The sequence below is a fragment of the Prenolepis imparis genome, unplaced genomic scaffold (assembly GCF_030444845.1).
Source record: "Prenolepis imparis isolate NDT839.2.m4 unplaced genomic scaffold, iyPreImpa1.0 SCAF_4, whole genome shotgun sequence".
Lineage (NCBI taxonomy): Eukaryota > Metazoa > Arthropoda > Insecta > Hymenoptera > Formicidae > Prenolepis > Prenolepis imparis.
Window position 1 is genome coordinate 19,533,545 of NW_028141162.1, and position 72,089 is coordinate 19,605,633.

A 72,089-nucleotide genomic window follows, 5' to 3' on the forward strand; every position below is an offset into this window, starting at 1 on the left:
CGTAAAATTGTACACAGTAGTTTGTGAGGTTACGCGTGACAGCGTGAAGAGTCAGAAATTGGGTCGTCGATAGAGTCAGAAAGTGCGACATGGGTGTTTGCAGCGGGGAGGACTGATATATTTAAATAAATAACTATATTATAATTTATAGATCAATTTACTTGCATAATAGGTGTATATTATATAGAAAACTCTGATTCACGCGGTAGAACTATTTGTTATCAATTTCATCTTATATTGCTCCCACAAATAAAGAAAAACTGTTCTTGCTACACTTAAAAGATCAGAAAGTGGACCATTTACCTTAATAGATAGATAGATATTTATTCCGAGGCCCCTAAGGGATTTCGGGGCGTTTTCAGGGGACCGCCAAACCCCTCACAACCACCCATCTATCATCGTCCTCTATTTACAACACTTCTTGTAACAACATAATATACATGTCTGATCTTCCATTTTCTCTTTTTGCCGTCATCCTCCTCTCCTCTCCTTTCGTGTCATCCTTCCTTCCTTCCTTCCTATCTCCTCGGCCTCTGTTTCCTCCTCCTTCTCCCATCCTCCTCTCCTCTCTCCATCACCCTTTTACAACAAATTTCTCCTCCCTCTAACCTGGCCATTTGGAGACCTCACAATAATCTAACCTAACCTTGTGACCGACGGGCGCTCACAGCTCGAATATTCCCGTTTCAGCAGCAGAGCCGAGACCTGGATCTTCCAAGGAGTGAAGCCAAGCGCGAGCGTGGTGGGGATGACTAGGTGACTACCCAGCGGCGAGCGCGGACCATAACGAGAGGCCCGACGCGCTATTGGCGCTGAACGACAGCCAGCGCGGAGGACACGGATTGGCCGGCGACCCAGTAGTGGGGAGACGTACTATAAGAAGCGGCGATCCGAAGACTCGAGAGCTTTAGACTCACCACCTCCCGACGCGTAAGGATCGCTCGGCGATGGGGGCTTCCGCTCACACCCTCGTACCGCGTAGAAAAAACACGTTCAAACTCGTTGACGCAAACGCGACAAAACTTGTAACGAAACGTGACGTGATATAAGTGCGAGAATTGTAACCGCGTTATTACCTGCCATAGTAAAACAGCGCGAGTTAATTTAATTGAGATTCCCTGTAATAAATCATAATTTCATTAAATATATATAACGTATTAGTGACAATAAAAATCAAGTGTTACTTACCTGTGATACTTACCCAATCCTAATCGGTTGAGTTGACCATCCTTGTGAATGGTTGTCCTGTCGATGATTCTGGATCCTACGGGCGGCGCATCGATGTCCAACGGCGACCTGAAACAGAAAAAGAAGGAAGTCTAAATCGAGGAAATAGGGAAATTGGCCCGAAGAAGGATCTTTGGCCAAAGTTGTCCATCGTTACTTACCAAACAACCAAACCTTGGTATTTCCACTGGTTAAAATACCTGGCGACCGATGAAACTTGGCGAAAGCGTTGCAACCTGGGGACTGGTGAGTGATACGTACCACGCGTTACTCTTTAAAGACCGGTCACAGTAAAATGGTGACGTTAGTATGTTTTTGTCGCGGCCTTCTGCATTTGCGAGTCTTGAGTCAGATGAAATTTATGTAGTCGTGAGACATTAATCGTGAGTAGCAGTAAACTTTCTGGCGACCGTGACAGCCAGCTTTTGAAAAAAGCTGGACAAAAAAGATTACCAACATTGGTAACCGTAGCCACAGTCAACTTTCTGGCAACCGTGACTACGGACTTAAAAATCTTCGGAAAAAGAATAGCCATAGCAATAAATATTTTGGCAAACGTGATTTTCGGATTTAGAAATTTTTGCGGAAAATCTAAATTTTATAGCAACCGAAATCTACGTAATAAAGAATCTTCAGAAAGATTAAAAATAAAGTAAACTCTTAACAGCCGTAAAAAGTGTTAAATAGAGTCACGCGGTAAATTACAACATCAGAATTTGATGAAAAAACCGTAAAATTCGAAACAGTCGATACGAAGATGTTCTCGAATAATTAACCTAGTAACAACCGTGAAAAGTTATACAAAATACAGCATGATTAATATCGTAACACATGTCAAAACGGCTTTAATGACCGTGATATTCGGAATTAGTAATATAATTGTTGAATAAATAAGACCGTAAATTCGCGAAAAATAAAAACGATTGCCCGTTAACAACGCAACAGTAAGTCTTTGTGAAAGCGAAGTACGCGACATAGGTAACCGACAAAGTAGCGGCACAGCGAAAGAAGACGGATAAACATTACCAAAGCGCGGAAGCGAGATCAAAGCGAACACGTCAAATCAAAATCGCAATATACAAATTTACATTCGATTTGAAATTTCGGATAGTAAAATAAAAGGTCTATAATAATACGAGGAAGCAAAGCATAATACTAGTACATCTACGCGATAAGAGACGCGAAAAAAGCTAATAAAAATTCTCAAAAGCAATCAAGTACTGCGAAAAGAGTGAATAAAGCGTTTCAAGTATCCTAAGTGCAATAGAAACGAAATATAAGTAGTTTAAACAAATATTGTCGAAAAAAGGTGAAAGGGAATAGCATAAAATAAATCTCGAAAAGCAGGAACACGGTTCGAAAAAGAATAGCAATAAGCGAATAAATCTCGTAAGGTAGGATAGAACGTGAAACGCGAATAAACCTCAATTTTGCAAAACCGTTTAGCAAAATGAGCGACGACGAGCAAAGACCGACAAATTTCGGAAAAGTAGAACATACACCAAATCTACCGTTAAGATCCGGAAAAATACGCGATATGGCGGATAAAGCAAATAAACGAACGGACGAAGCGATCGGAACGCAAAGCGAACACGGCGAAAACATCCATAGACTCGATCAAATCGAAAACAAAATGGATGAAATAATGAAAGCATTAAGCGCAATAACATACGCGAGATCGAAAAATCCATCACCCGAAACAGTGATGAGCGACGAGTCGTATAATCCGTATCCAACAAGACGTAACGTAGTTAGAAATCAGAGTCTTAGACTACCACGCGGTGGCTGGATTAAAAATCCCTTTGATGATCTAAAGTTTACGGGAAAAACGGATGATCTCAATCCAATGAGATTTTTGAAAAAATTCGATAATGTGGCAAGATTCGAAGACGTCGACGAAATAGATCAACTTCATTTCCTTGGGAGATGTATGCGCGATCAGGCGTCAATTTGGTTCGAGATCCACGAATTCGATAATATAAATGACGCGAAAACAGAGTTCGTTAATTATTATTGGGGCGAAAATCAGCAGGCTAAATTCAGAGAGAGGCTATACACCGGTAGGTACAAGCCGAGTAAAAATCTCCGTATGGCCGATTACGCATTAGACCTAGCGCGGAAAGCAAAAACGCTAGAACCGCCAATGGGGGATTCGGAAATAATTCGTTGCCTTAAACGACACTTTGAAAAAGAAATCGCGAGAGAGATTAAATTAGCATCGGTAAAAAATATCGTGGATTTCACGTTCCTATTAGAGGAAATAAACGATGAACGCGAGAAAGAAACCGAGATGAAAACGCGTGAAAAACAAAACGCGAAGTCAAATGTGACTAATAAAAAAGTGCAAAAAACGGAATACGCGAAACCTAACTATTGGAAAGCGAATAGATTCCAAAAATACGATGGCAAACCGAAAGCATTACCATGGCACGATAATATAGACGAAAGTCGTAAAAGCGCGAAAAAGAATAAACCCGAGTTAGAACTTCCAGAAAGCGAAAACGAAACCGATAACCGTAATAAAAATTCGATAAAAGCCAAGGCAAACGCGAAATACAACGCGAACAAAAATGTAGGCGAATCGAAAGGACCCGGTAGGAAGGGAGTCAACGCGATAGGGGTAAAAAATTCTATAGTAAAATCACCCGAAGGGGGAAAAAGCGCGAAAGAAAATAATGATAGCGATTCGGAAATCGAAGAGAAACAAATCACGATAATGCGAACGCGAGAAATCATTCAAGACCTTGAAGACGAAGAGAAAAGCGAAAGAAAAAAACCGACATACGAACCGATCATTAAAGTCACGGTGAACGAGATAAAAATCGATACGTTGATAGATACGGGGGCAGAAGTTTCGGTTATGACGCGTAAAACTCTAGATCGTTTGAAAGAGTCTAAAACAAGTATAGATCAAATCCCGATACGAAAATGTAAACTCAGAGGAGCGTTCGGGGAACAAGAATCTACAATAGCGAGTAAAATACAAATACCCGTAAATATAAATGGAATTATTTTAACTAGCGAATTCTTTGTGGTTGAAAAACTAGCTTACCCGATGGTAATAGGCAGAGATATGCTAAGAAAATATAACGCGAATCTAATTTGAATCGAGGGAGAATTCTCGTTGAAATTCAATACGGAAAACGCGAAAAAATTTAAAATAGCTTCTATCGAAAAATCTAATTTAGAAGGGGGCGTAACATTAAAACAAATACTCGAAAAGCACAAGCAGGCATTCCAACAAAAAATCGGTAGAGTCAATCACTACAAGCACAGGATAGAAATGTCGGACGACAAACCTCCGAAGCGTAGGACCTATCCGATACCGGAAGTGCATCGCGATAAAGTGAAAGAGTTAATAGACGAGTGGGAGAAACAAGGGATAATCGCGAAAGCGGCAACACCTTATATAAGTCCTCTCGTTGCAGTGGTAAAAAAATCAGGCGATATTCGTGTATGCCTAGACGCGCGCGAAATAAATCGTAAAATGATCGGAGACCACGCACAACCTCCAACGATAGATGAAGTGTTTAGTAAAATGGGGAATCGGAAATTCTTCACAACGCTAGATATAACACAAGCCTTCTGGCAAATACCGCTAGAGAAGGAAAGTCGAAAATACACAGGTTTTATGTTTCAAAACCAAACCTACGTTTTCAAAAGATTACCATTCGGTCTGAAAACGGCAGGGGCATCGTTCACGAGAGCGATGAATCGAGCATTAGAAGACGATGCGTTAGATTTTGTAATCGTATATTTAGACGATATTTTAATCGCGTCAAATTCACTCGAGGAACATTTGCAACACATAGATACCGTGTTAGAAAGACTAGATAAGGTAGGATTCAAAATTAATAAAAACAAATGCGAATTCCTACATAAAGAAATTAAATTTCTCGGACACACGTTCAACGAAATATCCGCGAGTATTAACGAGGACACGAGAAGTTCCGTTAAGAATTTCCCAAAACTTAAAAACAAAAAAGCAATTCAAGCTTTTCTAGGGCTAGTTAATTGGGATAGACGATTCATAAAAAATCTCGCGAGACTCACAAAACCGCTAGAAAACCTTCTTAAAAAAGACACGAAGTTTACGTGGACCGAAACGGAACAGGAAGCGTTTAATAATATAAAGGTAGCATTTGATGAAGCACCGACGCTATACCTGATAAAATCAAAAATGAATTTCGGGGTAGACGTAGACGCGTCGAAGACTGGTTTAGGCGCGAGACTTTATCAATTCAATGAGTCAGAACCGGAAAAAAAGTTAACAATCGCATATGCGAGCCGTAGCTTAAAACCCGCAGAGAAAAACTACACGATAACGGAGTTAGAATGCTTAGCATTAGTATTCGCTCTTAAGAAATGGCACGTTTTATTAATGGGAAGACGCGTGAAAATAAATACAGACCACAAAGCTATTCAATTTGTGAGCTCGTGCGAGAACGCAAGCGAGCGGATAGCTAGATGGATGTCGTTCTTAATGGAGTTCGACTTGCAAATAAATCACATTCCCGGAAAAGAAAATATAACGGCAGACACGTTATCGAGACAATTCGCGGAAAATAGCAGCGCAGCGATTAACGACAATGAATTTAAAATATACCCGGTGTTAGCACGCGAACAACGACACGATTCAATTGCATGGATCGAAATGATCAAAAAAGCACAGCAAAATGACATTGAATTGCAACAAAAATTAGTATCTCAACACGATAGATACAAAATTAGAGACAATCTAATTAGAATAGAAAACGGACCGGAAGAGCGAATAGCAATACCGGACAAAATAGCGTGGAATCTAATAGATTCAGTCCACAAGTTCCTATTGCACTTCGGAACTGATAAAACGCTAGCTTTTACAAAGAAATATTTTAAAATCGGAAATCTAGACAGATTAGTACGTGACGTAGTAGCATCATGCGAGACGTGTTTAGCGACCAAGTATTATACCAGACCTACTCGAGGACCGGAATACTACGAGTTACCGGGAGATAAAAATAAAATTATATCAATGGATATATTTGGCCCATTACCGAGAACACAATCGCAAAATAGATATATATTGGTTACTATGGACCAATTCTCGAAGTTCGTTAAATGTTATCCGATGACAAATAAAAAAATTGAAACGATAATCGCGAACATAGAGAACAATTATTTACGCGAAATGAACACACCCGAGACTGTGGTAACAGACAACGGCGGTCAATTTCTTACCGAACGGTGGACGCGATACGCGGAACAAGCCGGTTTCCAGGTAAGACGCACATCGCCATACAACCCGCAGTCAAATCCAGTAGAGCGCGTAATGCGTGAACTAGGACGCGTGATTAGAGCGTATTATCACGATCGACACACACGATGGGACGAGATAATTCAAAGGTTCCAAGATACGATCAACAACACAAGTCACTTCAGCACAGGAGAAGTACCGATGGATCTATATCCACAGCTGCAACCTAGTCTGAAAATCGATCCAAGGTTACAACCTGAAGAACGTGAAAACGTAAATCCAGCCGAACAAATCGAGAAAGTCAAGCGATATCTCGAGAAAAAGGCAAGTGACAGAAAAAAACAAACAGATAAACATGAGGCGGCAAAAGAATTCCAACCGGAAGACAAAGTCTGGGTGAAACTTCACCGCAGATCTAATGCAAGCCGCAAAACTACTAAGAAGATACATCTGGTTTACCAAGGGCCGTACAAAGTACGACAGGTAATCAGAACCAACGCCTATCTAATAGAAACGTTAGACGGAAACGTCATAGGCACGTACAACACAAGGCAGTTGAGACCACACAGGGATCCGACACTAAAAACGATCGACGAAGAGGATGTACCAGCGATAAATGTCATCACAGTCATACCGATCGAAAGGTTAATGGAGACACCTGGAATACTGCAAAACAAAAGAAGAAATTCCAGTTTAGAAGGGGGCGTCGTAAACAAGAAAAATAACAACGCCGAGAAACCTGAAGACTTACCGGAATTAAAAGAAACGAAGAAATTATCCTTTTTCATCAGAGATACATCTGAAACACAAGAGAAACAATTGGGAAAATCAAGATCCAAGAGATACTTACCTGAGTCGAAAATCCATCCTGAGGGAGCGGCGACGAAGAATCCAATACCTGAAAATAAAAAGAAAGGGGATATAAATCAAGTTGAATTTCAAATATCTACGGATAATAAACGTAATTCAAAAGTCAAACTTAACAAAAATTTGACGAATCTAATTTTCAATTTAGAAGAACACTTGTCCAAGAAGGAGGGCGAAGAACAGCTTTCAGCGACAGCGAAGATCAATTCCGATCGAGAACCTGAAAGAAAAAAGAAAATTCTAGTCAATAACAAGCGTACAATAAAAAATTACGAATTGACAAGGAATGAGGAAAAATTAACAATAATAGATAAAATTCCACTAATTGTTAATACAAGAACGAAAAACACAAGAGTTGTCAACGCAGGAAGTTCAAGCGAAGACGAAAGCACTACTGCTCACGCAGGAAGCGAGAGTGGGGGTAGCGATCGAGGCGAAGAGGACGACCGAGCGGCAGACACAGTATACATTCGTCAAGCGGCCAAACAACTTGCCGAAATGGACGAGCGACTAAAAATTCTAGATCAACGCGAAAAAGAATTGCGAGATCGTGTAAATCAGTTATCTGAAACACGAATGAACGCGTTTCACAGCGAATCGCGAAAAAAGGAGCGAATAAAGAGACTCGAAAAATTTGTCGAGATGCTCGAAAACGCACCTGAAGTACCTGAAGATAGTGACGGGGATGAGACTTTAACCGACCTAATACACAAGATCGATAGAAGTTCACATCGCACCGAAACTACAATTGACAAATTCATCTTTGTAAAAGAGGATGACGGCACAACAATCTCCGTGACGACCAGCACCACGGTAAGATCGAATGCAAATCAAGAAAGAATTAAAGACAAGAACATTCGAATCACTAAAGACATCGTAGATTCGACAATAACATCAAGATGCGAAGCACCGTGGGCGACTAAGCTAATCGTATGCGAGATGAAAAACTCGAATACGGAAGTCGAAGGCGGTAGAAGAATAATCGATCTGAGAACATTATCGCAAGACGAAAATCAATTCAACGTGATTCAGCAGAATGAAATTCCATCCACTTCAACAGCTGAACCAGAGATCGAAATCGACGCAAATTCGGAAGCAGTCAGATCTGACAGCGACTCTGTTTCAAATACATCGAGACAGACAGCGATTACCGAAAAAAGCGACGAAAAGAAAAAATTCGCATTAAAATCCAAACCAATTCTCAAAGACATGCAAATGGTCAAAGAAGTTCCAAGAGAATTAAGAATAATAATCGATTCTCTTGATATTGACCGAAAGAAGAAAGAGGAGACGAAGCGAACACACAAAAGAACTTCGTACACTGAGGAGCCATCCGATGAAGAAGACGACATCATCTGCAAATTTAAAAGCCAAAAACGCAGAAAGCATTGGAGAAGAGGTAAAGGCGGTAAAATCGGCGAAAAGTTTAACAAAAACGACGATGAAACGGACTTACCCGAGCTATCCAAATCGGCTGCGTCAACTTCCAAGGCATCTGACGAATCCGAAGAAGGGGGTATGCGACCGACGAGCGCTCACAGCTCGAATATTCCCGTTTCAGCAGCAGAGCCGAGACCTGGATCTTCGAAGGAGTGAAGCCAAGCGCGAGCGTGGTGGGGATGACTAGGTGACTACCCAGCGGCGAGCGCGGACCATAACGAGAGGCCCGACGCGCTATTGGCGCTGAACGACAGCCAGCGCGGAGGACACGGATTGGCCGGCGACCCAGTAGTGGGGAGACGTACTATAAGAAGCGGCGATCCGAAGACTCGAGAGCTTTAGACTCACCAACTCCCGACGCGTAAGGATCGCTCGGCGATGGGGGCTTCCGCTCACACCCTCGTACCGCGTAGAAAAAACACGTTCAAACTCGTTGACGCGAACGTGACAAAACTTGTAACGAAACGTGACGTGATATAAGTGCGAGAATTGTAACCGCGTTATTACCTGCCATAGTAAAACAGCGCGAGTTAATTTAATTGAGATTCCCTGTAATAAATCATAATTTCATTAAATATATATAACGTATTAGTGACAATAAAAATCAAGTGTTACTTACCTGTGATACTTACCCAATCCTAATCGGTTGAGTTGACCATCCTTGTGAATGGTTGTCCTGTCGATGATTCTGGATCCTACGGGCGGCGCATCGATGTCCAACGGCGACCTGAAACAGAAAAAGAAGGAAGTCTAAATCGAGGAAATAGGGAAATTGGCCCGAAGAAGGATCTTTGGCCAAAGTTGTCCATCGTTACTTACCAAACAACCAAACCTTGATATTTCCACTGGTTAAAATACCTGGCGACCGATGAAACTTGGCGAAAGCGTTGCAACCTGGGGACTGGTGAGTGATACGTACCACACGTTACTCTCTAAAGACCGGTCACAACCTAACCTCCCTCTCCCTTTCCCCTTCTCCCTTCCTCACCTGGCCCCCTTCCTCCTTATCTTCCCTCACCCCTTCTACCTAGATCTACCCCTCCTTTCTCCTCTACCTCCCCCCTACCAACTCCCTTCCTTTATTTTTTAACCCATTCTTCCCCCTCTCTGACCCACCCCCATTCCTCCCAGTCTATCTCTATCCTCCTATTCCATACCCTTACCGCCTTTCCTTTTCTTTCTTCCTCTCTCGCCCATTCTAACATTTTCCACCTTATTTTCCTCTACTCCATCGTCAAATCCTCATCTATGCCTACTCTCCACATTCTTCTAGAATCCTACTTCCTTTCTAACAGTCTTTCCCTATTCTCCTCCTCTTCCAATTCCGCTATCAGCACTTTCTTCTCCCTTTTTTCCGTCCTTTCTCTAACTTCCCTCACCTTCATCTGTTTCCCTAGTGCCCATGCCATTAACCAAATCATCGTCGTTCTTCTGTCCTCCGCATTCTCCCCCACTACCCCTTTCCAAACTATATTCTTTCTCCTTATTCTTCTCCTTTCCCTCTCCTCTCTCTTCTCTCTCTCCCCTCTTTCTTTCTCTCTCCCCTCTAGCCTCTTCTTTCTTTCTGACGCCCTCTCCTTCCACTTCCACCCTATCCATTCCTCCTTTCTATCCTCTTCCATTCCCCCTTTTCCTTCTTTCTTCCCTTTATCCTCCCTCTTTACCTCGTTCTCCCCTTCGCCTCTTCTCCTAACCTCCTCTTCTTCAGTCATCTTCCACCACCATTCCACCTTACTTCCCTCCGAATCCCCCTCCACCCTCTTTCTTCACTTACTTCCCTCCCTTTCCTCCCCTCTGGCTCTTTCCTCCTCACTGCTTTCCCCTTCTGTCTCTCTCGTCTTACCCCCCTGCCTCTCCTTTCCCTTTTCTCTTTCCTCCCTCTCTCATCCTCTCCCTCACTTTCTCCTGACGTCTTCACTCTTCCTTCCTCCTTGTCCTCTTCTCTCTTCTTTTCTCTCTTCTCCCCGTCTGCGCCTCCTTTCTTCTCTCTTCCTCCGCTCCCCTCTTTCTCCGTCTCTTCTCTTCCATTCCGCCTTTTGCTCTCTCTCCCCTCTTCTTCTCCTCCTCTCCTCTTTCCTCCGCTGCACTGCTTCATCCCGGTCATCTTCCGTCCGCTCTCTTCCAATTCTTCATCTGTCTTCTTCTTCTCTCCCCCCCTTCCGTCCTCTTCACACATTTCTCTTCTTTTATCCGTTCTCCTCTTACCACTTCCCTCCACCTCCTGTCCTCTCCGCTCTCAGACTCATTCTTTTTACACTCCTTCCTCTCTTTCTTCCTTTCCTCTTCCATTCTCTCATCCCCTTCCACGTTTTTCCTCCATAACCTCTCCATCATCTCCAGTCTCTCTAGCCTTTTCTCCACTCTTCCTCTCCTTTCCTCCTCCACAGTCTCTCTCTCCGACTTCCTCTCCATCACCTTCAGCATCTTTTCCATTGTCATTCTCATCTCCTTTATCTCTCTCACTCCCTCTTTCATCCATTCCATCTTCCGACTTTCACTCTCTCCAACACCGAATCAGTAAATATACTACACCAAAAACTGAGCCACACTCTCTCTTGTGCGTACCTTCCGCTCCTTCTACTCGTGTGCAATCACTTCCGTAACCACCTGTTTTCGCTTTCTCTGCCGCTGCCACCGCGCCATCGATCCTGCACGTGTCGATCTCCTCACGTTCCAGCGCCCTCTCTATCACCGCCCTTTCTCCGTACTGCTGCTCTCTGCCTTATCCTCCTTTTAATTGTAAGCCTAGTGTTTACGACCCTACGACTCTATTGTAGACTAGGCTTTACCGACGCTTCTCTTTTTTCTCCACGTCATCATTCTTTATCCCGTGCTTATCCTTCCTTCTCTTTCCATACTCCAGTTTTCCATCCGTCAGTGTACATACCTCCACCATTCCATCCTCCTCTACCACTTCGCGGCCACTTAATCCTCTGCTCCCAAGCCGTCTCCTCCTTTTATTTTTCCACCGCACTCACTTTATTCCGCCTCCATTTCTCTCTAAAACTCGGAGCACAGACCGTCACCTGTCACTACTCCGGCGGCCATTTCCTTCTTCGCCATTTACCTTAATAATATTTTGTATAATCTATAATTATAGGTATTCTACAGATCCATTATTTCTCCATGTATTTTATTATCTTGTATAATCTATAATTATATATACTACACATATCACAATTATTTTTTTATGTATTTTATATCTTGTATAATCTATAATTATTAATTATATATTCAATTATATATATACAAATATAATATATATAACGTGAAATGATTTTGTAACTATAAAATTATCTGTAAACATATAATGTGTTAACTATTTCCTAATTAAGCATCGCCACACATTGAAAAATGTTTTTTATCTAGATATCCATAATTTTTTATATATCTTATATAATATATTTATATTTTATGTATTTATATTTTATATAACATATTTATAACATATATATATACATATATATATATATATATATATAATTTATACAATTATATATTCTATATATTATAATTATATATTCCACAGATATAATTTTAATAAAATGTAATAATAACGATGTACTAATAATTAATAAGAAAATGTACTAATAATGTACATAAGTTTTTTTATAAATAACATTTTAGTTTGTTCAGGTAAAAATATGTGTTCTTATGCGATACTGTAAATGTAAGAAGAAAAATATAAAGTTGATACATTGTCATTAATAAAATAGTATTTTACATAAGCATAGTAATACATCTTGTGCTGTATCAAGTAGTTGCTATATCAAGCAATTGCATACATTCATACAATTTGCAATAATTTCAGTTTTGACTTAAATAATTTCAAAAAAATGTGAAAATTAAAGCCTCTGATAAACAATCGTTTGCTTTTGTCTCTTGCATTATTTAACGTACAAATTAATTATATCTATATGCAAACACATATTCTTTTAACTATTTATTTATTAAGGATTGCCAAAAATAAATAATTTTATATAAATTTTTTATAGTTTATATATATAAATAATTTTTTTATACATTTTACTTATATTTCGTGTTAAATGAGAGAAAGAAAGATATAATTTTATTTTAGATTTTGTAAGAATTTAATACTCTTCTAAAAGAGTATTAAACCAAAATATTTTCGCGAGAATGATTTTTGTGTTTCTACATAATTTCTTGATAGGTCCGATGCATTGACAGTGATAATAGTAATGTAAAATTAGTGCAAATTTATGAATAAAATAAAAATAAATAAAATAAATAACATTATTAAATAAATATATTTTTAATTTATTTAATACACATACAAGTCTATTATATATTAACTGATTAAAAATTGATATTCCGTATTTTTGTCTTTTTTGTTAGCCTAGTGATTTACACTAATTATTTTGACAAAAGTAATATCTGCTAAGTCAAACATATCTTTCAGAAATTTGGAAAGTGTCGAACAGTCGCATCTACTGTAATATTTATGATTATAAAATTTTTTTCAAATTGTTTCCTACTCGGTGTCATTATTGGTTAACATTTAATCGTAAAACTTAAAACGTTAAGCAAGTTTAGATTGTGTACCAATATTTATGTTTCTACAACGAATTATACTTCTTCCCACGACCTTCTTTTATTCTATTACAAATTTGTATATCTTTTGTATATTTTTCGTTAAAATGATTTTTCACTTGTACCTATATAGAAGTGCACGATCTATGATACCAGCAGATATCAGCAAGATCGAGTGAAGGTAATAAGACCGATTGTGAGACTATATCACATCAAGAACAATCAAGCATTATTGATATTTGTGTTAATTATTATAAAATTTATCGAATACAGAAAAAAAATATAATTTCGTTGTACTTTCGGAAATGGCGACACGTAAAAGGTAAGGGAAACGGCGATGAATTAAATTTCATTTTTTATTTTCGCACTTTGGAATCATTTTTGCACAATGAATAGAATTATGTATAATGAATAAAATCATAAATTCAAATATGTAGGATGTTTATCACAAATATTAAATATTTGAGTTAACTTTTATTGTTAGCTAATATAATATTAAAGTACAGTAGTATGTGGGCCACTATAGTGAGTCAAAACAAACCCCCATTACTCGGCCACTGGCGCCAGAGGGGCGTGGCTAGACAGGGCTTTTCGATCCATGATTGGTCGATCCGTTAATAGGGGTCATTAGGCCCAGGGCTCTGATAGGCCTAACTATAGTGGCCCAGCACTGTGATTGGTTGGTTTTTGGGAAGAGAGTGGGAGAGTAGGCAGGGTTTTTGAAAAAAGCCGACAAAATGGCGATAAAATATCGTGGTATAGCGTAGCAGGCGTGGGGATTATGGCACCCCACCCCGTCTATGCTAGGCTCTAACTATAGTGGCCCAGCACTCTGATTGGTTGATTTTTTTTTGAAGGGTAGGGGGTGAGCAGACAGCGTTTCTGAAAAAAGCCGAGAAAATGTCGATAAAAAAAAACGCGGTATAACAAAGCCGTCATAGAGCGGTTGGTCCCCGGTGATCGTGTATAGCGCTGAAAAAAGATAAATAAAAAACGCACTAATTTCGGCTGACCGTCGTTACTCGGCGTCGCATTGACGGGTAGCGTCGGCATCGTCGCTAATAAAGAAAACAAAAAGATATACAAAAAGTACATGCGGCTAGCCTCCGCTTTCAATTTAGGCTAATTATCGTCACCTCGGGTAACAAAAAGAGGCCTAATAGAAAACACGTGCATTCGAGTTCGCATTCTAGTGACGCTACGTAAAGGTTTTATTGCTGAAAAAAATAAAATTATTTCGAGGTAACGGAAGAATAGAGAATGAAAATGTAAGACAATTTAAGGTACAAAATTTTACTTTATGGTAATATTTTTAAATAAAATCGATATTATTACATAAACATGATACATAAAAATATATTTCCTTTATAGCATATTACATTTAAAATAACAGGAATATGACATTTTATTTTTAAATTTATTGTTACAATTGCAGAGAATTATTACTAATACTATATACATATACTTTTTACAAAAATTTACATTGCTTTCCTAATAAATGAATAAAATACTTATATAAAATATTGAAGAAAATACGCGAGAAAAGAATTATTTCGGTGATAAATATCCGTACGGAATCGAGTAACGATTATTAATAAATCTACGTTTCACCAACACTGGTGCGCATATTTTCGACTCGTCCCGCGTTACAATTTCATGAAACGCAGTGCGTCGAATTGCGCTAAAACGTAAATTTATTGTAGTTTCATCTTCTTCTTCGTTATCTTTTTGTTCTTTTTCTAGATTCTTTTCTCGCGCTAATAATAATTTTTTAATGCTATTAAAATTAACGCGCCGTGAGTACTCGTAATTGAGGGTTATTCCCTTAACTTTACAGATTTCATATACTCGACCCTCGGGTGTTCGCACGATGTAGGCGTAAAATTTTGGGCCACCGGACACGAACTCTTCGATGTAGCTACTACGTCCGTAGCTCTCGAGTTCGTCGGTCATATCGCCTAGAAAATTACCCGTGTGAGGTTCATATTCAGTCGGATCACCGGTGCTCGCATAAATACAGGAATCGGTATTGTAATATAACACGCGACGATCTAAACGCTCTAAATATTCGTATAATTTTAAACGTGCTTGCGCTGTCGTATATGCGGCTATCACTACGTTGGTTATCGGCGAGGGTACGACAGCATCTTGTCGCAACCGCCACGAAACATATATTACCTCATCGTTTACAGGTAATATATCGGTTATCTCGTGCTCGGAACTTGTTAATAACAACATAAAACGCTGATGTGTCTTAACGACTTCGGTATTTGGTAAATTGGATCGCTGGCCGAATTTACCCCAGAATGAATTCAGACAAAGCTTCGCGACCGAGCGTAAACCGGGATTTCGCGCGATGTTACGCTTATCGAGAACAATACCCTCGGTTTCCTCGTACTCCCGCAGGTATCGCTCTTTAGCGTCATCGTCCTCGCATTCGCTCGGTCACCTTGCTTCCTGTTTAAGTTGTAGAAATGAGTTTATATATTCGGCGAACAATCCACCTTGCTGTGTTTCGCGATTATATTGGCTAATTTTATATTGCCAAATTTCATTTACTTTTGTCACGAGATAACCTTTTTCGATGGCCTTGCGTAATTCGCAGGTCACCCACGTGCCATCGAATTCGCGTTCGCTAGGACGCTCGTGCGTACACGACGTCAGCGAAAATGTTTCGCAGCAACTGCGACATAATGCGAATAACAATTTTCTGTGCACGCGATACGGGAGTACTGGATGAAATAAATCGTGCGGTGGAAGTACCGTGCAACGTACGAGGCCTTCGACAGTATCAAAATCATAATTCGGAGCCGTTCCGATTAAAGTGGAACATTCATCGCTGACATAAATATCGGGATGGCCGATAGGGAAAGCACCCGTCTTCAATACATACGAGTACAAGGAACATACATCCACGTAACGTATTTTCTCCGCATCCGTGATTTTGTAAAGAGTCGCAATATTTCCCGTACGTCCACCGAAAAATGCGTCGCGAGGATCGAGCGGTGCTGTTTCCACCATCGGATGGCTCTCAAGAAATACGCGCATCTCGCGATTGTCCCGCATTTCCCGATCGAAGGTACACTCTCACTTTTCTGTCACCAAGTACCCCCGCTGTCGCAGTCGCCACGAGATCGCGAGAGTTCGTTCGTATCGCGAGTCAATCGTGTCTTTACGGTCCATAGCCGACGAAAGCGTTTTATCGCGATTTATCGGAAAGCACGATGTACATCCGTGCCAAAAGCAGCCGTGGAATTGCGTGACGCGACGTTACTCCCGTTTCCGATGTTTTTTCATAATAACCATCGACGAGTGTGCCGTTGATCGTACGATATTCGCGCGCACGCCCTGCATGGTTTATAGGATGACCGAGCTCGCGCTCCTTCCATACCAGCCACTGCAGAGCTTTACGCGAATACATGTTCGCTTTTCTGTATCCGCCGGCTGGAATAACACCTATTGTATTCAAGTGTAAGAAGTTTTTCCGAAAAACTGTAAGTCTCATATACGTCGAAGCGATAGTTGTACATTCCTCGAACGGGCATACATTTCCGCGATCTATAAAAATTTTTCTAAACGCCATGCACGCTCGTCGAAGTATATCAACATCGGTACGGCAATATTGCACTATCTCGCGTTGAAAATCAAACACGGCGTTTTTTAGCCGCATGTCCGTGTGCCACGTGAGAAAGCGTTCGCGCTCTTTCGATTTCATAGTTTCGGGGGAGTAGTAATGTGCGGTGGGTAATGGTCCGACATACGATTGATTTTCGATAGTATTGAATAAATGCGGAAAAATGCCTTTATCCGGCGTATCCTTCAACCCGAAAGCCTTCGGTAAATCAGATAAACGCATCGGCATATAATTCACGCTATCGATAAACTTTGTACGTCCAACCGTTAATACGACGATCTTAGTCCTGTTCAAAATCACTTTCGGCTCGAGATTGACGCGATTTTCTACAATATATTGCAAAATAAATTGAGCGTCGAACGCTTTCGCATTGTGTGCTATAAATATGATCTGCTTGAAATATTTCGTCTTTCGCGTTGCGAAATCGACAAAATGTTACACCGGATCGTTACGAAACACGAACTTTCGCACTCCGCACTAGTGACAACGCACTGACATATCATTGTTTTGCGCGCACACTTCGCAAATTTGTTGCGCGACGCAGAGTGTCGGAACGTGTTTTTTTACCGACGTTTTTTTACCGACTTCGATCGTTTCGTCCTGCCGCGTTTCAAAATCGTAAGACACGAATGCTACGCGTCCTTTTCCGCCTTCATATGCAAATTTGCTCGCTTCCTCGTTATCAATTGCGCTTTCTTGGTGTCGCGAATTCATTCGCGAGAATTAGTCGGCGTGATAAATGAGAGTGTCGCGCGGCCCGTCCCGCGCGCCTGTCACTCTCTCCCGCGATTTCGCGCGTTTGTCGTTCTCTCTCTCGCGCTCCCGCGCGCCGGTCGCGCTCTCACTCGCGCTCCCGCGCTCTCGTTTCAGCGCGCTTCGATCAGCTGTGCGCGTTTACGTCACCGCGCTCGTTCAAACACTCGCTCGCCTGGGCAAACAGGCGCGGAAAACAATAAACAGCTTAAGTCCCCCGACTTTCGAGACGATCCGTTAATGTATTGTTACAAGACCAAAAATCATTGGTCTCTTAACGGGAGAACCTTCTCGAAGGTCGAAGGGATACAGCCGCCTGCGTTGACTCCGCATTCCTGTTTGCCCACTCGTCTCGAGACCGTTCGCGCTCGCAGATCGCTGTCGATTAGTTTTTCTTTTCGCGCCGTCGCCGAACTATACGCTGCTCACGCGCACGTTGCACTTGCAATTGCCGAACCCGCCGACTTGTATTGTTTAGAACACTTGTTTGTCATACTGGACACGAAAAATACACTGCAATACGGACACTTTGATTATTGAAGTTTCTCTCCTCTCTGCCTCCGACCTTTTCCAATCTCGCTCGTGTACCGCTCTATCTACGCGAATCTCGCGCGCCAATACAGCACATTTCTGGTCCTTCGAGCCGGATCAACGTGATCCTTTCTTCGGCTTCCTCGTCACTGTTCTCGAGCTCGCCGTTTGTGTGGAGTGTTGTGGTGCCGAAGTGACGTGCGGTCCACCGTCAGGAACGAAGATGGAAAAGTTAGTGGCGGTTCAGCGAGACCTTCAATCGCGCATTGCGCGCTCAACTGAGGTGCTAGAGAGCTTGGAGTCCACCAAGGTCACCATGGGCCTCGTCCGATCCGCCGTGTCAGTGATGGACGTTAGGTGGAGGAAATTTGAGACCAATCACGAGAAGCTAATAACGGACTTCGGGGACACTCTCGTTGAGAGCGCCTACCTCACAGACGATGTCGCGAGTGCTGTAGAGGTAGACTACCTCCGGCAGCGTGCTCGTCTGCTGGACGCGGAGCAGGCTCTCCTCCTGGCTGCGGAGGGGTCTAAGAAGGAGCGAGCGGGGCCCACGCCGTCGCCGTCGCGTAATGCTCTCCCCCGGATTCAGCTGCCGCAGTTTTCGGGCAAATTTGAGGACTGGCCGGCTTTCCGAGACCTCTTCAGCTCTCTCGTGAGCAATGAATCCTCCCTGTCAAAAGTGGAGAAAATTCATTATTTGAAGACTAGCGTCAAGGGGGACGCCGAACAACTCATCAAAAACCTGCCAACGACGGAGGACAATTTTGAGCGCGCGTGGACCACCCTCAGCGACCATTATGAAAATAAGCGTATGCTGGTGAGGTCATATCTGGCTGCATTCACCGCTCTCCCCAAGATGACGTCCGATTCGGTAACTGACCTTCGACGCATCTTCCACGGCGTGGTGTCTGTCGTCGGATCTCTGGAGGGGATTGGCCGTCCGATCTCCAGCTGCTCGGACCTTTTCGTCCACCTGGTGGTCGAGCTCCTCGACACTAGGACCCGCCGGGAGTGGGAAAATTCGCTGGGAAAGAGCCCCGAGCCCTCGACGTACGACGAGCTCCGTGAGTTCCTCCAGGAGCAACTGATGACCCAGGAGGCGATCCTATCAACCGCCAGCGAACCGTCCGGAAAGTCGTCAGAAAAGTCCGGCCGCTCTGCCCGCAGCAATCACGTGAAGGGCCGCGCCGTCGATTCTAGCCGCAGCTGCCCAATCTGTAAGAAGGAACACTTCTTAGCATTCTGCGAGCAATACAGGAAGAAATCTGCTCCCGAGCGACGCGAAGCGGTAACGACTCACCAACGCTGCTGGAACTGCCTAGGTCGTCATATGGTCAGCGCCTGCCCATCTTCCAAGAACTGCAACAAGTGCTCCGGACGTCATCATACGTCACTGCACGAGGCCTTCGCAGCCTCTTCGACGCTCGCTGTGGACTGCTCTCCGTCGCCGACGGTGCATGTGACTGAGCGCCCGCCAGCTGAGTTTTCGTCGGTCTTGCTTGCGACGGCCCGCGTTCGTGTGACTGATCGTGCCGGAAAGTGCCACGTAGTTCGCGCGCTGGTCGACCCGGGGTCCGAAACCTGCCTGGTCGCCGAGTCACTCGCCCAGAGACTCCGCTTACCTCGAACCCCGACGTCGGTCGCTATTTTTGGCGTCGGCGGAATTCAGACGGGATTCTCCCGGGGCCGCCTCGTCGTCGCGTTGTCCTCGCGTACGAGGCAATTCTGGTGCAGTATCTCCGCTCTCGTGTTGCCGCGCCTGTCAATGTACAGCGGCACGGCGGGCGGGAGCGCGTGTTCGTGGCCCCACGTGCGAGGACTTGAGCTGGCCGACCCCGAGTACTTCCGTCGGGACCCGGTGGAGCTTCTCCTCGGCGCGGACGCGTACGCTGACATCGTCCTCCCCGATCTACGGCGGGGAGGACCCATGGAGCCGATCGCGCAGCAGACGCGCCTCGGCTGGATCATCCTGGGGCCCGCCGGAATCAACAGTCACGCCGTGTCATCCGTGACCTCGCTTCAGTGCACTACGACGGATGAACTGCCCTCGTGCGCCGCTTCTGGGAGTGGGAAGAAATGCCCCGCGGCCCCATACCGCTTACCACCGAGGAGAGAGAGTGCGAGGAGTACTTCTCTCGAACGCACCAGCGTCTCTCCGACGGTCGATACGCAGTACGCCTGCCGCTTCGACGAGAGCCACCGGACCTGACTGCCACGCGCCGCGCTGCCTTCCGGATGCTCGCCACTATGGGGCGTCGGCTAGAGCGTGACCCGGCGCTTCGAGACCTGTATCGGACCTTCATGAGCGACTACCACGCCCTAGGTCATATGTCGCCCGTCGACGCTGCGCCTGCTGAGCGCTGCTGCTACCTGCCGCATCACGGGGTGCTCCGAGGGTCCGGTATCAACGCCAAGCTCAGAGTCGTGTTCAACGGCTCTTCTCGCACCTCCGAGGGACTCGCTCTAAACGATTTCTTGCACACAGGGCCTAATCTTCTGCCACCTCTCGCCGACGTGCTCCTGCGCTGGCGCTGCCATCGCTACGTCTTCACCGCCGACGTGGAGAAGATGTTCCGCCAGATCCTAGTCCATCCGGCGGATCGGGACATGCAGCGCATCCTGTGGGCAGAGGACAACGACGTAAAGACCTTTCAGCTCAATACCGTCACGTACGGGCTGGCGTGCGCTCCGTACTTGGCTATTCGAGTGCTACGCCAGCTCGCTTGCGACGAGACTCGGCGATTTCCCCGAGGTTCCGCCGCCCTCCGGCGGGATGTTTATATGGACGACATCCTTACCGGCGCCGAGGACTTGGAATCTGTTCGCCTCCTGCAGACACAGATATCCGCCCTCTGCATGGCGGGCGGGTTCCCTTTGCGGAAGTGGGCCGCTAACCACGGGGCAATCCTTGCAAGCGTCCCGCTCGAGCACCAGCTTCGACCTGCTGTGGACGCCACGTTGCCGACCGACGCCTGCTCCGTGCTGGGTTTGAAATGGAGCGCCCATGAGCGACGACTTCTCTCTCGTCGTCGGAAGATCGGCGGGAGTCCCTCCTACGAAGCGGGTTGTACTCTCTCAAACCGCTCGTCTGTTCGATCCCCTCGGCTGGTTGGCCCCCATCGTCGTACGGGCAAAACTGCTGATCCAAACCACCTGGTTGGAGCAGCTAGATTGGGACGCTCCTCTGCCATCGGGACATGCCGCAGCCTGGGCGAGGTTCGAGGAGGAGCTCCCTGTTTTGGAGAAGGTACGAATACCGCGCTGGTATCGTTGCGACGCAGCTCCTTGTGGCGTCGAGATCCATGGCTTCGCTGATGCCTCGGAGAGGGCTTACGCCGCCGTGGTGTACCTTCGGACGATCAGCGACGGAGAGCCTTACCTCTCGCTGGTGCAGGCTAAGACGAAGGTCGCGCCGCTGAAGAGGGTGTCTCTACCCAGACTGGAGCTCTGCGCAGCGGCCTTACTGGCGAAACTGGTCGAGCACGTACGAACTACGCTCGACCTGGCTGGATCCCCCACCTTCCTGTGGACGGACTCGACGGTCGTGCTCGCCTGGGTTAGAGGTCACCCTGCGAAATGGACTACCTTCGTGGCTAATCGTGTGGCGGAAATACAACGGTCCAGTGAAGAGTCTAGATGGAGACACGTACCTGGGCGCGATAATCCGGCGGACTGTGCGTCCCGGGGCGTGTCCCCGAGCGATCTGCTGGAGCACCCGCTATGGTGGACGGGGCCCAAGTTCCTGACCCAGGACCCTTCCGCTTGGCCTCCGCCTCCAGACGGCTGCGATCTCCCGGACCTACCGGAGCAGCGCCCCACCCGGTGTCTGGCCGCCGCAAGCGCTCGGGAGCCTGAGGAGCTCGCCCGCTTTTCGTCGCTGCGCCGGCTGCTGCGCGTCACCGCCTGGATATTGCGCTGGCGAAAGAGATCTCTGCGACGTCCGCCTTCGCCGCCGGACCTGAGCTCGGGGGAACTGAACGAGGCCTTGGAGAGGTGGCTGTTAGTGGTCCAGTCACTGGCCTACGCCGTGGAGCTGGAGGACGTCTCCTCCGGACGGTCGGTTTCAAAACGCAGTCCCCTCCGCAAGCTCACGCCGATACTAGGCAACCAGGGGATCCTGAGAGTGGGAGGGCGGTTAAAGCATTCGTTATTGAATGACGACCAGCGGCACCCGATCATCTTGCCGCCGGAGTCGCATTTGACTCGACTTACCATCGACGACAGCCACCGTCGCACGCTTCACGGAGGAACCCAGGCTACGCTGACCCACCTGCGACAGCGCTTCTGGCTCCCGCGAGGCCGCCAACTGGTGCGGCGATACATTCATCGGTGCCTGCAGTGTGTTCGATGGCGGGCGGCCTCCCCTCAGCCGCTGATGGGAAACCTGCCGAGAGCGAGGATCACGCCTAGCCGGCCGTTCCAGCACACAGGAGTGGACTTCGCGGGACCAATCTGGCTCCGAACGACGAAGGGCCGCGGACATAAAGCCTACAAGGCTTTTCTCTGCGTCTTTGTCTGTTTCAGCTCCCGCGCCGTTCACTTGGAGGTTGTAAGCGACTACTCGGCCGACGCCTTCCTCGCCGCCTTCCGACGCTTCGTCTCCCGACGAGGTCTGTGCCAGGTTGTTTACTCCGACCGGGGTACGAATTTCGTGGGGGCTGACACGCAACTAAAGGACCTATTCGACCAGGCGAGCCGTGAGCGCCACCGAATCGTCGGGTGCCTAGCCGATGACGGAGTCCAGTGGCGCTTTAACCCCCCGGCGGCGCCTCACTTCGGGGGCTTGTGGGAAGCGGCGGTGAGAGCGCTTAAGCACCACCTGAGACGAGTCATAGGCGAGACCCGGTTGACCTTCGAGGAAATGGCCACTTTCCTCGCTGAGACCGAGGCCTGTCTCAACTCTCGCCCGCTCCAGGCCCTGACGGACGATCCAGAGGACCTCGACGCCCTGACCCCCGGTCACTTCCTGATCGGGGCGCCTCTCAACGCGGTTCCGGAGCCGACACTCATCGACGTGCCTGAGAACCGACTCAGCCGCTGGCGGCTCCTCCAGCAGATGCGGGACCACTTTTGGCATAGGTGGTCCCGCGAGTATCTCCAGACCCTCTCCCCACGGCCCAAGTGGTGGTCGATAAGCGGGAATCCGCGCGAGGGCCAGCTGTGCCTGATCAAAAGCGAGACCACGCCGCCGTGCCGCTGGCCCCTCGCGCGGATAGTGCGCCTCCACCCTGGAGACGATGGCCATGTGCGTGTGGTGGACGTCCGGACCTCCGCCGGTGAACGGTCCCGTCCGGTGGTTAAATTAGTACCCTTGCCGACAGCGGACGCTGCGGAACCGGGGACGCCCGAATAGATCGCGCGTTCAAGCTCCACTCGTGTCTCGTGTAAATCCGACCTGTAAATTATGTGTATTTGTGCGATTCCTGTATGAAACTCGGTAAAACGGCTGTAAAATAGTGTGCTCTTACCTCCGTTGTTTGTCGCCACGATGGCCATGCCCTTGAGAGCGGGAGTCGCGGGATCAATCGTCGACCACCTGTCGACGAGGCGAGCGGGATGTCGCGAATTCATTCGCGAGAATTAGTCGGCGTGATAAATGAGAGTGTCGCGCGGCCCGTCCCGCGCGCCTGTCACTCTCTCCCGCGATTTCGCGCGTTTGTCGTTCTCTCTCTCGCGCTCCCGCGCGCCGGTCGCGCTCTCACTCGCGCTCCCGCGCTCTCGTTTCAGCGCGCTTCGATCAGCTGTGCGCGTTTACGTCACCGCGCTCGTTCAAACACTCGCTCGCCTGGGCAAACAGGCGCGGAAAACAATAAACAGCTTTGTCCCCCGACTTTCGAGACGATCCGTTAATGTATTGTTACAAGACCAAAAATCATTGGTCTCTTAACGGGAGAACCTTCTCGAAGGTCGAAGGGATACAGCCGCCTGCGTTGACTCCGCATTCCTGTTTGCCCACTCGTCTCGAGACCGTTCGCGCTCGCAGATCGCTGTCGATTAGTTTTTCTTTTCGCGCCGTCGCCGAACTATACGCTGCTCACGCGCACGTTGCACTTGCAATTGCCGAACCCGCCGACTTGTATTGTTTAGAACACTTGTTTGTCATACTGGACACGAAAAATACACTGCAATACGGACACTTTGATTATTGAAGTTTCTCTCCTCTCTGCCTCCGACCTTTTCCAATCTCGCTCGTGTACCGCTCTATCTACGCGAATCTCGCGCGCCAATACAGCACACTTGGCGCTCCTCGGAGGATATACCTAATACTGTCGACGCATCTACCATCGGATGTGATGTCGACGACGATGATCCGGCGGAGGAATTAACGTCGCGACGAAGAGGTCTCATATAGCATAAATGATTTCGAGGTTGTGCCGAATGACATTATCTACAGTAAGAAACGCCGCATTCGTGTTTCGCTTTCGCTTTAACTACACAGCCGCATTCATCGCAAAATCGTATGACACTACAAACACTCGCGTTCGATCTACCGTCATATGATTTTTCCATACGATGACGCTCGAAACACGATGCACTGTAAAACGTCCGATTGCATGCGTCGCATTTTACGATTTGCGCGTCGAAGTAATCGCACGCTGGCACGGCAAAACAACGCGGACATTTATTTGAACACCGGTGACCGCTACCTCTATCGTTGCGAAAGCCTACATTACACGCTACGCAATAATTACGAGAACCCGCGGCGGCTTTTAAATTTAGTACAGGGTTGAAATGACACGAATCCTCATAATACATAATATTTAGCCGATGAAAGGATTCGTGTCCGAGAGAAGCGAGTATCGCTGTGCCGTCGTAGAACGGTTTCTCGCCGCGACCAAAAGTATTAAAATTATATACAGCGATAGCGATATTATCAGCGGCGAGATATCGCTGGAAGCGCTCGATTTCATGAATCCCGCATCCTTCTTCGGGTATTATTACACCAGCATTTCTTGTTAATTCTAACGCCCATTCGCGTTGTAACGCCGATTGCGGATGCCTAACTCTATTCCATTTATCGTGTAATTCTCCCGTACGTATGTTACCATACACGCGTTCACAACAAATTTGTGCTACTACGAGAGAGCGCGGAAAACACAAGTTGTCAGAATTAGCTATTTCGATTATCGAGCGCTTCGCGATATTTTCACGCGTTAATGCGACACGCCCGCGATCCGAAGGAACAGCGATGTTGAAAATATGTACATTAAATTGTTCGGCGATATCGAGTCCTCCCGCGCTCTGCGCTACCGCGCTTACGAGACCCCAAATAACCTCGTGGGACAAGTCGCGCACCGGACGAAAAGATAAACCCGCGGGACCGTGCGATAAATTCGGCGAAACGAACGATAATCCTACATAATCGCCCGGTTCACTCGAATTTGTAGCATACGCGTGAATTTCTCGAAACGCGTTTTCTAAAGAACGATAAATATCCCCGCCTTCGGGTAGCGGACGTATCGCGAAACTCGCTTCTCTGCCGATTACCCCGAATCTTCTAAATCGACGCGCATTTTCTCTAAGCAAAGTTATATAATTAAAATTATCGCTGACCTGATGTTGCTGTTGTCGCGCCTGCTGTTGCGAATGTCTATGCTGCTCCTCTTCCACCTCCTCTTCTCCCTCTTCCGCCTCCGACGAAATATCCTGTTCATGCTCTTCCCTCACGATTTCTTCTCCATTATTCTGCGAGTGCGATAATAATACTCTCTTAGGCGCGTCGCTTTGCTCTCTTCCTCTACCACCTCCGCCTCTTTGTACTATTAAAAAAAGAAAATTGTTAAATCGAATATACATTACATAAAATACTAAGATATTTTCTTTTCTTTTATGCTCGAATTTAATCTTCGCGCAACTGCTAGCGTTATAATACAATGATATAACTCACCTTTTGGTGGTAATCTCGAGTAACGCTTCCCGCTCCCCCGCTGCTAATATTCCGGAGAATAATTAACCGACAAGCGACGAATTGCTAAAAATTTAAATCTGTTTAAGATTAAATTCGAACATAAAAATTTGAAAAAAGTAAAATAACTCCGTTACCTTCTACACGAGGATCATATTCATCTTCTTCGTCCTCCTCGTAATTTTCTTCCTCCATTTGTTCTTCCTCTTCCTCCTCCTCGCCTTCTTGCTCGTCTTCCTCCGGTTCCTCTTCCCGCTCCATTTCTACTATTTTAATATTTGAAAATTTTGTTATAAAAATAATATATAATATATAATTTAAAAGTTTTATATTGCTTTATATTTAAATTTTTTGCAGAGCTATGTAAACTTATATTTTCTAAATATCGTCTTACCTTGTGTGAACACCTCGCTATCCGCTGAGCTTACAGCAGTTATAGAAGCGGCGTCGTCGTCGTCGTCGTCGACATTATTATTATTAATAATATCATCTTCGTCATCTAAAATAATATATTTATATATTAAGATTACTAATTTTTTATATTAAAAAAAAAATATTTTATTATTTTTTTAAAAATGGTAACTTACCAGATATATCGATAACAGCAATCGGCAAGTTTTCCGGCGGGTGTATTCGTGCTCTTCCTGAAAATATTTAATTTTTTATCGGTAACTGTTATTTTACGAATAATTATTATATATGTTTAACGTTTGTAAACTTACGCGAAGGTCCTGCCTCGGGCTCTTCTTCCGCTCTGCGTCTTCGGGTGGGGTGTACTGTGGCTAATTTTACAGGAGTGTTCCTCGCTACGAATAATTAATAACGATTAAAAATTTAGGCTTATAATATAATTACTGTTTCATATTTTTTCTCATCGAAAAGAATAAAATAATTACCTGTTAATTGTTTTCTTTGATAATCCGCCAGTAGATAGGCTGCATATCCACCCACATCCTCTTCTTCGTGTTGAAAAGACTCACGCATTAATATTATTTCAGCGGCGGCGTTTAATAATTCTCTATCGCCGCCGAAATGCCCCAATCTATATAATACTCCAAGTAACGAATTGGAGATCAAGCCCGCGAATTTTCTAAAAATATTATAATTATTACACGGCTCTTCCGTCAGCCGTGATAAATACGACGCGGCATTTATCGTCGGCGACAAATTCGCGGCCAAAGTTATGCATACAGAAATTAACTTTTTCTGAGCTGCCATTTTTTATTTGCACTTAACGTTTGCACTCACAACACTAACGCGATACGTCGAAACGTGTACGTCTACGAGACTGAGTAGCTAGGACGATGTCAAACTCAAAATGTGCATTTTCTATTACGCTTCGGAGAATTTATACTTTATATCCACGCCCACCAAAAGAATGAAGGCGTCGAAAAATTCAACATTTTCTTCGTTTATATTTTAAAAGAGTGGGAGGTTCGAAAAAATTTTCAATTCTCCCGCTAGCGCTTATTTTGTTTTTCGAAAAGGAGGCGGACATAGAGCATACGCACATTTCTTAGTCTACTTTACTTACCTATCGAATGGTGCTTTTCTTAACAACTAGGCGTGGCTGAAAATATTTTTAGTTATTTAATTGGCAAACGTCGATTTTCTTTCCGACGAATATTCTAGATGGTGTTTGAGTTTTACAACTATTTTCCTAGCCGAGTCGGGGAAAATCATAAAATCATTTTCTCTTATTTCTTCAGATACAAAAAATAGTTGTATAGAGTATAAGCCTCCTTTTTTTTATCCCATCATATAATGTTACGAGGTCTAAATCGCCGATCTTGCTTTTTCTTGTCCGCAAACATTTATTTTACTTTTTATTACAGGGTTTATTACAGAGGATTATTACACGCTATTCTTCGACCTAATCCGGCGTTTTCGAACTCGCAAATCCTTATTACTATATTTTAGAGCAAAAAATATTTTCAAATCAAATATAATCTCTCACGAGTTTTCTTTTTGTTTAATGCGATTTGTTTAAACATAATTCGATTTTACATAAAAAATTAATTTTCCGTTTATTCACTTACGTACACAAATTTTGTTGTCCTCTTCTCTCGTGTTACACGATCTCAAATCTCATCTCTAGAAATTTCTAAATGTTTCTAGAAGTTTTTTATTTACACAGGACTGAACATGAAAAATCCTGATTTTTCACATATAAATTGTCTTCCCCACTTTGATTTTTTAAATTTTTGCGTGAGAGGGAGATTGACAATATAAGCACGTCGACAAATCGCTCTTCCGTATTCATTCGAATTCGAGCGTACGAAAACATAAGTTTGTGCTACGAAGAAAGAATTCCACGTGATTTCGCCATTTTGCCGCGTGTCGTGACTATTCGTGTCGTTTTACAAATGAAAACAATGGCCACACGTAAGGAAGTAACTAATTTTGCGAAATCTGAACGCGATCGCAATATTCGCAAGACGGATAACAACGACAACATCGACATCGATAACGTCGGAAGAAACGAGCAACGTTATTTATTGTTATCTACAACGTATGGACTTAATTCTTCGCACACTAAGAAGATACACATTGGTTTGCAATCGAGGAACGACGGCGGTGGCTTCGTACCGATTGTTAAATTATCAGGCAATTATGCCGATGGAATTTGCTTCGACGTCGACACGTGGCAGAAGTTTCAAGCCAATATGGAGCATATGAATCTATACTTGAATGAGACTCAAAAGATTAAACCTGATCCCATTATTATCGAGAATATTTCGATCAACTTCACTACTGCTTACGGAGCGAGGGCTGTACTGGTGACATACAAGGAAAACAAGGACATGTTGAGAATGATAAGGTGGAAGAAGAATCGCAGCCGCCGTTGAAGAAACGAAAAACTTACGCCGTTGCGATAGTGATGCAGAAAACTACAGTAGTAATACTATGCCGGTTCTAACTCAGGTCCTCTGAGGGGGGTGCGGGGCGCGGGGGGTTCTCCGTGGCGAGGGGTATGACGTCACGCGGGGCGGGGGTATCTCGTAGGCGCGGGGGCTGACGTCACGCGGGTGGAGGGGGATGTTTCGACAAAGGAGGGAGGGTCTAAGCATGTTCGGCAACTGATTATCTTTGTGATTTATGGCTACCCGAAGCCATAAAACTATGTTTTTCATTTTATGGACATTTTATCATTAGGAAAGGAATGAAGATTTTAGGGCCGACGCTGCGACGAACATGTCAAACGTTATTTATAGGGGTGCAAATGTAAAAGCGTTGACGTTCGGCAGCTTTGTACCCTCGCGGAAAATCGGTCGTAAACGAGAGCGAAACATCTTCCTTAATATTTTTTTAAGGAAGAATGCAACGTATCGGCGCCAACGTTCGGCAGTTTTGTACCCTAGCAGAAAATCGGTCGTAAACGAGAGCGAAACATTTTCCTAAATATCTTTTAAGGAAGAATTGCGATAATTTTGAGAGGGATGGGGGTTGAAGCTTATGGAGAGAGAGTCTGTCTCCACATCAAAAAGTCTCGAACAGTCGCCGAGCGAAGTGAGTGTAAAAAAATAGTGAAAAAATGACTGGAGGTTTTCTGCGCCGTACGCTCCCCGAAATAGTAAGTTGTACAATTTATTTAAAACTATTGTACAGAATATTGCAATATGTTTAGATATATATTAAATATTCATATTTTTCAGATGATCGATAGCATTGTGCAAAATTTACGACCGCAACACATGGTGGAGCAAGGCTTAACTGAACGAGAGTGGGTGAGAATGGTAAGGTGGGAACATCGGCGAATGTTTGCAGAAATGTGGTGTGAAACTGCGGAGGCGCGGGAAATGGATACCGTTTACAATGGGCTATGGGAAAACATGTACGCTCTTCGGGAGCTGTTTGGCCTAGAGCCATATCCACCTGAACCTGTGGTGGAAAATTGGAACTAGTAAGTATTTCTTTTTAATTATAAATTATTAAAATAATTAATAAAAATTTTCTGTTTGCAGGAGTCCCCGCCCAGCCGTCGCCTCCGCATCTCACAGCACCTAGCATTCGGCCGCCTCACCGCCTCGCATCCACAATCGTCGGCTTTACCATAGCCACCTCCACCACCGACAATTTTTATATATTATGATATTCATTTATATTTTCATCTTTATATTTTCATCTTTATAGTCTTATCTTTATATTCATTTGTATATTTTTAAAAATTTTATATCCATTTTATATTCACATTTATATACATTTATATACATTTATATCCATTTATATTCTTTTAAACACACACACACACACACACACAAATGTATAATACCCATTTATTCATAATTAAAAATAATTAATATTAAATTAATATATTCATTTTAAAAATTCCTCTTCTTTTCCTTCGCTGCGTCATCTCTCGCTATCTCTGTCTCTCGCGTTCACCTCGCGCTCTCTCTTTCTCTCCTAAGCGCTATCTCTCTAGCAGTCCCTAACCTCGCGTCATCTCTCTCTCTCTCTCTCTCCTCGCCGCAACATCTCTCTCCTTCACGTTCGTCTCACACCCTCTCTTTCTCTCGCGTTCACCTCGAGCTCTCTCTTTCTCTCTTAAGCGCTACCTCTCTCGCAGTCTAGCCTCTCGGTCCCTAGCCTCGCGATCCCTAGCCTCTCGGTCCCTAGCCTCGCGATCCCTAGCCTCTCAGTCCCTAGTCTCGCGATCCCTAGCCTCTCAGTCTCTAGCGTCACGTTCCCCCTTTCCCCGCATGACGTCATCCCCGCAAGGACCTTACAACGAGCTACGTATGAGAGCTGAGACTGCTTACGGGGGTGGGAGAAAGATGGAGAATGGAAATGCATGCAAAGAAATTACATCATAATTTAGACTTAAAAACTCTTTATTCTTCTTTTAAATATTTTTTTCTTACATATTATGGACTAAAAACTAAAGCTGTCAGCTCGCAATCGATGAGCTGATGCTTGTTGAAGGCGTCGCTCGCGCGTATTACATTTGATACTTCTTTAGGATTCGTTACATTGGACGCGATATTTGAAAATTGCGTAAACTTGATATCGACTGAATTGGTAATTTTAACCAATCGGTCAAAAGTTACATCAATACAAGGATCGAGATCGAACATACGGTGTAACGTCGATTCGATCATCATCATGCATACATTTGAAGATTCAAGACTTATTAACTTGGCGTCGTTAATCGTACGAACTCGCACTGTTAACGGTCCAACGCTTATAAAACTGTAGGCATCTTTAAAATCGTTTCGAAGCAGATTCTGAATATTGTGACGTTGCTCGTAGAGTCCTTTCCACGCTTCGAGAGATAGTATCAGTTCCTTTCCTCGATGATCTCCTATGGCGATTTCCACGTAACTCGGTGGATCCACTTTGATACCAATTTCGAGGAATTTAAATTCCGTAGCTGTCAATGCATATCGTCTACCTAGTATACGAACTGCACGAGGCTCCAACGAAATGCTGTAAAAATGAAATTAGTTTGAAAAATAATACAATTTGTAAAAAAAAATATAAAGATAGAAAGAAGTTAAACTTACTCATCACATTTATTCTCAAACGATGGAGTGTCATCACAACTCGGGACGTAATTATTCACACGTCTGCCGGAGCCACTGCTTCTTTTAGCGTAGTACATATTTCCAGATTTTAAAAGTGAACCACCAGTATGAACGGTTAACGCTACACTGATCGTATAAAATTAAGAATATACGTGACGCTTATTTTTAAAAGTAGTGGGGTAAATATGGTGGGAGATTCTAGAATACTATTGGCGCTATGAAATTTAGGAGAAGGGGAAACGGCGCTCGGATAAAAAGAATTCTTAAACGATTCGTGAGGAAAGGATTGGGGAAGGGGAATAAGAGATAAAACACATTAATGTTTAAATATTTTATTTTTCCAAATCTTGCAATTCTTTCTGGCGTTGCGACCACCAGTTAAATATTTTGAATACATTTTGTAATGCGCAATTCTTAACATGTTTTCCGCATCGCATAGTGTTTTTAACATCTAGATTATTTAGAGACTCGATATCATCGTAATCAGCATCCAAGGTCTCAATAATGAAACCGTTTCCCACATCATCCAATATATCGGCTAACCATTCTCGCTTCTCAAGTCCTTTTACATATACGAGAATGGATTCTTCTTCTTCTTCATGTGGTGCACCAACGATAGCTGTTGTAATCAAACGCTGAGCCATGCTGTATGGAACGTTTCCATCTTCCCATTGCAATCCATGATGATTTCGAGTCAACCATGAGGCTTGGTGTCTCTCCGATTTTATGAGCACACCCCATGGTACAGGACATGCGAAAAAATAATGTGACAAAATAAATCCTCTTCTCAGGATTGCCGCTTCCTTTACAATGAATTGTTTATTGAGGATAAACCCCTGTAGATCCACAAACGTTGGTACGGACATGACGAGATCTCTCTCTTCGATGTATCAGTTAAAAAGAAGAATGGCAACTATCTCATAACACTTTGATTTATATTCTGCTATGCTTCCCCCTCTCTCTAAATTGTTGGTGCGTTTAAGTGATTTTGCGCACAACATTGGTCAACGGGTTGTACTGGATCACGCGATCGTGTATAATGAGACAGTACGCAGTGGTATTCATCGGCACATTCTCCTTACACTCGAATTCCAATCTCACATCCACGGTTGCGCTCTTGACCGATTCGTTTTGTCGAGAACAATCGATGATCACGAACGGACCGTTACGTAGAAACATTGAGACGGTGAGACTCGGCTCGAGATACTCGTATCCATAATAGTTCTTGCAGAAACGCGCATACGTATCGTACAGAATCGACCATCTGTTTTTATCGAAATCCAGATTCATATCGTCGTACGGATAACATTCCGAGTTCAGATAGAGTTTCACATTGGTCATCTTGCAATCGTCGAATCGACTCATATCCTCAGACATGATGTTTTTCCGACCTGCCTGCAGAGCGAAGATAACATATCGTGGCTTCTCCAGCTGAGTCGCTGTCTTAATGGCCCATGAATGCTTGGTTGTACGCTGCAATAGCGGATACTCATACAGATCCCACGAGCGAAAACCCATGCTGAGGTAATGTCCGCTTTCCAGAGCGCGCAGCATCGACAGCTTCTTAATCTCGCTCAACAACACATGCGGCATTCGCCATTGTATCTTGAATATGTTGATCACAGGCTCCAGCGTCGAATCTCCAATCAGACAATTGTTGTCGTTGCGCGATCGTATTAAGATTAACTCATGACGAGCGTTCATCACCACTCGTCTGTAATCCTCGCAAAATCCCAATAACATGTAGAGCGGTACGCAAAAATTGAAGTTTCCATTCGCAGTAGTCGGATCAGTCCAGCCGGCGTTTCTCATAATCACGCTTCTATCGGATGATATCGTTACATAGTTTTTGAGCAAACTTGTTATTCCCACGTTTCTATTGCGATCAATCTCCACGCCATCGAGTTCGTATCGAATCTCATCGAACATGAATGCGACACAATTATTTCCCAGTATCACAGCAGATCCTTCGGCTGGTTTATTTATCTTTAGTTCTCCCTCGATGTATAGGAAACTTTCATACGGCAACGTATACAGATCCTGTTGTTGTATGGGTATTCTTATCCCATCACTGTGTCCGAATGTTGTGTTAGCGAACGGGTTGTACGTGTGAGTCTCGATCTTGACGATGCAATCGTCGAAGATTGGCTCGTCTCCGATGTTGAGGATGTCGGTCATTGTTCAGATGTTTCGCACCGCGAATCCCAAAGATTGTAAAAACGCAACGTTTGATGCGTTCAGTTTCTTTTTCTTACTGCAACCGGATGATTGGATATTAGTGAATGTCGACGTTGTTGTTGTTGTCGCTGGCTCCGTAAAGATTGTGTTATCTCTCGTGTCTTTCGATCCGTTCAACACGAGCATCTCATACACCACACACGTACGTTATCGCTGTCGTCGTCGTACGTGCAATCTAATGGTGATCTCTTCTCCTCGAAAATCGAGCAATCGTCTGTCCTGGTCGACAACGCGTAACGTTAAATCCGTAATGCTCCGCACGATGATCGGCAGGTAAATGATGTGCGCCGGTGTTTCCGATATCTTATATCCTGGTGGTACCCTCGGTGAAAATTCATGTATCGTATGAACGAGTTTGCCGTTGCTGTACGCGCCCGCGGTCACATTACATTCTACGCGGATAATGTTCACGTTGATAATATTAATCGGCATGTCCGACTTGTACCATTTTCGCGGCTGCAGTATACGGTTCGAGAATCCCAGCAGCGATCCAATGTTGTTAGGCTTGCTAAAATTCATTCTGTAGGCGCATTTGATCTCGCTCCTCATCGTATTATAATTAGCGCGGAGCACTATCGGATATTCTCCATCTTCAAAGTCACCGTCGTCATTCGTTCGAATATGCGTGGTGTCAGCGTGTTTTTTATCATCGTCATGAACAGCGTGTCGCGGACGTTTTCGTAAAATTGCATGTTTCAAAAACTCATGTATCGCTTGCAGCTCGTACGATCCCTCGGGAATCGTAATTTCCGCGTCATCTTTGCCAAAGTAAAATTTATTATTCGAGGAATTCACGTTCGATATCGTATGATAAGTCTCAAAATCCGCTAGACCTAGCTCGTATTCATCGTCGCTCAAATCTACGGCGGGAAAGTAGTTTGCCGCGAGGACGCTACTCTTTCCAGTCAGCGTGAATGTCATAGACATATCGGCAAAACTGTTTAACGAATACTGAGTTAAATAGCGCAATGTCAGTCTTTAAATTCACATGCATCGACCGCTCGGAGAAACTGTAAGCACAATTGTCCACAGATGCTTTGATTGTAAGTTTGAACAGGTGTGTAATTGTATTGTATCTTTGTCACATTTAAATATCGCACCAATTCATTCGGCGGTCGAAGATTGCCGAAACTGTCAAAATATATAGCGCGATCCCCCCTCTTTGCATACGCTACCCAATGAGTACCCGATCCTTTAGCGTTATCCAAATTTACGATGCCGCTCTCGTTTCGATATATACCACCGATCGGTAATGAATCACGCATGAAAACACCTCTAAAATACGGAATGTGCATACGTTTTGCCAGTTGTAGCAATTGTATGTTGGTAGTTACGCCCTGTGGCATTTTTAGCGTCTCTTTGACGTTTTTTTTTCCCCCTTTTTTCTCGTTGAAACTCCTCGTCCGCGTTTGTATGGAGCGAGATACAATCCGTGACCTTCCATGGCGCGATTGTGACGTAGCATCTCTTGCAACTGACGTTGTGCGGCTTTTCCGTCGTTCACCATCTTTGCTACACCAGCCGCTCCACCGACCAGAGATCCGAGCGCGCCCAACATTGGTAGAATCGGCAATACACCCCCACGTTTCGCTACCGGAAGTATTCGCTTCTTCGCCATCTTTTTCTTCGTCTTCGTCTTTGTCGTCTTCAGGCCCATACCGAACTTCGTCTTGGCTTTCATCGCTGCCCAGACAGCTGTGGCGGCGGCTCTCTCACCGAGAGTCGAATCTCTCGCAACGATGCGAGTTTGCGCTTCCTTGGCGAGTATCCTATCTGCCGCGTGTCTCTCGATGAGATCGTTGCTTTGAGAGTACGCTATATCGTGTTCACGGCACGCTGCGTCCAATGGGTTGATACCTCGATCGCCTCTGGCTAATCGCTTTTGTAGTCGCGTGCCCGGACCGCAAAACTGATAGCCGGGGATATGGAATTCGATCGGAAGTGCGTTTATCGCGAGATTTAATAGGCCTCTACCTATTTTTTTCGCTGACATTCGCTGCAATCCTTTATCATCGGCGCTGGACCGTCGATGTGCGTCTGCTGCCACGGTCGATTGTAATGTTCGAAACAGCGGCGATAAGTTTGAACCTCCAAATCCGCCTTTATATGTTCCGGAAGCTTGTCCCACACGCAGTGGACGTAATTGCCACACATTCGCAATAAAACTGTTTTCGACACAAATTGTAGCTGTTCGGCGCTCAAATTACAAATATCGTAAGGACTTGATAGCAAGACAAACATTTTTTCGTTACGAGCGATTGGTATTTTTCGTATGAGCGATTCGTGGTTCCGCGCAGCTATAAATAGGCAAGCGTTCGATTCAATCGGGGAGTGGTAAAATGAGATTCGTGCGACAACCTTTCGCGATACGCGTGACGAATTACGACGCCAGATTACGATCGATGGGGGACAACGCGGAGATACGTAGACACGGTACGATACTGCCGACTATTATACGCGCGATCGTTTGCGGCCCCTCGAATTGCGGTAAAACTAACGTGTTGATTAGTTTGATAGAAAGCCCGCACGGCGTCCGCTTTGAAAACGTGTACGTGTACTCAAAGTCACTGCAACAGCCAAAATATCAGTATCTGGAGAATTTGTTGACGTCGATCGATGAAATCGGCTATTTTACATTCTCCAATAACAGTGACGTCATTCCACCGAGCGAAGCATGTCCAAACTCGATTTTCGTTTTCGATGACGTGGCGTGCGACAAACAAAATACGATAAGAGAATACTTTTCAATGGGACGCCACTCGAACGTCGACTGCTTCTATCTCTGTCAAACATACGCAAGAATACCGAAACATCTTATACGCGACAACGCAAACCTGCTAATCTTGTTTAAACAGGATGGTACCAACTTGAAACATGTGTACAACGATCACGTGAATACCGACATGTCATATGAGGATTTCAGTGAATTATGTCGTACTTGTTGGCAGCAAAAGTATGGATTTCTAGTGATAGATAAGGATAGCTCGCTTACGAACGGCCGATACAGAAACGGATTTAACGTGTTCGCGATACCGCAAAACAATTAGTCGTTGCCGATGTTCTGTCGAGAGAGGTGAAACACGAGCGTTCGACACTCTACCGACATGGCTGAGAACGATAATATTCGCGAGCGTGAAAAGATAGCGAAGGAGATTGCGAAAACTAGTGAATTAATCCGCAAGAAACATCGCGCTTTGAAGACCGGTAAGATCGATGACGATATCGCGATCAAGACCCATTTTAGACCTATTATTGAGCCGCTACAAAAGATTGTCGACAACTCGATCGCGGTGAGAAACGAGCCGGAAAGTACCGCAAAGATTAAAATCTTACCTATCAAGCGGTACAAGGAGGAAGAGGAGGAGGAGGAGGAAGAGGAAGAGGAGAAGGATGATGCGACACCGAAAAAGAGGAAACGGTCAAACCCGAATCGCTCATCGACACAGCGTACATCGGATGCTTTACTGGATGAACCGATGATAACCTCTACACCGTTCGCGACAACGAGAATCGTACAACCTATACCCGAAACACTCGCAAACGAAAATGTTTTCGAAACCTCGGGCAGCACGCTCGAAACATCGTTTGTTCGAAACACATTACAAATGCTGGAAGGTCAAGAAATGTTGCGAAAGCACTTGGGACCACTGGGGCAAGAGTACATGAGCACTCTCCTCGGTGGCGACAAAGAAAGGAAAATCGATCACGTGTACGGTGTCTATTTCGACAAGGATGAAATGCGTCTCGGTAACAAACGATTCGACATTGACAAATATGACTCTATAATTATAGACGAAGTGAGGTACATTGGTACACCAGGATTATACGAATTGATCTTCAAGAGAATTCCCGATGATGACATTTACACGGAGGATGATATGCGTAAATACAAGAGCATATTATTGGCGACGAACGCGCATAAACGCAATTATGACACACAAGGCCAATTACGAAGCAACAGGGGATACAAGTACAAACATATAATCGCACCATTGATATCGATTGAAAAGAAAAAATCTGGAAAGGGAGTATTCATGCCTCACGCGATGGCGCTAACCGACAATAAGATCGATTACATACACTGGGATGACCCCAACGAGCTAGTGGATCGGGTACGATTGCTGGACGCTTCGCGCCGAGCTGGCCACAACGCTCACGACAATGAGATCCTGTCGATCATCGAGGAACTTCGCGAAGCAGGCATTATTATAAATTGAATGGTGTCTCGACAAATCTAATCAGTCGATCAGCGTCACTCGTATCGGGGAAAAAAAATGCCTATCAACAAATTTGGATTATTCGAACCAAGAAATGATGCAACCGGCACAAGCGGTTCTTGGGATAGATTGGTGAAAAGTTATGTGCACGAAAACGCTCTGTGTCGCGTCGTTACGGACTATGACGCAAGGTCGCGGAAGATTCGTCGTGTAGCGCAACCTGAGGCTGACACCGATGCCGTCAACAAACTGTATGTGGAATCCTGCGTTAAAAGATTGATGAATCAACAGAAAGAATCAGATGAGAAGCTGACTTCGTTCGAGAAGGATGTGCGGGCAATACAGATTGTGATAAACGAACTTCAACGCGCGGCTAACGCTAACTCAGAAACGGCTATCAACCTGAATGAGCAGCAGTGAACGGGTTAGGAGCGACTATCGAACGGTTATCGAACATCTACGAAGGGTTATCGAACGGCTACGAACAATTATCGAACAGCTACGAAGGATTATCGAACTACTATCTAACTACAATGAGTGGTAGTGAACGGCCTAGCAACAGCTGCGAACGAGGCTATGAACGGCCTAGCAACAGCGAACGAGGCTACCAACAACTCAAGCAGGGCTGCGAACGAGGCTACGAACAAGTCTTTAAAGGCTACATGCAAGGCTACAAACAACTCAAACAGGGCTGCGAACGGGTCAGTAACGGCTGCGAACGGGTCAGGAGAGGCTACGAACGGATTAGAAACGACTGTGAACAAGGCAGCGAACGAATCAAGAACGATTTTCGAATGGGTCAAGAACGGAAGTAAACAACACAAGAACGGCTCAAGAACGGCTCAAGAACGGGTCAGGAACGGCTACGAACGGGTCAGGAACGGCTCAAGAACGGGTCAGGAACGGCTACGAACGGGTCAGGAACGGCTACGAACGGGTCAGGAACGGCTACGAACGGGTCAGGAACGGCTCAAGAACGTGTCAGGAACGGCTACGAACGGGTCAGGAACGGCTACGAACGGGTCAGGAACGGCTCAAGAACGGGTCAGGAACGGCTACGAACGGCTCAAGAACGGGTCAGGAACGGCTCAAGAACGGGTCAGAAACGGCTACGAACGGGTCAGGAACGGCTCAAGAACGGGTCAGGAACGGCTACGAACAGCTCAAGAACGGGTCAGGAACGGCTACGAACGGCTATTGAAGAACGACAAACGAAAATGAATCATAAAACGAGCGACAAACGGCGATCGAGAAAAACCGACGAAGCGATGAAACAACATAGTTTGGAGAAACGGTAGTTGGTGAACGAACTGCACGCGCCGGCAAGGAAAAATTTTCCCCGAAGACACGTCATAGTGCGGGGATACGATGACCTGTGGCAAGCTGACATCGTCGAGATGCGTCCGTACTCTCGTTTCAACAGAGGTTACCACTACATACTCACCGTCATCGATGTGTTGAGCAAGTACGCGTGGGCCATACCACTCAAGAGTAAAGGTGGAAGCGAGACGGCTGACGCTATCGCCGAGATAATTCGAGATAGCAAGAGATGCCCGAGAAACATGCAAACCGATATGGGGAAAGAATTTTATAACGCCGACGTGCAACGGCTTATACGGAAACATAACATCAATCACTATTCTACATATTCGGTATTGAAGGCATCGGTTGTGGAGCGATTCAATCGCACGCTGAAGAACGACATGTGGAAGATGTTTACGCTGAACGGAACTTACAAGTGGATCGACGCGTTGCCGGAACTCGTATCGGATTACAACGCGCGCAAGCATCGAACGATCGGCATGCGACCCGTCGACGTCACCCCCGCGATCGCTGATAAACTTTTAAAAACAGTATATAGTAACATAAAGATTGCCGCTCCGGCAAAGTTCAAAGTAGATGACCCGGTACGCGTTAGCAAGTACAAGAAACTTTTTGAGAAGGGTTACACACCAAATTGGACAACCGAAGTATTTAAAATTGTTGAAGTGCAGCGTACTAATCCCGTAACCTATCTACTCGAGGACTATCGCAAAACATCTGTCGCTGGAGCGTTTTACGAGCACGAGTTGCATAGCGCGAATTATCCGGACGTATATCTCGTGGAGAAAGTACTGCGCAGGAGGGGTGACGAGGTTTACGTAAAATGGCTGGGATTTGACAATTCGCACAACTCTTGGATACATAAGGACAATGCAATTTAATTCATACAAATTGTATTTATTAATTACTCAAAATTAAAAAATATATAATGTGTACAACATATAAAAGTATTTGAAATATTACAATATACATGAAATATGTGAAATACAAAATCTTTATTAATACATCCTTTCCGTTCCAATATATGAAATACATACACATATGTTACATAACATTATATCGCACATATATTATATTACATTATATTACATTATATTACATTATATTTTATAAGGGTATCTGATAATGTCCCCATGGTAATGTGTCGGTCGAATCAGGTATGATATACCGCTTATCGTCGTACGGACTTAGAGCAATTTTTGTCTCGCAGATGGTGTATACTTCATGCAATTTCGACCTAATACATGACTGACTACGTGTCATTTCAATCTCGTCGTTCAGGCACCGCGTATAATCGTCGAATGTTATCGTTCTCGCGACAACGTTACTTTTGACACCTTTAACCTTTTTTGTATCTTTCTTGCCATCTACTCGCAAAGCGTACATTTTTGCTCTAAGTCCTACAAATTCAGTCATTATCGCGCCATTATTTTCATCCTTCATTAGACCTGGCACCTTTTTATTCACAAGCGGTATACTGTACGCGTTGTCAATTGGATAATCGCTCGTATCGAATCTAGCGATATCGCGTTTCATATTTTCATACACGTCTTCGCATTTAATGATATATTAAACTATCTGTATCGGTGTACATTACCCGACATCTGTCACGATAGAGCGGTGACATGTACTCGTGATGAAATTCGTACAGACACACTTTCGATATGTCGAGTATACACATACCAACATAGATTGGTTTGTTAAATTTTACTTCTAGTTTACGTAATTCTACGGCAATTAAATTTTCTGAAAAGACGCTCCTGCTATGGAAATTTGGTTTCGCTATCATCGCCTCTGCTCCGTATCGTCCGTCCCACTTTGTCAATAATTTTACATCTACATGATTACGCACATTTTCCATCGTTTTGCCAAATACCGCGTTGTTCATCAATTTGTACAAATTTTTCTCAAAATCATTTTTCGCTTGTGTTCTAAATTTTGTATTTAGTTCAATGTAATCGCGGAGCCATGCGGATTGAGTGAATTGTAATACGCGATGTATTTTTGTAACGCGAAGGCCGTGACGCGTGCACTGCTGCAGGTTGCGGTAGTGTATGACGTAACGCTTCTTATCATATAGCGTTGCGAGAAGCTTATCTTCCCGCTTGCCGGGCGGTTTGTCACGTGTCGGGCAAAACGGTAGGTCAGTGTGCGTGTCGTGAAGATGTTGTGGATACTCTAAATCTACTTCGAGGATATAGCCTGTAGGTGAATCGAGCGCTATTGACGAGATGTCAAAGTTAGATACATCGTCGACCCATCGAAAATCGGCATAAGGCAGTGGTTGACACATTGCCCATCCATACAAATTATTTACATCTAAATACATTAAATATGATGATGGTTTCGATGGATCATATGACTGCATGTACTTGTTATTAGCATGCGCGTATCTTCCTGAACATTGACTTAGACCGCCGCGTATACCCCGTTCAATAAACATAACCATATCGATATCGGTAAGCAGTTCGAAATTTACGCATGTATGTTTTAACATGGCGTCCCATGTATACCCAGGAAGAGTATAATAATACGTAGGGTCGAGTCCGTAACTCGCGATGCAAGTGTCGCGAAAGTTTTCAAATATATCTGCCAACAACAAGACATCAGTTTTTAAGTACAGATCGCTGTATTCACCCAAGGTTTGAATGGAGAACTGCTGCCACACGTTGACGGCGTGTGCGTAGTCGCTCTCGGATACAGTGTCACTGGTTAAAGAACTGTAAAACGATTCGCGTGGTGGTAAACGCGTGTCCTGCAGCCTGTCCACGCAGTCAATGTACTCGTACGGAAAGACACCTTTTCGCGTTAATAATTCAAAATTGTTAGCGGATAATGCGGAAAAATTGGAACGCAAAATTTTTAACTTATCCTTATTCAAAAAAGATGCCAATTTGTCAAGACTAGCATTGAGAAATTTGTATGAATCGATGAATCGTAATTTCATGCAAGCTTTCCGATCTTTATCGTCGTCGGTACTATTGACAGTCTTCGTAAATGAAATGTATTTTTCTTTTGTTATTGGAAGCACATCTACGCGTCCTTCATACGCGGTAGCTATTTCTTTTATGATAAAATGTGCGTCATAGCCGGATAGATTATGGAAAACTACAGGAATGACATAAGAGTCTTTGTAGTTTAGATTACAGTTTGAGTGCGCGGGACCCCTGTATCGCCCGGTCAGATGACAATGATCGCGTACGCGTGTATCATCCGGCGCAAACGGTTTTTCGCAAATGTGACATTGCGTGACGCTATGAAATTTTTCCCATTCATCTTGCGTTAATTTTGTCATGTGGACATTATCAGACAAAATACCCTTTACGCGATGCGCTAAATTTTTAAGTTCTTCGGCGAACCATGAAACGCAATCGATACTACGGCGAGAATTATACGCGGATAACGAGTTGTCGTACGAACATTGCACGTAATACCCAACGCTAAATACCTCGTGATGTTGGGAGTATGACGCATGTTCCGGCGTCTTCTTCAGCACACACTCCAAGTCGGCGTACACCACGAAGGGAAGTCGCTCCTTTCTGTTGTAGTTGTCGAAGTCGAGCCACTTGTCTTTATCGCTTGGTAATCGGATAGCGCAGTCGTTCATTTCTCGACAGTCCGCAATGTGAGCCTCCAATTTTTCGCTCAAATTAAAGAAGTGCAAGCATCTGTGAAAGAAAAAAAAATTACAATTTTATTTACAATTTTATTTACAATTATTATATAATTTGCAATAAATATACATACCGATCGCAGATATATTTCTTGTGGTCATGTTTGCTCAGTTGCGTGCTGACAAGCCGGGATAGATTTTTTATATACGCGAAATGCCCAACGCTGTCGTCCTCCTCCACATACAGCATATTTACATGTTTTTCTCTCTTCCGATCGGTGAGCTGTATCGGAAGAATAGATAATTCCTTCTTCCTCTCAATGCCGTAGACGTTGATTGAGATGTTATTTGCCAGTTCAAACTTTTTAATTTGGTTTAACGTCATCGGAAACTCAATGTTTTGTAAATTTAGCACTGTCGTGTAATGAGGATATGAAAATTCCCGTGTCACATTTCTTTCGGCGGGGTACAGAGCGGCCACCACTGACCACGCGAAACATGCATTGTCTTTAGACTGCACGTTCACCACTGCTCTCTTCGTCATAATTTCTCGCGGTAAGTTTAGATAACACCCCGCGCGCATAGTATTGCACTTGTTGACGTTGACCGTAAGATCAAAGATTCGTGACAATGCCCATCCGCTATCACGTTCCTGAAACTCTTCGAGAGACGCCAATGTGGATTCGATGACATGCCGCTCATACCACTCGTGTAAATCGGACGTGCGAAAGAGTTCATAATTTCGCGTGTTAATGCTTTTGTTGGAGCGCTTATCACCTGTCACAAACTCACCGTTGAACACGGTATTTACTTTTGCACAGTTGTGTATTTTTATAACATCTTGCACTTGCTCGAGTACTACACTACTAGCGTCTTCCAAAAATTGTCGCGGTTCGATATAGTCTGCGTTAATCATCGCACCTGTCAGTATCCGATTTTCGAACGCGGTATCGATCTCTCGCCAAACGAGTCTTCCCGTGTTATTATCGCCACTGTAATTACCGCCACTGTAATTACCACCACTGGGTATAAACTGTCTCTGCAATCGAGTCTTTGCACCCTCGAGTCGCGCGATTCTAGCAACCAAAGATTGTCTATATCCAATGGAGAGTCGCGGACGCTTGACACGACTGCGTTCTTCGAGCAGTTTGATAAAGTCCTCGCAGCGCAGCGCCCATTCAAAATATTCGCCCAAGGTGGTGACTTGGCGGGACCGCTCCAACAGGTCGCGTTCGTTCTGCTCGATGTTTTCCATTATTTCTTTTATTCACTATTATACCACTAACACTTCTAATACAAGAAAGTAACCACTAAACTTTTTTCACCGCTGCATCTATGCGCTTTCAAATCGTACTATGGTTTGACGCGCTCTCATCCTCCTTATATATATTTCACCTAATTCTATCTTCTTTTCTAACATTTGGCGTATCTCAAAAGATAGTTTCCCGAGATATCGGTTTTATGGATAGAGGAGTAAGGACACAAGCTGCCGAACGTTGGCGCCGATACGTTGCATTCTTCCTTAAAAAATATTAAGAAAAATGTTTCGCTCTCGTTTTTATGGGAGATTTTCCGCGAGGGTACAAAGCTGCCGAACGTCAACGCAAATAGGTAGAGGCCTATTAAATCACGTTTAGACATGTTCGTCGCAGCGTCGGCCCTAAAATCTTCATTCCTTTCCTAATGATAAAATGTCCATAAAATGAAAAACATAGTTTTAATGAACTCTAGAACGCTCCGTTGACAAGTTCGAGCAGCCGGACATCGGCGCTTCCATAATAAAATTATATTAACGAGGGTACAAAATTGTCAATCATCGGCGCTTGTTCTATACCTTTTTGGGGAAAATGTCTAAGACCCCTCATAAAAAAAAGTCGTAAAGATACCATCTACAAATATTGCACTCAGAAAACTCTCCCTCCTTTGTCGAAACACCCCCCTCCACCCGCGTGACGTCAGCCCCCGCGCCTACGAGATACCCCCGCCCCGCGTGACGTCATACCCCTCGCCACGGAGAACCCCCCGCGCCCCGCACCCCCCTCAGAGGACCAGAGTTAGAACCGGCATAATATTACTACTAACTACTTTCCTCGGCTTGGAAAATATTAGAAAATGCGTGGATGCGCATTTGACGCAGTTAGTTTCTATAGTCGATACTGTTAATGTAACTGCAAGATATTTAATTAACGAAATAGAATTAAAACTTCCCTTGTCTTACATTGATCGCGAAATTATAAAACTTACTGTCAAAGGCAATTATCAGGAAATTGCACGTAATGTACAAACGCAAATAAATAACTTAACATTTTTAGATGTTTACTTTGACATTGTATTTGTAGAATTACTTTCGCTTCGATTTAATGAAATTGTTCGTATTATTTTGCTAAAACGCGAATCTTAATTTTATAAAAAACAAAAATTATTATTAATAATAAATGAAATTGTTTCTATCTTCAATCAGAACATTTTCTTTTATCCTCCCTATAATATTGCCTCCTTGTGCCTACTGCGAGCGTAGAACATTGCGACGTAAATTATAGTTTGATCCTCGAACGTTAAACGAGCTTATCATTTCCGTCACGAGTGAGCGGCATGGAGAGCACCGCGTACATAAGCTCATAAGTAGCGGTGCTTGGAGAAAAACGCTGGCGCGAGCGCATCTCCGCGGAAACGCTTACTCGCGTCGCTCCTGCGGCAACGTATTGGCTAAATGGGCCGCGGTGCTCTTCGCTCGTACGCGTGTAAGAAAACGCTAGCGCGAGCTTGCGGCCGCCGCGGATGTGGCCCCCGAAACGCGAGGATAAGCTTATGACACGGACAAATCCACCTCTTCAATATTTTAAAAATATATGCGACACGCGCGTACGTTTTTAACACGCACACACACACACTCGCACACACACACGCGCGCACACACACACACACTCACATACACAATAGTTACTAAATCGCATGCGTTAACTTTCTCATTTATGAACTCGTGAATAGAACCTAAATTAATCATTTCGCGAAAGGACGTACGATGGAAACATCCGTGGACGTCGATCGTCTGCGGACCTACGGGATGCGGATAAACAATTTTCGTGAAAACTTTTCTTCGTCATTTATCCGGCATGTCCGATGTTCGATTCGAGAGAATTTTATTTTATTACGCCGAATGGCAAGATGCGTATCAGCGCCTGCAGTGCGACACGAGTAAAAATAAAGAAGAAGAAACAAACGATGTACATAATAACGGATACGGTGATACTTTGCTAAAAATGAAGAAAAATATAATCGAATTTCGCGAGGGGTTACCGCGTCCGGAAGATTATTCAAACGATCCGCTATCTCCAAAATTAGTGATAATTGATGATCTTATGAGGGAATCGTCATCGTGCGACGCTATCGTAGATCTATTTACTAAAGGAAGCCATCATAAGAATCTTAGCGTTATACTCATCTCGCAAAATCTCTTCCACCAAGGTCGCGGAGAACGCGATATATCTCTCAACGCTAATTATATAGTAGTTTTCAAAAATCCGCGCGATCGTGCTCAAATTCGTCATCTCGCGCGTCAAGTATATCCCGACGATCCGAAATTTCTGGAAGAAGCATACTACGACGCTACCTCGCGACCTCACGGGTATTTATTGTTCGATCTGAAACAATCGACTCCAGACGAATATCGATTTCGCACGTGCATTTTTCCCAGCGATACGTTGCATTACGTCTACATTCCTCGTAGATCGATTAGTAGAGCAGTAACGGAGGACGTATAAAAGGTTAGCATTTACATGCGAGACTTGTCAGTTGCGCAACTTTAGCGTAATGGTAACACGCGGAAAAAGACAGCAAAAAGAGACGTCGACGACGTCAAAAAATTCATCCGACGACGCGATAAAAATCGCTAGATGTTCCATCGGTGAGAGAAACGGCTGCCTTTTGAAAACTCTATATTATCTGAAGAAAAATCAAAGAGCGTCGTTCTTACGTATCGCCGACAATAATCTCATAAAGTGTATTCAAGAGTGTATTTATAATACTCTTAAAGGTAACGTGCCGCTCAATAATCACGAAAAAACACGTTTAGTCAAGCATAAATCTATCCTTCGACGCGTCGCTGGAAAACGCGGCAATTGGAAAACCAAGAGAAATCTGTTGGTTCAGCGCGGAGGTTTTTTGCCCTACCTTATTGCTCCTTTGCTCAGCGTTGTATTATCCCGGATTATCGGTGAGTAAAAAAAGAAAATACAACTCTGCAAATATTTGGTTTTTCCGTGACTAGAAAAGAAGTAATAAAAAGATTTGAAGCGTTCTCGTCCGCCATATGGAATAATGGACAGAGCAAAAAAAATGGTACTGATTTCTACGGAAAATCTTGAAAGAATGCGACAAACGCAACATTATCAACAACAACCGGAAATAGCGAAGACTACAACAATGCTGGATAACTCGTCGAAGAAAGAAAATACAATGATATCGAATGAGGAAAATGCTAATAATAATAACACCGTACAAACTCCTGGAACCTCCTTATCGCGACTCGACGCGGAAATGTGGCGTATTCTCAACCTCGCGACTCCCCTCGATGAAGGCGAAAGATGGAAATTGTATAAAGAAGTACTTCAGCGTTATCTTCACTTTGTTCGAAAAACGAAAAGACACTTACGCAATAATTCGCGCAACGATACGCACAATAATGCCGACGACGCTAGTGTTACGTCCAGACTCGAGGAAGGGTAAGTCAAAGGAAGGGCGTAACTACTTAAATCTCAATACACGCGACGGGACGAGTGTTCGAGTCGAACGAATGCGGTAGGCCTGAAACAGGTCAACGACCCAAAGGCCGCTCTTACTCTGTTTAAGGGACTATTCGTTCGTTGGTCCCTTTTCGGCAAGAGAATTTAATCTCTTTTGCACGGGATGGGACCTAGTGCGATTTTTGGTCATAGGAGAGAGTAATGGGTACTTGAATAACTTACTAATTAACAAAAAATTATCATTTATTTATGTGAACACGAATATATATATATATATATATATATATATATATATTAAAGTACTGGTATGTGTCTGATTGTGTGTGTAGATACAATTAATTTTATCGTTATGGTTCATGTGTGAGATCTATGAGGGAAGGAGGTGAGGGAGGAGAGTCGTCAATAATTATGACGGGAGGGGTAAGAGAACTGGACAGATATCGTTCCCGAAAGGATCTAGGAGGAGATTGGTAGTATACAGGGTCATCTGTAGTTATTGGAATAGGTGAAAATAGAGAGGGGGAGTAGGATGGTCTTGAGTCGGGGGACGAAGGACCGGACAAAAAGAAAAAAGAGAGACAAGTACAGGTGGTTGGGGAAGTACACGATAAAGAAGGAGAGGGTGAACGTGGAATGTACGTGTATTTGGTTATTAAATTAAATTTTTCGTTAAGGCGGTAGTATTGTGCTACTAAACGTTCCGCTCGCAGCGGAGTACGGCCGAAATCGTTGCGCTTCCACTTATGGGCGCGCTTGATCGCATTACAGGCGAAGGAATTCACTGAGAATTATGTAGATTTTAGTCGCGTTGTTGGACTTTATTTGTTTTTGCGGGATTACGTTTGAATGAGTGTACTTACTATTTGATGTGATCTAGTTGCTGAACGGCGCTGACAAATCGGCTGGTTCTCAGGATTACTGGGCTCTCTCGAGTTCTCGAATGTGTCCATGAAGACGCTGGGTGATTGTTAAATATTGCTGAGTCCGATCATTACAGTAATGGTTATTATGATTGTGTACTACGAGGTACGTGGATGGTACGTTGTAAGCGGAATTAATAAGAGCGTTCTTGGAAGGTTCGCTGCTTTTATACTATTCGTCTGCCTTTCTTATAGGACAAAGGGCGTCTTCTTTTCTTGTGACTCATAGTCATACGTTCGGTGTTTTAATCCCTTTTGCGCAACGTATTGCTCTCTTGTATGAAGTGTTTTTTCCTAATTCTGATCTTTGGTCCGCTGATAGCGTGTGTCGATCGTGATATTTCAACATTACCTTATTGATCAAAGTGTAGGTTTCGTAATCTCACCGGTCGAGTTGTTTCACAATCACTGTCTTTCTCCGTTTAATTCTTATAACTAATTTCAGTCTCATAATTAATATGTTCGCGGAACGCGAATCTGCGTAAATCGGGGAGGAGAAAAGAATCGTGCAGTCCATAGGACGTAATACTAGTAATGTTGACAATGACGGGGGCGAAGACGATCAGGATAAAGATACCGAGATGCCCTTGGATGACGAACTTATGGAAATACAATCTTATGGAAATACTTCAATCAGCAGTGATAATACGGTTAGCGAAAGTAGTTTCGGGAAGAAACGTGCATAATCAGCGGAAAAAATCAAAGAAATACTCAACAGCGTGCCGCAAACTTATCGTTCCAAAGCAAACGCCTTATTGAAATATTTGTTAGATACCCCGTCATCGAAAATTAGTTGGGATAAACGCGGACTCGTGACTATAGACGGCGTCGTTCTAGCGGGATCGAATATTAGCGATCTTATAAACGACGCGATACGCGAGAGAAAAACGATAAAAGCAATCGGGAGATTTCAGTTTGCACAATTACTGCGCGACATAGGTACACCCACCAATCTTATAGGGAATCGCGATTTATTGGCTACGTCCGCACGTAGATCCCTGCGTATTGAGAAAACGTTACCGCGTGGAAGCTCCACTCCGAATACTTTACTGTCGCGTTCAAAGTCATACGGTCGGGAATTAAACGAGACCGAAGGAGACACGGTGTTTTTATCCGCCACTGACGACAGCGACGATAATAAAACATTAGTGCCGAATTCTTCGCCTAAGAAAAAGAAGAGTTTATTTCGCTGGAGTAAACTCGAATAATGGAACTCGAAAAATTGTATTACGTTCCTTCGCATTACGCAGGCTATTCCGCGACGGAGAATTTATCTCGAGCTGCTAAACCAAATTTTATGCGCAACGATGTCGTCGAATGGCTTAAATCGCAAGATGCGTATACGCTACATCGACCAGTACAACGAAAATTTCCTCGTTTACATTACAACGTGACAAATATCGACGATTTATGGGAAGCAGATTTGATCGATCTTAGTAATCTTAAGAGCTATAATGACGGATATTCTTATTTGTTGATAATTATAGATGTCCTTAGTAAATTCGTTTGGGTAGAACCTTTACGCGACAAAACAGCTACCTGCGTGACAAAAGCCTTTCAGCGTGTACTTTTGAAAAATAAAGATCGCCAACCTCTTTATCTGCAGACGGATAAAGGTAAAGAATTTATAGCGCAGCCTGTACAGAAATTCTTAAAAGAAAAGGACATTCGTTTTCGCATAGCCCGTAATCTCGATGTTAAAGCAGCTGTAGTGGAGCGATTTAATAGGACGCTCAAGGAACGGATGTGGCGTTATTTTACACATAAAAATACGCGACGCTACATCGATGTTTTACAGGATATCGTTCGCGCTTACAACCAGAGGGTGTCTAGCAGATTCAATGAAAAAAATTCCCTGACTTTTTCAGATTTTCCAAGACCAGAAATTAATTTTTTCCCTGACTTTTTAGTATTATTTTTATCAAATACATAATTTGCGTACATTTATATAATAAATGAATTAAATGTTAAATCATGAAATCTTTTGTATACGATAATCGAAACAAACGTGTCATTACAAACTATTTAAATAATCACCTTTTTTATTTATATTATGTAAAAATTTATTTTTAATATATTTTAACAAATTATGTTAAATATATTTTAATATATTTAATGATATCTAATATCATAACAAAACTTTTAAATAAAATATTTTTAATAAAATTAAATGAATTGAAATGAAATTCTCGAATAATTCTATTAATATGTTATAATATATTAATAAGCTTAATATGCCTAATATGATATGATATATTAACATGTTATTAATATGTTGCTATTAATATTTTCTTACTTAATCACAGCAAAACCTTTGATAATATTTTTAAATTAAAATTAAATTAACATTTTAATAAACATTCAAATAAAATTTTAAATAAACATTTTTTGCTAATAATTTATATTGCTTCGTGACTAGTAGTAGTAATATCGGTGTCAAAATCACAGTTTTTTTATATCTTTGATTTTTTCATCAATTCGAGTTGTTTCTTTTACGGTGTCATCAAGTAACTTCTTCTTTTTTGCTTCCAATTCTTTGATCATTTTGGCAGTTCGCTTTTGCATATCTCGTGCTTCCTCTTCTTCTTTTTTCTCTCTCTTTTGTTTCGCAATATCTTCTTTATACCATGAATGAGAATTGCGAGCTGCATGAATCAAATCTTTTGTGACAACAAAATTTTTAAGCCCGCCCTTTACATTAATAGCATCATAAATTGTTCTCTGCGCAATTAAAGACTTTTCATGTAGATTTTCGACTAAACATCCTTTGTTCACAGAGAAACCTCGTTCCATCGCAGCATTGCCATGCGAAAGAATCATAACTGTTTTAACAAAATACAACAAATGACTATACTCTGAAACACCACAAGTTATGATCAGATCAATCCAAAAATGATCTAAACGATTTTCCAACCAATCAAAAGATTTTAACTTTTCTTGAACCACTGGAATCGCACAAATACGTTTATATTCTCGGTCGATTTTATCTCCTGTATGTCCGGAGATGATCTCGTTTTCCACATAAATACGTAATGCAGTAGACAACCGCTTATTTGCTAAATCGGTTTGCAATGCTACAGCTGGATTTAGACAAGAAACAGCTTTTACAATAGGAAATTTTAATGGAGAACGATCCATTATTTTTGTGATGAAAGCTTGAATACACTTGCGAGTTTGCTCTTTAAATTGCATTATTTCGAGATCAGATATTTTACTTTCGAGAGCAGATCGATTTACTTTCCGAAGCGCAGCTTCAGTCGCGTAGCCAATGTTTATATATAATACTTTGCTGTCAGTAGATTATCTTCATTTTTTACATCTATTTTTGATAAATCTACTTTTCGTAAGATATCCGGCTTAACGATTCTTTCCATCGCGGATCTCAGAAGTGTGATGAGTTCATCATAAAGAAACGGAGTCATCGGGTAATCAAATTGAAAGATAGTAAGAAAGGGTTGAACATCACTTGCAAGTGATTGAAAAAAAGCCAACTTTGGAAGTAACAATTTATCGTTTAATGCGCCAGTAACAACCCTTAAACTGGCGCATTGTGGGACTTTCTTTTCTTTCGTAACTTTTTCCACATATTTGCGAATATTTGGTAAGATTGCACTAGCTCGCTCGGCAACTGAAATATTCTCTAACCATCGTATTGCACAAAACTTCATGGGAAACTGTTGCCAACCTGAAGCTTTTATGTAGTCTGCTTTTCGAGCAGGTACATTTTTAAACAAATTATACAAGGCTCGCAGGAACTCAATTATTTCCCATTTTGTAATTTTTATACCAGTTTTAAATGCACAATGTAGGGTGTGCAATCCACAACTGCCTAAATCCAGCATTATTTTATTGCCAAAATCTTCAATTAAATCGTGTTTAAGCTCTCTGAGGAATTTGAAGTTCACATTTGGTCCACTATAGAGATTTGTATCATCTTTTGCAGCATGTCTCGCGGGATAGAGCTCTTGAATGCCGCAAGTAAATCAAACGCCGTCGTGTGTCCCAAGAATGTAGAAGTCCAATACCTCGTTACAGTTTCATTTTTTTCTTCGTCCCAAAAACGGATTAAAATATCCATTTGCTCTTTTTGGCAAACCTTATTTAGACTTTCATCAAACGAGATTACAACATTGTTACATTTCTTGATTTGCTGTTTGAGTTTGTTTTGGAAATAATTTGTGATACCATACGTAATCATATATGCTGCTTTCGCTTTGCTTAGCTGCATTTTGTTTGCAACTTCGTTATCTAAAAATACAACTTTCATCAATGATATACTACTTTCGATATTTCTGAGAGAGTTGTGATACATGACTGCATGAAGGCACCACAAAATCTCTGCTTCTGTGATACGATCGTTCGCAGTGAAATGCTTCATTCCCTGCGATTTCGAAGCATGTTGAATCGATGCTGTCGTATTGCAATGTACCGCACAAGTAGATGAACATATCTTGCTTGGACAATTTTCGTCGGTTAGAGTCGTCAGAGATTCCTGCGGAGTCCGTGTAGAATTAATTATTCGTGATGACGCGTTGGCTGCAGTGAGAGTGTTGGAACAATGAATCGAGTCCGTGGATCCAATTTTGGTAACGTTATTTAATATGTTAGTTAATATCGGGAAGCTCGCTGAGGTTTGATTTTTTGCAATTTCTTTGTGTTTTTTTCCATTCATATGACTGATCACGGCTCTTCGACCCATATTACTTAAAGAGAATGTCGAACAACATATCGAACATCGTGCAGAAAACTTGTTGTTTGGAACAGGTTTCAATCATGAAAAAATGTTTTCATTGGTCCATGTTTGCTTAAAGCTACATTTCTTAGTATTAGTAGACATTGTACCGTATATTCCTAAAAAACAAAAATTTAAAGAAAAAAATTCTTTAAAGAAAAGTATACGTATTTAGAAAAATAAACGAATTTATTTAATATGACAGAAAGTTTAAAGTTTAATTTATTTCAGATAGTAAAAAAGAGTTACTTTTATTCAAAATCAACCAAATCGAAGATGTTAAACATATTGGTGTTTTGATTAAATGTGATGCTTGAATGTGAATAATGCCGATGATACATCAATAGAAACATGACGATACATAACCTAAGCTAACCTCATTTAAATTGCTATTACTTTTCTAACATGTTTCAATAAAATATTGTACAATACTGTTACTCACTGTTCAAATGACACGCTATTTCAATTTAACTTTGTATTTTGTTATATTTTACCAATTTTATTTTAAATGAAAGAAAAGGTTGGTAAAAATTTCACATTAATAGAAATCATGTAGATGGACAACATGTTTGCACGTACCAGCTGTGCTACTGGCGCGACATCTTACGGTCGCACAACTTTTGTCGTACAGACAAAGCTGTTTGGTATTCATCTTTTAATTTCATCGTTGGCGATAAACAAAAGGCTAAATATAACGAGGGCGATCACGTGCGCGTCAGTAGAGCAAAAGTAGTCTTTGAGAAAGGATACGAGGCAAAGTGGAGCGAAGAAATATTTCGAATTTGCCGCGTTCTCGAATGGAGAAAACCTCGCGTATATGAATTAAGCGATTTAGCGGGTGAGGATATAGACGGAATTTTTTACGAACAAGAATTAACTCCGGTCAATAAAGATTTGCAAGGGGAAGAATTTATCGTCGAGCGGGTAGTAAAAAGCAGGGGACGTGACAACAATAAACAATTACTAGTTAGTTGGCAAGGATATCCCTCCAAATTCGACTCTTGGATACCCGCTTCGAGTTTAAGATCTTTGAGTTAAAATGAGGGAAGAAGAATTTTACATGATTCTCCCGAGCAACAGTAGCATGCGTTACTTTCCGGAAAATACAACCACATGTTTCACCACTGAATTACGCCAGCGTATAGAATTACACGGACGTTGGGAAGTAGCGCTCACGGAGATTCAGTTTCCGTGTAGTTTTTTACATATACGAAATAATGAAGGTTTAATCAGATTCATCGATATTAACGAGCGCGATAAGGCAGTTAAGGCTATGAAATCTCAGGTACCCGCGGGTATTTACTTAAGTATGCGCGATATTATCGAGAGTGTGAATTACGCCGCTAAATCTGTCGATTCGCATATCGTTTGGCATTTCAATGTCTTTATGATGTAAACCCCCATTTTTGACCCCGGATTCGGAAAGAGCGGGAAATTTTACGTTTAGAATGGTACTTAAGTCTTGAATTAAGATGACTTTTAAGGGTCATTTAGGGGTCAAATCGTATAGAACAGAAGAATCTATTAATAACTAACTTTAATCATGTTCTAGAGGGAAAATCCCAGAATATCGATTTTATGATATTGAAATTAAACAATTAACTTGAGAGTAAAATAATATCACATTGACAAGATTATTTTAAAATTCAATTTTTTTAGATTACAATTCCGTAACAAATTTGAAGTATCTCGAGATGAAATTTGAACTTAATCTTGCTCAGAGATCATCCTTTCCGCCACTCACGAGGACTTACATTTTATCCCAACTCCAAGTTTAAGGGAACGACCGAGCTCTGTTTCTTGAATGCAACAATTTTTGTCTGGGGTGTTTTAAGAGTTTTCCCCCTAGAACATGATTAAAGTTAGTTATTAATAGATTCTTCTGTCCTATACAATTTGACCCCAAAATCATTTTTAAAGGTCATCTTGACCCATGACTTAAGCACCTTTCTGAACGTAAAATTTCCCGCTCTTTCCGAATCTGGGGTCAAAATAAGGATTCCCATTTTAAAAAATCGAGTTGACCTTCAATTGACCTCTAAACTTGACCTCAAGGTCAAGTTCAAGATCACCATCAAGTCCTTTTTTTTTAACCCTACAACTTTTGTCTGGGGTGTTTTCCCCCTAGAACATGATTAAAGTTAGTTGTTGATAGATTCTTCTGTCCTATACGATTTGACCCCTAAATGACCCTTAAAAGTCATCTTAATTCAAGACTTAAGTACCATTCTAAACGTAAAATTTCCCGCTCTTTCCGAATCCGGGGTCAAAAATGGGGGTTTCCATTTTAAAAAATCGAGTTGACCTTCAAATGACCTCTAAACTTGACCTCAAGATCAAGTTCTAGGTCACCATCAAGTCCCTTTTTTTAACCCTACAACTTTTGTCTGGGGTATTTCTTTCTAAAATTCGATTCTTCTGAGTTATTCAGGGGTTCCGGTACTTTTTGAACACCCTGTATATATATATATATATATATATATATATATACAGGGTGTCCGGTGGTTCGCGTTTCACCTGTCGTGGGCAGATTCCTGGGATCATTTGGAGACGATTTTTCCTCAGCGAAAATGTCGAGGCACCAATAATTTTCGAGTTATAAGCGATTGAAAATAAAGGGTTTTTCACAAAAACTAAGCCTTGTGGAAATAAAATATTAACAAAATCACATTCTTCAGTTAATTTCAGATAGAGTTTACTTTAATAGAATTTTAATTTAAGGCTTACAAGGGGAGGTCGCGGTTGACTCTTCACCGATTTTGATCTCCTTTGGTATGGTGAATCTATATTGAAAAAAGTTGCTCCGTGTTCAAGCTTTTCGTCCAATGCGCCTTGTAAAAAAAATTTTTTTTTCCCGAAGTTTAGAGAAATTGTCAGGTTCGTTACGAAGCCTAAAGAAAGACACACTTTCGATCGATGCCGCTAGTGCAGCGGCAGAGAACAAGAATAGTAATCCCGGGATCCCAGGTTCAGAACTTTGGGCTGTCATAATTTTTTTTTAACGTATTATTTATTATGATAAATAAATATTCGACATATTTTTATCGTTAGTTATGTATATATCTTTTTATATATTTAAAATTAATAAAATGATCGTAATATAAGTAAAATATTTTTATAGAGAAATATTTTTAGAAATATTTCTCTATAAAAATATTTTATTTATATTACGATCATTTTATTAATTTTAAATATATAAAGAGATATATGCATAACTAACTAGATATATGCATAACTAACTAGATGAAAATATGGCGAATATTTATTTATCATAATAAATAATACGTTATTAAAAAAAAAAAAAAAAAAAAAAATTATGACAGCCCAAAGTTCTGAACCTGGGGATCCCGGCATTACTATTCTTGTGCTCTGCTGCTGCACTAGCGGCACCGATCGAAAGTGAGTCTTTCTTTAGGCCTCGTAACGAACCTGACAATTTCTCTAAACTTCGGGAAAAAAAAATTTTTTTTTACAAGGCGCATTGGACGAAAAGCTCGAACACGGAGCAACTTTTTTTCAATGTAGATTCACCATACCAAAGGAGATCAAAATCGGTGAAGAGTCAACCGCGACCTCCCCTTGTTAGTTACAAAGATACATGATGACAAAAATTATGAACATGAAAAAAATGATGATCTTCCTCGACATTTTCGCTGAGGAAAAATTGTCTCCAAATGATCCCAGGAATCTGCCCACGACAGGTAAAACGCGAACCACCGGACACCCTGTATAATATACATATATATTAAAATTAATAATTAAATTTTTATTTTTCTGATCTTACTTTAAATATCATTTCACTTTAATAATAAATGTCACATAGAAACAGTGGATTGCCGATTGCCGCTCTGCGCTGCTGCAACGTGATTGGTCAAAAACCTTACGTTACGTTACAGTTACGGTTACGGAATTTGTGTGCTTTATGGAGCAGAGGTCCCGGGGAGCGAACTCCTGAGTGCGGTACGGAGACGAAATCCGGACCACCGGTGAGACGACGTCGTCATCCCTCAGTCGTCAAGTTAAGGTAATAAAGTTTGGATGGGCCGTACAACGATTCCGAAGCCGTCGTGTATTTCGTTGCCGATTTCATTAGTAATTAATTGAGAGAAATAGAGTAGAGATTTCGTGACGACACGAAGGGCGGGGTGATATATGCCGGTTCATTCGAACTCTTGTTTGTGAGTACTCTTTCTCCTCGTAGTTGATCGCCGACAGTCCGAGCTCCTTGTATATTATTAGTAATAATTCTGGATTAATATTGAATTTTTTTGTTACTCAAGCTCGTAATTAGGAACCTTTTGTGCGATTTATTGTGTGTGTTAAGAGATTATGCGAAACTTATAATAATTTAGGCCCGTATTATGAGCTCGCATCTATCTCTAGATGTACCTCTAAAGTTAGAGGCGCAGATAAATGTACATCTAAAATCAATCATATATTTATCGCACATTTAAAGCTTACATCTATCTCTTAGATGTGTCTCTAAAGTTAGAGATGCAGATAAACTGACTTTAGTCATACATTCATCTGCGTCTCTCACTTTAGAGGCACGCATCTATCTCTTAGATGTGCCTCTAAAGTTAGAGGCGCAAATAAATGTACCCAAGGGCACATTTATCGAGGGTAGCATAAATGTACTATAAATGTGGTACAAAATAGGTTTTTTAGGCGATTTCCTCTAGATGCGCCGCTAAATGTGCGCTCATAATATCGCCACATTTATCGTAACACGTTTAGAGACACATCTAGAGATAGATGTGCGTTCATAATATCGCCACATTTATCGTGGTACATTTAAAGGTACATCTAGAGATAGATGTGAGCTTATAATACGGGCCTCTCTAACTTTAGAGACACCTCTAGCTTTAGAGGTACATCTAGAGATAAATGTGAGCTCATAATACGGACCTTAGAGTCTAAGTGCGTTATTTGTCTCATTGCCTTTTTTTTCTTGTACGAGAACGCGGCGCGTGTCACGTGCGCGGAGCGTGAACTTCGACATCTCGCCACGTGTAACCGCGTCGTATTTCGTTTCCGGCGTGTGTTGAGAGTAAGACTTTGTACCGATCTAATTCGCGTTGTGATTATTCGAGCCTCATGTTAAATGTCGAGTATCTAGAGTTCTCCGAGATGACTTTCTGGTGCGTACGATTTTGCATTGTACTGTTCCCGAATAATTAACGCTCCAGACGGCACTATCGAGCGCCGATCGAGAACTCCTTTTTTTTTGGTATCAAATAATTATCGCGGACGAGAATAAGGCAATTGTCGATCTCCGAGTAAAATTTCGTTGCCGAGCCCTTGCCAAGCCTCGCGTAAGAATATTTTCGTGGTCAGGAGATTGTCTAGATGTTTTGCGATTTTAGTAGAGCTCTCTCTTTGTTCTCGACCCCGGTAGCGAGATTTCTACGCGGACAACCTACATCACGAAGTCCGCGGACGTATCGTGAAGATTATTGTCACGCGCGGATTACCATAGGTTAATCGTTGACTTTTATGTATATTGTTACTCGTTCATTTCTTTAATATATTATTATTATATTTTCATATTAATGAGTGTCTGGTCTTTTTCGATCCCTCTCGCCACGTTCACGAACCTCTTCGCAACTGAGCTACCGCGTGATATTTCGCCGCGATATCTTGAAAAAATCTTTCGAAAAAAATATTTATTAATTATTTTTAAGTAAATAATATATTAAATTGTAATTTTTTTCGAAAGATTTTCAAAAAGTCTTGGTGGGTCGCAGTCTTTTTGTTGGCGAACTGCATGCGGCCCGCGGGCCGCGTGTTTGACATGCTTGCATTAATTTATAAAATATCTCCTAAACTATTCATTTTTTGGCCATGTTGCCCTTATAACTTTTTATAGTGAATATTGCGGGGAATCGATTTATATAAAAAAATTTAGATAATTCCATTTAAAAAAATGACCTTGAAAAACGCCACTCAAGGGCAATTCTTGATTACGATGTTATGTCCCCCTCGAAACCCTACAACTTTTGTTTGAAACATTTTTGTCTAAAATTAATATTTATAAAGATATTTAAGGTGCTAATAATTATTGCCTCACCCGGTATATTATAAATATGTATAAATAAGATTATAAAAAAATATATGTAAGCTAAATAAACATTGAATTATAGACTATTTTGTATAAAAAATGCATATAAACATATAACATAAATATATAATGCATATAAACATACAATAAAATATAATACACACACATACTCATGCAAATAATAAAACATAATAAGAGTCAATGCAAAAATATAGAATGACATAAACAAGACATAAACAAACATAGAAAATAGAATAACAGAAAAAATCAACGCATGAAACTATTATAGAACTGCTGTTATAGAACTGAAAACACCATTAATAAATGTAATATTATTATATAATGTTAAAAAAGATATGCACTAAAATTACATTGTTAATTAGCACTTAACTTTATGATTAAATGCAATGAATAATTATAAAAAATTAATAAATTGATAATATTATCAGTATTTTATTTAAAACGCAATTTAATCAACACACAAATATGAAAATAAGACTGTATAGTTAATATCATAATATAATTTAATATCATAAAATATAATTTTATATCATTATTTTATATCATTTTATACAAACATAATTTAATAAAATATGATTTATAAATGTAAAACATTTAAAAATTTCCTATTCTTTCTACTAATGCTTTTGCATGATTTAATTAATTACGTGGGCTTGAAAAAATAAAGATAATGCAAATTGCTTGAAATCGGAATCATATCTCCTTCCGTTTGTTTTTAGTTAGAGCATCAATTTGCGCAGACAATAGTTTTAAAAAATTTCCAGAAAATAACTTATCACCTAATTGTCGCATATTCTGGACGTCACAGTTTCTTGATTTTCTGTAGTCCTCTTCTGCCTTTCTTGTTTTAATCGAAGTCGTCTAATCATTTGCCGCAACTTGTTCTGTCTTTTTAATTTTAAAATCTTTACGAGTAATTTTTTTTGCGAGGACGTTATGCGATGAATTAATTTTCCCTTGATGCATGCTGCTAGATGTGCTCCTGTAAATTATCCAAATTTATCAGACATTAAAGAAAAAAAAAATAATGTGACAAAAATTCTACTTTTCAACATAATAATATTAAAATTATATAATAAATTGTATAATAAACAGTTGCATATGAAAATCTTATTACTGTTATTTATTACAATTAATAATTATATAGTTAAACTTTGTAAATATAAAATAATAAAAAACAGCAAAATAATATTAAATGTGATTATAAAATAAAATAATATAAATATATAAGTAATATTTTCATAACTATTTATATGCATAAAGTTTATATATGAATAAAATAAATATTAAGAAAGGTAATACTTTATAATAAAGAAAAACTTACGATTCAGCTCTGGCATCCACATTAATTTGCATATTCTCCAAACAATGCGCATCACTGTAAAGAGTGCGTATTGATAAGACAACGCTACCATAACGCTACAGTAGCGCTACAAGAGAGCGTTCCGGCAAGACTTCGCTACAACTGTAGCGGTCATTTTTTATAATTGCTCGAGACAGACACAAATGTGATGGACGTTAATAGTGAAGATACTCGTATTACAACAGTAATTTATACCTACAATAATAAAGACTACGAAGTGAATGAGTCACATAAAATTAGCTTGAACCTACAAACAGATAAGTAAAATTGGTGATAAGAAATACATACGAATTAAAAGTTATAACTATGCAAAAGGTTATGAACAAATTTATTTATAAAATTTTGATAAAATATTTATTTTATTCCAGATAAAATTTACTGTGCAGAATATTTTGCAAATTTATTTGCTAATGATGCAGCAGAATCGCACATTAATGACACCAAGATTGATGAAACCTGCATTGATGACAATGATAATGATAATGATAATGATAATGATAATGGTGTAAGCATTAAAATTATTAAATTAATCGTTTACTTTTGTTTATTATTATTACAATATATTCTGTGTTTCAGATTTAAAAGTACAATGGGACCGTAAATTAACCAAAATTCTATTGGCAAAATATCTGAAGCGGCTCTCAAAATTTCGGAATCCCAAAATAAAAAAAATCGCCTTTGGAAGGAAATGGAAACCAAAATAAAGGCATTGGAGTACACCAAGATAAATGTCCATAGCATCGATCGGAAAATTCGAAACATGAAGTGAACATATAAACGGATAAAAAATAATTTTAAAAAAACTGGGCAGTGAGGACTGGGAGTTTTACAACAATGTGGATAAAATTTTCAATACGGATAAGTCTGTAAATTTCGAGGAAGAAATCTCATCAATGGATAGTGGGCAAGATTCTACTTACGAAGCTATAGATTTTTCAAAGCGCAGGTTATCGTCAACACCAACATTATCTTTCCACCACTTAAATGATATTAATAATTGCAAATTTTTTACGAATTATATATATTGTTACGAATTATATATATCAACACATTGGTTAATGGTTGGCGCCAACGGCATTATTAGCGATGCGACATACCACCATCTAAAAAACACGTGCGGTAATCTCCCTAGATGCTACGGACCATGGTGGAAGAATAAAGGTGAGTCAAGTCAGGCGATCAATTTTCGTTCGATTTGCGCAACTCACCAAATCCGCCATCTTGTTTTACAAACACATGCTTGGTCGTGTATACGTGTTGTGTACAAGCCACTATTGACCCATACAGCACAAAATATTATGAATGTTTTCAAAAATTATTTCTAAATATTTCTATAAAAATATTGCATGAAAACATTTTAAAATGGTTTTAGGAATATTTTAAAATAATTTAAAAATTTTTTGTGATAACATTTTTTAGAATATTTTAAAAATCTTTTAAAAATATTTTAAAAAATGCTCTTCTTTATCGCTCAGATAATATTTTCTTAAATATTTGATACATATTTTTGAAATATTAGTTTAAATCTATATATTTATTATTTTATAATCTTGTTTCAAAATATTTAAAAAATATTTTACATTTATTATTGGTTTATTTATAATAGATTATATATTTTCCCACAGTTACAAAAGTTAATGTCAATATATTTTGAAAAATGTTGTCCACATATTCTATTATACTATTCAATTTTATTATTCTTGAAAATATTTTGAAAAACCTATTAAATTTTTGGAAATCTTTTTCTCTCTAATGAATGGTTTCATAAATATTTGATTTTTATGGATCTGGAAATTGTTTTTTCACATATACGTATGTATATGAAATATATGCAGCAAAACCAATTTACAATTTTTTGTATTTACCGCGCGATTGCATGTGACACCATCTCTTGACAAAAATGTCGCGCAGCGCAGACTCGGATTCTTTACTGAAATATATATTAATTTCAGTCAGTGGGAATCCTCGACTCTTCTCGCTCTCTAACTACAGACGTGTTATAATATGTAGCCGTGTATATATTTTGATCTATAAGCATTAACGTTCGTAAAAAGGTTACGACGAGCTTAAAAAAAGACATAATTCGTGAAAAATAGAAGCCGTGAAGAAAAGAAGAAAAAAAAGACGAGCTTTAGGTAAGATACGAGGGCTGTTCGATAAGTCAGTGACTTTTACAAGAGATGGCACTCAAATCGCAATCTAATTTTATTTCTGATATTTACCGTCTTATTTAAGTATACACACCAAGTTTCAAGTAGATCTGTCAAATAGAAATTTTTTGACAGCGTTCTAAAGCGGATAAGTTTGTGTTTTTTGCTAAAATGGAAAAAAGTGAATTTCGTGTGTTAATAAAACATTACTTTTTGCGTGGAAAAACCATTAAGGAAACTGAAGAAAAGCTAAAAAAGTATTATGGGGACTCTGCTCCGTCGCATGGAATGGTTCACAAGTGGTTCACTGAATTTCGTTGTGGTCATACAAGCACGAATGATGCTAAGCGCCCGGGATGAGGTCACAACTGAAGAAACAGTCAATAAAATCCATAATATTGTATTGGACGACCGTCGAGTGAAGATACGCGAGATAGCCAAGATGGTAAACATCTCAAACGAACGTGTTTTTAATATCTTGCATAAACATTTGGGCATGAAGAAGCTGTCGGCCAGATGGGTGCCGCGCTTGCTCACAATCGACCAAAAACGGAATCGCGCGACCATTTCGAAGCAGTGTTTGAACATGTTCAAGCGCAATCCAAGCGAGTTTTTGCGGCGATATGTAACCGTAGATGAAACATTGATACATTATTACACTCCAGAAACAAAAGAGCAGTCGAAACAATGGATTTCTCCTGGCCAACGTGCTCCGAAAAAGGCAAAAACGGTTCCATCGGCTGGAAAGGTCATGGCCACAGTTTTCTGGGATTCGCGTGGTATAATCTTTATCGACTACCTGGAAAAAGGAAAAACGATCACAGGACAGTATTATGCCTCTTTATTGGATGGAAAAGCGACCCCATTTGGCGAAGAAAAAAATCCTCTTCCATCACGACAATGCACCAGCTCACACAGCTGCAATTGCCATGGCCAAAATTGTCGAATTGCAGTACGAACTGCTCCCTCATCCACCATATTCTCCAGATTTAGCCCCTTGCGACTTCTTTCTCTTTCCAAATATGAAAAAATGGCTCGGTGGAAAAAGATTCGCATCGAACGAGGAGATCATCGCTGAAACAAACGCCTATTTTACAGAATTTGAGAATTCGTATTTTTTAGAAGGCTTAAAGAAGTTGGAAAACCGTTGGGCAAAATGTATCGAGATAAAAGGAGATTATATTGAAAAATAAATCAAATTTTGGTAAAAAAAAAATTTTTTTCATTTCAAAGTCACCGACTTATCAAACAGCCATATTCAATTTATTCGTTTTCAATTTCAGTTTTCCTTATTTTTGCCCCTTTTTTGTTATCTTTGCTTCTTTTTGTGTCCGAATATTGTTCAATCTGTTCTAAATTAGGTTAAGTATTATATTTTCCAATCTGTTTCTAGGTAGGTGAAGTATTATTTTTAAGGTGCTGATATATTTATATACCAGAAAAGAGAAGATTTAATTCATATAAGAATAAAGCAGGTGCCACACCAAAACAAGAAGAAAAAAAACGAGTTTAGTGAAAGATAAGATATTCAATTTAATTGTTTTCAATTTATGTTTTATTTATTTTTGCCTCTTTTTGTTTCTTTTCGTGTTCTTATATTATATATATATACCGAGTGTATAAGGAGTAATTTCATTTCATGCATACACACACATTCTAGTAGTATTACAAATAATATTATTATTATATTTTATAGATGAGTGCGCATAGTTTTTGAATAAATAAGAGAATAAAACGTGTTATATATATGTGTCTTTTCTCACTGTTAGTAGTTGATAAATAATATACTAATTTTAATTTATGTTAATACACACAATTTAATATAAATATTAAACATTTTTAGGTCCAGTATTTTAGAACTAAAGGCGGTTGCAACAGTCATAATCTCATATGGAACATAATGAGTACATGCATAACAAACACTGTTGCGGTGGAATTTAGCTATAAAAGCCAAAAAGGCAAACAGAAATTTTATTGTACAAAGTTGAATGCTTGCATCCATAGTACGTATAAGGCTTCTGCGAACTCGCCGCGGCCATGTTAGATAGTAAGGTCCAGATAAGCGAGAAATGACACACTGAGAATTCGTGCCGTTAAAAGTAAAAAAATATTTGGATAAAACAATAATTTTTCAGATCGCTTTAGCTTATAATATTATCCAAAAACGATGTTTTTCCCTTGATATAGTTAATAAACAGCCATTATATATGTATATATGGCATTCTTTATATCACATTTATTTCACGTTTAATAACTGTTAATGGAGAAGAACAATTTTTAAACAATTTTATAAGTGTATACTAAAGCGGCTTTATTCAAATTTTTTTATTTAAATGACAAGAATTCTCAATGTGTTATCATTTCTCACCTCTGACGTCACGATTCCTACTTGGCCGTGGCGATTTCAAGAGAGTCGTAAATTTTAAATATAAAAATGTTATTATATTTAATATTTATAATAATATAGGTTTCTTTTTTATGATAGAAGCAGCACAGTTTACTTATCCGAGTATTACCGATACGGAAATTATTTCTTCCATTTCGAAATGGCTAGATAGTTCTAAGACCAGATTGATGAAGGAGAGATTGCAGTAAGTTAGCAATAAAAATCAGATATTCATACATTTTTTGTTTTCGAGTTAAGTGCAAACATTTATTTTTGTATTAGGAGCTCTACCAAATGTACTCAATGTACAAGCTGTTACTCTCAACCATGGAGTTCGATGAAAACGATAATGATGAAGAAAATATAGATTGAGAAGTTTGTTTTTGAGATCAAAGAGGAAACTTCTCTTTTTAAGTTATACACAATAGCTACTTTCCATTTACATCAAAACTCAGATAAATCTCACTTTTGTCTTTCTTTAATATGAATGTTACTGAACGCAGCTAATTATTTAATACTAAAATATTTTGACAATATTTTCGAAATATTTGTAAAAGTTTTTACGAATATTATTGCATAAATTTGTGTGCAACCTTCTAAAAATATTTCTGAAAATATTTTTTAAACATGAAAAAGCGGACATAGAAACATTTTAAAAATATTTTCGAGAATTATTTTAAATCTTTTAAGAAATATTTTTAAAAGATTTTAAAAATATTTTGTGCTGTATAGGGACTGTGATCTGAGAATTGTAACAATCTAAAAAGGTGTATTTATTCATTCAGAAAGTTTCTTCGGTGACTTTTTCGACAGGTAATTTCATTTTTAATTTGTTATTTTAATATGGAAGTTTGGCACGGTAAAGAATTTCTTGAATACAGAACTGAACGAACATCAGTGTGAAGAGGTTAGGAAACCTGTCATAATAAAATATCATTTTCCAGATTTATTTTCCATCATAATGGTCAATCATGGTCTACTGTGCTATTAAAGGGTGTAAGAATGACTCGAAAAAAATGAAAACTTCCAGCTGTGGAAAAATAAGTTATTTTCGTTTTCCAAAAAATCAACTTTGGAAAGAATGGGTGAAATTCTGTGGGAACCCAAAAATCAATCTAGTAACTGGTGAGTGAAAATACTCGATAAAATCGGAACTTAATCGTCAGTTTATTATGATTATCATCATTATCATTTAAAAAAATGTTTCATTCCGCAGCGAGAGTATGTTCACTTCATTTTCCGGAAGGTACGTACCGAGAAAAAACATGGGTGCAACAGCAGTATCCTGATGTAATGAGATGTGAGCCGCGTTTGAAAGATGATGCTGTAAATTATTTTTTTCAGTGACTTAGATTTTGTACTTGTTCAGAAATAAAAATGCATCCTTCTAATTTGCTTGTTCACGAAAAAATAAATAAACAGCCACTTGTTTATGCAAGAAAATGTATTTTATTCATTCTATTATTTTGAATATCTGCTGATTTTCCGGCAGTAATGGCTGACCTGGTGGCAGCTTTCTATTGACCGGTGGGATCACGCTACGCCTTGACTCACCTTGTTTTCTTCCACCATGCTACGGACTATCAAAGATACATAAAAAAGACCATCCTTTACGTATCATCGTCTCGTCGGTTGGTAGCCCCACGTATAACTTAGCTTTGTTTTTACACGAAATTTTATATAAATCTATTCCAAAACCTGGTTCGTTTATCAAGGACAGCTGGACGTTTGTTAAAAACATTAGACATACTAAGGTTATTGAGAACCACGTCCTTTTTTCTTTGGATGTTTCTTCGTTATTTACGAACATTCCTATAGACTTAGTTTTGAATGCAGTTGAAAAAAGATGGACCTATATCACGCCTAACACTGATTTGTCTCTACAACAATTTTTACACGACTGTTGTTCTTGGTTTGACTAGTTTTGCATTTAATGGTAACTACTATGAACAGATTTTTGGCTGCCCTATGGGATCCCCCTTATCGCCTATCTTGGCTGACATGGTCATGGACGACCTTGAAACGCATTGCTTAAGCATATTGGATTTTACTATACCAGTCTTTTACAGATATGTGGATGATATATTTGCGATCGCACCGCAACCAATAATTGATAAATTATTAATTGTTTTTAACAGTTATCACCAACGTTTGAAGTTTACACATGAGATTGAAATCAACAACTCCATTAATTTTCTAGACACTACAGTCATTAAGGTGGATGGAAATTTGTTGACTAATTGGTATAGAAAATCCACTTTTTCAGGTAGATATCTGAATTTTTATTCTAGCTACCCTCTTAATTATAAGATCAATACGATCAAGAGTTTAGTGGATCGTGCGATTTTGCTTTCTGACGACCGCTATCATATGGACAATTTAAAAATTGTAAGGAATATCTTAGTCAACAACTGTTTTCCGAAACCTCTCATTGATCTGCATATCGGTAATAGAATAAAAGCATTAAAATTTTGTAACGAGGTCACTCCTAAGATGCTGGACATCACATTGATTGTTCCTTTACCATACATAAAAAACCTCAGTGAAAATATAAACTGCTATTGCCCTTAACAAATGCGGCCTTAATGTAATATACACGATACCAAACAAATTAAATAGTCTAATTAAGCGCGGTAAAGACAATATAGACAACGTTCACAAAACTAATGTTGTATACAGGATTGAATGTAATGACTGCGACTTACACTGGTCAAACCAAAAGACAACTTTTAACACCTATTAAAGAACATAGCAATAACATTAAAAAACATCTCAGCAATCATAATGTAATTAGCAAACACCGTACCCAACACGGACATGCTTTTAATTGGAATGAACCTAGAATCCTACATTGTGAAAAACATTTAAGAAAAAGGGAAATAGCTGAAATGCTTTATATTAAAAAACATAGTAACAACATAAATTTACAAAAAGATACGGATAATTTTAACCTGATATATGACTCATTAATACACAGCGTTTGATTGTTCGTGCAACGTTATATGTTTTTCTCATCTTTGTTTTTCGTCCTTTTTACAATGTCTTTCGATATCAGACTCTTGGTATGTTAAACAATAAATATACATTGCTTGCCCTTTTAAACTTTAGTAACTACACATCTTTCATATTGACACCTCGAAAGGTACCATTTAAATTTGTTAAACTTTCTTTGTAATTTGCGCTTCGTTTTTAATCACACTTAGACACCTTATATATTTTTTATTTCCGCATTGTTAATCTGATTTACATTCGTTTTGTTATTTGTATGTGTTTGCAGTAATAACTTGAAAAGGGCCCGTACCCAAGGGCCGAAACGTCGTTGTATCAAACTTTTTGTACTGGCCAGTCAGGTCGAATTAGTAATAAACATTTATAATTTTATATATATTGTGTTTCATCATTTTATAACCCATTTTCGGACAGTGATTTAGAAAGTAGCATGGAGATACCATCGACATCATCGGATAACGTGCCTCATGAACATTCTTCTATTTCAAATGATGAAACAAATTTTCATGAAATTTCCACAGAGATTCGAATGAAAGGATATCATTAAATAGGAAAAAACTGTATAGCCAAAGAAATAAAATCATAGAATTAGAACAAGGTCCGTAGATTAACTAGCGGAACAGGGAAGGTCTTCCCACTTATTTCACATATGTCGAACCAAAATGGCGGCCGCTAGATGTTGGAACTAAAGCCTATCCACAATGCAAAAGTACAGGCAATAGGAACAGGGGGAACAGGGAATAGGAATGCGGAATAGAAACCTATGTAAAATCAAAACACAATGATTTTTTTCAACAAAAGTTGTCAGTAGTGATACAAGGCCGGTTCTAATACGGATCCTCTGAGGGGGGTGCGGGGCGCGGGGGGTTCTCCGCGGCGAGGGGTATGACGTCACGCGGGGCGGGGGTATCTCGTTGGTGCGGGGGCTGACGTCACGCGGGCTGAGGGGATGTTTCGACAAAGGAGGGGGAGTTTTCTGAGTGCAACATTGTAGATGGTATCTTTACGACTTTTTTATGAGGGATCTTAGACATTTTCCCAAAAGGTATAGAACAAACCCCGATGATCGACAATTTTGTACCCTTGTTAGTATAATTTTATTACGGAAGCGCCGATGTCTGGCTGCTCGAACTTGTCAACGGAGCGTTCTAGAATCCATTAAAACTATGTTTTTTTTCATTTTATGAACAAAATGTCCATTAAATGTCCATAAATCATTAGGATATTATGGAAAGAAATGAAGATTTTAGGGCCGACGCTGCGACGAACATGTCAAAACATTATTTATAGGTGCAAATGTAAAAGCGTTGACGTTCGGCAGCTTTGTACCCTCGGGGAAAATCGGTCGTAAACGAGAGCGAAACATCTTCCTTAATATTTTTTAAGGAAGAATGCAACGTATCGGCGCCAACGTTCGGCAGCTTGTGTCCTTACTCCTCTATCCATAAAACCGATATCTCGGGAAACTATCTTTTGAGATACGCCAAATGTTAGAAAAGAAAACAGAATTAGGTGAAATATATATAAGGAGGATGAGAGCGCGTCAAACCATAGTACGATTTGAAAGCGCATAGATGCAGCGGTGAAAAAAGTTTAGTGGCTACTTTTCTTGTGTCAGAAGTGTCAGAGGCATAATAGTGAATAAAAGAAATAATGGAAAACATCGAGCAGAACGAACGCGACCTGTTGGAGCGGTCCCATCAAGTCACCACCTTGGGTGAATATTTTGCATGGGCGCTGCACTGTGAGGAATTGATCAAACAGCTTGAAGAACGCAGCCGTGTCAAGCGTCCGCGACTCTCGATTGGATATAGACAATCTTCTCCTCTTCCTCCTCCTCCTCCTCCTCCTTGTACCGCTTGATGGGTAAGATTTTAATCTTTGCGGTACTTTCCGGCTCGTTTTTCACCGCGATCGAGTTGTCGACAATCTTTTGTAGCGGCTCAATAATAGGTCTAAAATGGGTCTTGACCGCGATATCGTCATCGATCTTACCGGTCTTCAAAGCGCGATGTTTCTTGCGGATTGATTCACTCGTTTTCGCAATCTCCTTCGCTATCTTTTCACGCTCGCGAATATTATCGCTCTCAGCCATGTCGGTAGAGTGTCGAACGCTCGTGGTTCACCCCTTTCGACAGAACATTGGCAACGACTAATTGTTTTGCGATATCGCGAACACGTTAAATCCGTTTCTGTATCGGCCGTTCGTAAGCGAGCTATCCTTATCTATTACTAGGAATCCATACTTTTGCTGCCAACAAGTACGACATAATTCACTGAAATCCTCGTATGACATGTCGGTATTCACGTGATCGTTGTACACATGTTTCAAGTTGGTACCATCCTGTTTAAACAAGATTAGCAGGTTTGCGTTGTCGCGTATAAGATGTTTCGGTATTCTTGCGTATGTTTGACAGAGACAGAAGCAGTCGACGTTCGAGTGGCGTCCCATTGAAAAGTACTCTCTTATCGTATTTTGTTTGTCGCACGCCACGTCATCGAAAACGAAAATCGAGTTTGGACATGCTTCGCTCGGTGGAATGACGTCACTGTTATTGGAGAATGTAAACTAGCTGATTTCATCGATCGACGTCAACTAATTCTCCAGATACTGATATTTTGGCTGTTGCAGCGACTTTGAGTACACGTACACGTTTTCAAAGCGGACGCCGTGCGGGCTTTCTATCAAACTAATCAACACGTTAGTTTTACCGCAATTCGAGGGGCCGCAAACGATCGCGCGTATAGTAGTCGGCAGTATCGTACCGTGTCTACGCATCTCCGCGTTGTCCCCCACCGATCGTAATCTGGCGTCGTAATTCATCACGCGTATCGCGAAAGGTTGTCGCACAAAATTCATTTTCACACTCCTGACTGGATCGAACGTCCTATTTATGCCAGAGGCGATCGAGGTATCAACCCATTGGACGCGGCGTGCCGTGAACACGATATAGCGTACTCTCGAAGCAACGATCTCATCGAGAGACACGCGGCAGATAGGATACTCGCCAAGGAAGCGCAAACTCGCATCATTGCGAGAGATTCGACTCTCGGTGAGAGAGCCGCCGCCACAGCTGTCTGGGCAGCGATGAAAGCCAAGACGAAGTTCGGGGCCTGAAGACGACAAAGACGAAGACGAAGAAAAAGATGGCGAAGAAACGAATACTTCCGGTAGCGAAACGTGGGGGTGTATTACCGATTCTACCAATGTTGGGCGCGCTCGGGTCTCTGGTCGGTGGAGCGGCTGGTGTAGCAAAGATGGTGAACGACGGAAAAGCTGCACAACGTCAGTTGCAAGAGATGCTACGTCACAATCGCGCCATGGAAGGTCACGGATTGTATCTCGCTCCATACAAACACGGACGAGGAGTTTCAACGAGAAAAAGGAAAAAAAAAACGTCAAAGAGACGCTAAAAATGCCGCAGGGCGCGGCACTCGACCTGTGTCTCATCAACACAGGATCGAGGAGCACCCTTGTTCGGCCGCAGGGGGAATCAATCGTGGACCTAACATGGTCCACGCCCTCTGTGGCTGACAAAATAAAAAACTGGCGGGTGTCGGAACAGGAGACCTTGTCCGATCACCTCTACATCGAATATGATGTAGAGGTGACCCGCCAGCGGGTGCTCAGCCGCGGA

At 41.4% G+C, this 72,089-nt stretch overlaps 3 protein-coding genes across 3 annotated transcripts; 2 read left to right on the forward strand and 1 right to left on the reverse strand.

Annotated features, from left to right (window-relative positions):
* Window positions 1-13,436: 13,436 nt before the first annotated feature.
* Window positions 13,437-16,387, reverse strand: LOC145935588 (uncharacterized). The gene is made up of 3 exons (XM_083037078.1): window positions 15,881-16,387; window positions 15,170-15,607; window positions 13,437-13,523 (listed from the first exon to the last, which is right to left on the reverse strand). Exons 1-3 carry the CDS (start codon window positions 16,385-16,387, stop codon window positions 13,437-13,439), a joined length of 1,032 nt encoding a protein of 343 aa, XP_082893204.1.
* Window positions 16,388-18,462: 2,075 nt separating this feature from the next.
* LOC145935589 (uncharacterized) lies at window positions 18,463-20,451 on the forward strand. The gene has a single exon (XM_083037079.1). The coding sequence runs from the start codon at window positions 18,463-18,465 to the stop codon at window positions 20,449-20,451; it is 1,989 nt and encodes a 662-aa protein (XP_082893205.1).
* Window positions 20,452-20,489: 38 nt separating this feature from the next.
* On the forward strand, window positions 20,490-23,595 carry LOC145935590 (uncharacterized). The gene is made up of 2 exons (XM_083037080.1): window positions 20,490-21,228; window positions 21,449-23,595. The coding sequence occupies exons 1-2, from the start codon at window positions 20,490-20,492 to the stop codon at window positions 23,593-23,595; spliced, it is 2,886 nt and encodes a 961-aa protein (XP_082893206.1).
* Window positions 23,596-72,089: the final 48,494 nt, after the last annotated feature.

What these genes read in the sequence shown, in the direction of transcription:
- LOC145935588 (XM_083037078.1), bottom strand. Translation starts at nt 16,387, where the DNA reads ATGCGGGACAATCGCGAGATGCGCGTATTTCTTGAGAGCCATCCGATG. An exon ending in AAGGTTATCTCGTGACAAAA is followed by an intron (nt 15,608 to 15,880) that starts GTAAATGAAATT and finishes AAATTCGGCCAG; the next exon opens with CGATCCAATTTACCAAATAC. An exon ending in TGCGAACACCCGAGGGTCGA is followed by an intron (nt 13,524 to 15,169) that starts GTATATGAAATC and finishes GATGTGATATAG; the next exon opens with TCTCACAATCGGTCTTATTA.
- LOC145935589 (XM_083037079.1), top strand. Translation starts at nt 18,463, where the DNA reads ATGGAAAAGTTAGTGGCGGTTCAGCGAGACCTTCAATCGCGCATTGCG.
- LOC145935590 (XM_083037080.1), top strand. Translation starts at nt 20,490, where the DNA reads ATGGGGCGTCGGCTAGAGCGTGACCCGGCGCTTCGAGACCTGTATCGG. An exon ending in CGACGCCTGCTCCGTGCTGG is followed by an intron (nt 21,229 to 21,448) that starts GTTTGAAATGGA and finishes GACATGCCGCAG; the next exon opens with CCTGGGCGAGGTTCGAGGAG.